At 53.4% G+C, this 70,370-nt stretch overlaps 1 protein-coding gene across 1 annotated transcript; it reads right to left on the reverse strand.

Moving 5' to 3' along the window:
• Positions 1–8,923: 8,923 nt before the first annotated feature.
• Positions 8,924–52,054, reverse strand: DISP3 (dispatched RND transporter family member 3). Its single transcript, XM_066270441.1, has 21 exons — positions 51,859–52,054; positions 32,382–33,450; positions 31,416–31,635; positions 28,474–28,610; positions 27,442–27,576; positions 26,748–26,908; positions 25,267–25,406; positions 24,532–24,680; positions 24,138–24,299; positions 23,131–23,292; positions 21,324–21,437; positions 20,533–20,669; positions 18,879–19,063; positions 16,763–16,893; positions 16,516–16,688; positions 15,563–15,689; positions 14,926–15,071; positions 12,263–12,422; positions 11,601–11,714; positions 11,044–11,210; positions 8,924–10,201 (listed from the first exon to the last, which is right to left on the reverse strand). The coding sequence occupies exons 2-21, from the start codon at positions 33,445–33,447 to the stop codon at positions 9,839–9,841; spliced, it is 4,149 nt and encodes a 1,382-aa protein (XP_066126538.1). The 5' UTR covers positions 33,448–33,450; positions 51,859–52,054; the 3' UTR covers positions 8,924–9,838.
• Between the last annotated feature and the right edge of the window lie 18,316 nt (positions 52,055–70,370).

The following is a 70,370-nucleotide window of genomic DNA, read 5'->3' on the forward strand; positions in this document are numbered from 1 at the left end:
CATCCGTGAGGGCTTCCTGGAGGAAGCTGACTGCAGAAGGATAAGAAGGAGCATTCTGGGCAGGGAGAACAGGCTGCACAGAGGTCTGGAGCTGAGCCGCAGGACGGCACGCATCAGGAACAGGATAGAAGTTTGGTTTGGCTGAGGCAAAGTCAAAGAGGTAGTGAGCAGCATGAGAAAAAAATGGGGACATTGTTGCCTGACCTGTGGTGGCACAGTGGATAAAGTGTCAGCCTGGAATGCTGATGGTTTAAAACCCTGTGCTTGCCTGGTCAAGGCACATACAAGAAGCAGCTGCTATGAGTAGATGCTTCCCGCTCCTCCCCCCTTCTCTCTCTCTCTCCTCTTTCTAAAAAATCAATAACTAAACTCTTTAAAAAAATGGGGAAATTGTCATTGAGATCCTAAAGGCCCTTGAGGGCTGTATGAAGGACCTTCAACTTTATTCTGGAAGCAATAAATGAGGCTTTAGCCAGCTATTGCTGCAATAATGCTATGTAACACATCTCCCCAAACTCAGTGGCTTAAAAACAACAATCATTATATTGATGTCAGCTGGGAGCCAGACGATCTATGCTATGCAGGACCAGCTGGGCTTGGGTCAAGTCTGTTCTACGTGGCGGCTCCCAGCTTCCTGGAACCAGTGGGTTCCCTGGGGCGTGTTCTTCCCAAGGAGAAGCTGACAGTCCGAGGGCAAGAGCCTTCCAGGACTTTGCTGGCTTCACTTTGGCTGACATCCTAATGGACAAAGAAAACATACTCCAACCCAAAGTCAGAGAGAAACTAGTCAAGGAGAGAACAGTTCCCGTTTATTTAAGTGCTTTGCCACTCTAAGCACATCAATGCTATTCTGAGTTGGGAGAAGTCTGTTTCATAACCATGGTGATGGTAGTGATGATGGCTTAGTCTATGGCCAAGCCCTTGACATATATATCACCACATTTAAAATACAACTACGCATGATGAATATTGTTATTTTATTTAATGGGTGAGCAAACAGGTTAAGATACAGCAAATGATTTGCCCAAACCCGCAGTTAAGGGGAGCAGAATGAGGCTACCAACTCCGATTTCTCTGAGTCAGCCTCAGCACAGCCGCACAGCTCTTTCTGTTGCCCTGTGCTGCCCCTTCCACGCTTTCCCTCTGCCCCCCACCCGACTGCGAGGAGGGAGGGAGTGCATCAGGCGACACCACACTCCTGATCACTCCAAGGGTTACTGGCATGCTGGCTACAGAGCGGGTGATGGTGACGGTCCCACCTCTGCTCAGAGAAGGCAGCGAGGAGGCTGCGCCAGGTTTGGAGGACTTCAGCTGATGTGTGTTGATGACTTGTTGGGGTGGGAGTCCGCCCCTTTCCTCCTTCCTCGTGGCTCTCCTGCTTCATTCCACTCTCCTCCCACAGCTGGTAGGAGCTAATGAAAGCCACATCTCTAGCTGGCTTTAAAAAAGAATCACCCAGGTAACACATTCCTACAGTAAAAAATTCAAGGGTATGAAAAGATTTACAACGAAAGCCTCCCGTTGCTTTCTGCCATCCACCTAGCATCCCCGACCCCTACAAGTAACCACTGTTTTAGTTTCCCCTGTGTTTCCTTCAGAGTTTATGCATCTATAAGCAAAAAGGGGTATGCAGTCTCCCACCTACCCATTTTTAAATGCATAAGCTAGCATATTGTACACACTGTTTTGCAATTTTTCCCCCACCCCCATTTGAAACAGCTTGGCGAATTTTCACGCATCAGCACCTAGAAACTTCCTCGTTCATTCCTCACCGCTGCAGAGTATCCCAATGTCTGAATGGAGCAGCTGTAATTTATTTCATCAGTCCTTGTGCTGATGGACGTTTCAGGGCTCCTAGATGAAATTCAGTAAATAACTTCCGCACCGGGCCAAAGGTAAGTTGAACTGCAGGATAAATTCTCAGAAGCAGGATCACTGAATCAAAAGGATTGTCATTGTACAAATGCTTCCCTTTCCTTTCCCCTCCCTTTCCCTTCCTCTCTCTGTCTCTCTAAAAATCAATAAAATTTTTTTTCTTTTTCTTTTTTTTTTTTTGCATTTTTCTGAAGCTGGAAACAGGGAGAGACAGTCAGACAGACTCCCGCATGCGCCCAACCGGGATCCACCCGGCACGCCCACCAGGGGGCGACGCTCTGCCCATCCTGGGCGTCGCCATGTTGCGACCAGAGCCACTCTAGCACCTGAGGCAGAGGCCACAGAGCCATTCCCAGCGCCCGGGCCATCTTTGCTCCAATGGAGCCTCGGCTGCGGGAGGGGAAGAGAGAGACAGAGAGGAAGGCGCGGCGGAGGGGTGGAGAAGCAAATGGGCGCTTCTTCTGTGTGCCCTGGCCGGGAATCGAACCCGGGTCCTCCGCACACTAGGCCGACACTCTACCGCTGAGCCAACCGGCCAGGGCCAAAATCAATAAAATTTAAGCCCTGACTGGATAGCTTGGTTGGTTGAAGTGTCATCCTGGAGCGCGGAGGTTGCTGGGTTCGATCCCAAGTCGGGGCACATATAAGAGCAGCTCAATGTTCCTTTCTCTCTCTCTCCCTGCCTCTCTCAAATAAAAATATTGTGATTGTGATTTGATAGTTACCGCCAAATTTTCCTCCACAGCGGCTGAACCAGTTTGGACTCCCACCAGCAAGCATAAGAAAGCCTGTCTCCCCATAGCCTTGCCAACAGAATGTGGTATCGAATGTTTAGATTTTTACAAACTGGATAGTCATTAATTGATCTCCTGCTTTTAAAAAACCAACAAACAAACCTTTAGTTTTATCCCCATTCACCTCAGATAGAGTCCAGCTTCCTTGGACAGTCATGGGAGTGGGCACAGCCTTGTCCTTTCTCAAGGAAAGGACATTGTCAGCCAGGAAGGTAGATGTGGACACAACTCACTATAGCATGGGCTTGGTGTTCCAGCAAAAAGCCATAAGAGAGCAGAGGAAGCCTTCCTGGAGAAGGTGGCATTTGAGTTGAGCCTTGAGAGACAGGTCAGAGTTTGACAGGTATTAAGGAGGGAAGTGGAAAGGGACGTGTGCATAGTCCAGAAGGGAAGTGTGGAGTGTCCAGGGAGGGTGAAGAGCCCAGCATGGCTAGAAGACCTAGGAGATGAGCCTGGAGAGGGATGGGCCAGGTCACAGTGGGCCTTAAATATGTAAAACAGTGGCCCCCAACCCCCGGGCCGCGGACCAGTACCGGTCCGTGGGCCATTTGGTACCGGTCCGCAAAAAAAAAGAATAAATAACTTACATTATTTCCATTTTATTTATATTTAAGTCTGAACAATGTTTTATTTTTTAAAAATGACCAGATTCCCTCTGTTACATTCGTCTAAGACTCACTCTTGATACTTGTCTCAGTCACATGATACATTTATCCGTCCCACCCTAAAGGCCAGTCCGTGGCCCAAAAAAGGTTGGAGACCACTGATGTAAAAGACCTGTAAATGACAGGAATATAAGGAAGTCTTGTGAGAAGGTGTGTAACGTGGGTGGGTGGGTCATTAGTTGGGATTCTTGGTTTAAAGCAAAAGAGAACCTTACTCAAAGTGGCTTAAGGAAAAAAAGATATCAATTGGCTTGTTTATGAAAAAAAACCTAGAGGTGTTTAGCTTCAGGCATGGCTAGATTCAGGGGCTCAAGTGCTGGCATCAGAAATTTGTCATTCATCCTCTCCTCTGCTTTCCTCTGTTGGTCTCACTCCAAGGCAGGCTCCAGGCTTTCCTCCCACAGCCTAGAAATATCGGTCAAAAGAGAGTGTGTCTTTCCCAATAATTTCAGCAAGTCACCAGGTAGACACACGTTGAACTGATTTGTGGCAGGTGGCCATCCCTTAACCAATCACTATGGTCAGGAAGATGGAATGCACTGATTGGTTAGGACTAGGTCACATGGTTACTCACCTAGTGGAGGAGTGGGGGTTGGTAGGGTGGCCCCAGCTTCCTGTGCACCACAGTCTGGGTTAGGGTAGGATCCTCAAAGAAAAATCAAGGTGCAGTGACCAGAAGAGGGAAGAACAGGCTTCTATGGGGGACAGATTAAAGGTGGGAACCCACAAGGAGGCCAGAAAGGTGCATTCCACCAGCTGCTGCATCCTAGTTCCACCTTCTATCGCAGAGACTCCATCGCAAAGGCAAATCCAGGCAGCCTTTACGGGTAGGGCTGGGCAAAGCCATCAGGCCGGATGCCAGCCTGAGCCCCCAGGCTATGTGTGGACAGTGGTATTTAGAGCCCCCTCCCCTGCCCTCCTCTCCCCACCTGGGCTTATATTTTAAGTCCATTTGGAGTGGCAGGCATTTCGCAGGACTCCACTGAGCCTTGAATGCCAATGGCGGTATTTAGTCTACTGGAACAGGTGTGAAGCCCACTCCAAACCCTCTGGGGGCCCCAAGAAGAAAAGGAGACTCGGCTCTTCCAACTTTCTCCGCAGTGATGGAGTGACAGGCTGGTCTGAGGATCTTGTGCTGAGGGCTGCTCCGCAAGCTTTGCTTGTCCCCCTCGATTTACTCTGTGAGGTGGGTGTGTAACTCTAAGTCCTGTAGGTAAGAGTGCCAAGCTCCTAGGATGGACAGTTCCCTCCTGGCCTGTGAGTGTCCCCCTTTTCCTGTCTACTGTCCCAAGAAGGCTCCAACCTTGTCCCCTCTAACATATGATGAGTCCCTTCCTTCATGCCTTGACATCAGCCTGCGGTTTTTTGGCTCAGGAAGGCCTGACGGGGTCCATTCTCCAGAGGCAAGGGAACTTGTCCTCATTCCCTAAATCTCAGCACAGAAGCCACTTCCCCAGGTACCCCTCTGCCAGCCAGGCCACATGGCTTTGTGTCCTTTACCCCTCACATCTGTCCCTTGCAGGCTTCTGGTTTGTGGTTATATATTTGAGGGGTTCTTATATTATTTTTTTCTACCTTCACTCTAACTCCCTGAGGTCAGGGTCTGGGCCTGTTTTTTTAAACCCTGTGTCACTGAGGACTGGAACAGTGCCTGGCACATAGTAAGAGCTCAATAAATAGTTGTTAAATAAACAAATTAATGGACAACAGCTCAGTGGGCATCTCCTGCTTCTAGGCTGTGAACAATGATGAGAACAGGAGGATGGCCAATGGTGGTGGGCACTGGGGATGGCTTGATTTTAGAACCAAAATCTGGCCTGACCAGGCGGTGGCGCAGTAGATAGAGCATCGGACTGGGATGCAGAGGACCCAGGTTCGAGACCCCGAGGTCGCCGGCTTGAGCGCGGGCTCATCTGGTTTGAGCAAAAGCCCACCAGCTTGAACCCAAGATCGCTGGCTCGAGTAAGGGGTTACTGCTGAAGGCCTGTAGTCAAGGCATGTATGAGAAAGCAATCAATGAACAACTAAGGTGCAATGAAAAACTAATGATTGATGCTTCTCATCTCTCTCCGTTCCAGTCTGTCTGTCCCTGTCTATCCCTCTCTCTGACTCATTCTCTGTCTCTGTAAAAAAAAGAACCAAAATCTGCCCTGGCTGGTTGTCTCAGTGTAGAGCATCAGCCTAGCATGTGGATGTCCCAGGTTCGATTCCCGGTCAGGGCACACAGGAGAAGTGACCATCTGCTTCTCCTCACCTTCCCATCCCCCTTCTCTCTCCCTCTTTCTTCTCCTCCCACAGCCAGTGGCTCAATTGGTTGGTTCTTGATTCAAGCACATTGACCTGGGTGCTGAGGATGGCTTCATGGAGTCTCTACCTCAGGTGCTAAAAATAGCTTGGTTGCAAGCATGGCCCCAGATGGCTAGAACATCAACCCCAGGAAGGGGTTGCTGGGTGGATCCCGGTTGGGGCGCATGTGGGAATGTCTATCTCCCATCCTCTTACTTGAAAAAAAAATCATCATCAAATCCTGGCAACATAGCAGCATAAGGAGTCTGAGTTCTGGACATCATTTTGCACCTTGCCCCATTTTCCAGGGAATTAAATCAATGTTTGGTGGCTTAAGGTCACCCAGGCAGGGCTGGAGCTCAGACTCAGATGCTGGGCTCTCCCAGCTCTGAGTCTGGTGTTCCTCCTTCTCAGAGCAGCAGGCAGGGGAGTGACCACAGCCGAGGGGAGAACCCTGGCTGCTCAGCTGGCCTGCAGCTGGCTGCTTCTGCCCGTCAAACCTCGTGGCATGCTGGGAGGCTGCAGGAGAGAGGACACACACATGCAGAAGCCAGCAGCTCCAGGTGGCCAGCCTAGCTCTGTCACTCACAAGTTGTGTGACCTCAGACCAGTTACTTTATGTCTCTGAGCTGGTTTCCTTAGCAGCGAATTAGAACAAACCCCCTCCCTTCAGAGGAATGCTGTGAGGAGTCTGAGAATGCACAAACAGGGCGGGGGATGTGGTAGGCACTCCGAAAACCTTGGCACTCATTGACATCTCCTGGCCTCCAAGGGAAGGCCAGTGAGAAGCAGGCGCTCAGGGAAACAGCAGGTGACAGGGGTCCGTCTGCTGCTCCTCGGCCCCCTGAATGCCTGCACATCCCAGCAGCCCCCAGGCTAACTGCTGTGCCCCAGCTAATGAAGAGCATCTCATTAATGCTCAGCGAAAACTCATTAAGACCAGGAGCTGTGCAGCAGCAGCAAAGGAAGGTCAAGGTTCTCATCAAGGGAGTTAGGGCCTCTGGGACCCTGTGGTGTCAACATTCACAAACAGAATGAAGGGGGACTTATTTATTTATAGGCAAGTAGGGAGCCAGGTGTGTGGCCACAGTTCCCTGGATTTCCCAAATAGTCACCCCCATCCTCCCCCCAGCCTTCCCCGGGCCTCTGCCCCTGGGAGGAGAGAACTGCCTGCTGGGAGCTGGACAGAGCCATCACCACGCAGGGTCTCAGGGGCCAGGACAGGCCAGTTTGATGGAAGTCCTGAGGTTGAGAATGCCGTCTGCAGAGGGGGACCTGGCAGACGGGTGTCCGAGGCAGGAGCCCCAGGCCAGAAGCTGCCTGGTGGTGTGCCGCGTGCCCTTGCCTTCCCTTCGGGGGCCCCAGGGTGCTCACCTGTAGGGTGGGAACCCAGCTTGCAGGAGTTATGAGGGTCATGAGCGAGTTGTGCCCATTTGGGGCAGTCTGTGGGGGAGGTGACAGGGTCACCAGGGCGTGGCCTCCTCTGCCCTTGACCTGTGGGCCTACAACCCCACACATGACACTCTGGAAAGATAGAGGCCAAGGGGAAGGAAGAGAAGCTGTTTCTTCAAAGCAAGGGAATGGGCTGAGGGCTTCTTTACAAATGGGCATTATTGGGACTTGATGCAAGTGACATGCAAATAACTTGCCTCCACATTAAAACTAGATTAGGAAGGTCTCAGGACAAGGACTTGGAAATGGCAGTCCTTTACCTCAACAACTTCTGGAATGTCTTGTCCACCAGCCAGCCCCTCCCTTCCCCCACCCCTCCCACCTGGCCCCCTCCCTTAAGTTCCCTGTTCCTCCCAGTGGTCATTGGAAGAGGTGGAAAAGGAAGCTGGAAATCCCGTAGTCATGCCCCCCCACCATGTAGGGGCTGCCAGAACCCTGGGTGGGACCACCTGAACCCCTGATCCGCCCCTTAGGGCTGTGGGGCCAGAGCACAAGCTGTCCCCTCCAGCCACAGAGCTCTTCGTCGGGCCTCCGAGGGCTCAGGTTCATAACAGAGTTGATGAAAAAAGTGAAATATTTTACAAATTCAAGGGTTTCATTTCAAATCTTCTAAGAACAGGCCCTCCTGACTTAACCTCCAACATTCCTGTCATCGCCCTCAGTTATAATTCTCTGGGAGGCTGTGCGCCTGATTGGGGTCCGTCTGGCCACACCAACACGACCCACATGACCCAGGGAAGCCAATTTCTTGGAGCATGGTTTTCCCCATGTGTAAATGGGTATGACAGCACCTACTCCTTAAAGTTAACAAATGAGCTGAGCCACATTCAACCCTGTTATGGGTCGATATCTGTCCTCCCAAAAGATCTGCTCAACCCTGGTACCCGTGACTGTGAGCTTATTTGGAAACAGGGTCTTTGCAGATGACTGAGTTAAGATAAGGTCATTAGAGTGGGCCCTAATCCAATAAGACTGGTTTCCTTATGAGAGAGGAAGTGATGTGAACAGGACAGAGAAAAAGACGGGCACGTGACGGTGGAGACAGAGCTGCGTCTGCAAACCGCGGCACACCAAGGATGCTGGCTACCACCAGAAACCAGGAGACAGGTGTGGGCCATTTCCTTGGAACCTCCAGAAGGAACCAACCCTGCCAACGCCTGAACTTTGCACTTCTAGCCTCCAGAACTGTGAGAGAACATTTCTGTTGTTATAAGCCACGTGGTGGGTGGCACTTTGTTATGGCAGCCCTAGCAGACGAATGCAAACCCAGGTACAATAACTGCTCTGTGTTAACTTGTCCCGTTCATTGCTGGTGTGGTGAATGTCTCGCCCCAGACGGTGGATCTACAGGTCTGACATTCCCTCAGCAGATACTGAGCAGCTACTTGGGGCCAGGCATGCACTTGGCAGGGGACACGGTGGTGCACATATCTTGCATCATCACCCCCCTTCACAGTTACAGAGGACCTGGTGAGCTGGCCTAGAGACCACCCTTGATGGCATCTCTCCCATCCTCAGGGCTCACTCCCAGTTCAGTCTGTGCCCAGCTTCCTGAAGCCCAGTGGACAATGTCTGCCCCAAGGCAAAGGTCAGTGCCCAGCGTAATACCAGGCACACCAGTGGCATGTGAAAATGTCCCAACTGGGGAGCCAGGTGAGCCCCTTAAAGAAAGTGACATCTAGTGAACCCCAAAGGCCTGTGGCCTTGCCCTGGGCCAGCAGAGCACTCCACGGCCCTGGGCCACAGTGGGGCTAGCACCCTCTCCCACCTCCATCCCCCTCCTGCCCAGGTTCTGGCTGGGCAGCATGCAAACACTAAGTTATTCCAATTTTAAGAATATGACAGAGCCACGATGCTTAAAATTCTCGTGTTAACGGTGGCAGTCTGCAGTTTCAGTTCACTTAACAGAAACCATCTGCTGTGAGCAGGCAGCGGCCTGGCCCGCTTGCCTCCCAGGGGCTGTGCCCCTCCCCCAAGTTCCACCCCCTCAGTCAGGGGGGGGAGATGGCGGGTCCCTAAGAAAGGTTGTGCTGGGGCCCCAAAGCCCTCAGGGAGGGTCTCAGAAAAGCCCTCTGAGGCTGGGGTTAAGGGTAGGACATGCAGAACTCCAGGCTGGCCCCTCTGTCCTCTCTGGTCAGGACCAAAAGGCTTGGGGAAGACCACAGGACCAGCACTGGCCGCGGTAAAGCTGAAGGGGAGGGAGGGGAGGGCAGGGGAACAATGTCCCTGCCCTTGAACCCACTGTGCTTGCTCTTCCTGCAAAGTCCCCAAGGGAGGCACTGGGCTCAGGAAGTAGCTCTGGCTCTGCCACTGACCCAGCTACAGGTCAGTCCCTTAGCCTCCTGGTGCCTCAGTTTTCACACCTGTAGAATGGGGGCCCCTGTAACACCCACGTCAGAAAGTTGTTGTAAGCACTGAGGCAGTGAGAGGGAGACCCCCTGCACAAATAACCTGACCTCCGTGGTGACCGAGCATAGGAGGAGGGCTGGTTTTCTCAGCTGTCGGGAAAGGGGGGACCCAGTGCAGCTGCCAGCAACCTGGCAGGGTAGGGGTGGCAGCCGGTGTCGCCACCCAGCTCTGGCTGGGCATTGTGATGAAGGCAGTGTGAGCCACATGGCGGGTGTCCACTCCCACACGGGCGAGGGCCACCTTCAAGCCCAGGCCTGGAAACACAGCTAGTTGGAGCTGAGCTGGGAAACAAAGCGCCTCTGGGATCACTTCCCCACCCGCTGGACCAAGAGAGCAAGTCAGGACTCAGGGCCAGGGCTATAGGGAGGTCCCGTTGGGCAGAGGAATCTTGTAGCCACTCCGGAGGAGCAGGAAGCAGGCGCCCAGCCCCAGGGCCCCCGCCAGGAGCACGGCGCCCAGGGCCTTGAGGAAGGAAGTCCTGGTCCGGGTGAAGGAGCTGGGCGCCATGATGCCGAGCAGGGCCGTGCTGACCGTGAGCGTGTAGAGGATGGAGACGCCGGTGTTGAGTGCGACGATCTTGCCAAATTTGGCAAATGGGGCGATGATGCAGAAGAAGAGGGGCACCGTGGCGATGACCGTGGTGAGGGCACTGGAGACGATGGCCACACCCACGTGCCGCACCGCCTCCAGCGTCCGCCACTGGCGCTGCGAGTGGGCATCCTGGGTGCGGGTGAGAGCGGAAGCTGGGGCTGGGGGACCTGATGTGACGCAGAGATCCCCCCCTGCCTCGGGCTTGGGTTGGGGCTTGGACGCTGGGTAAACACACACCCGTGCCCCAAACCAGCCCTGTCCCTGGAATCCCCCAATTCTGCCTCCGTAAGTAGGATAATTACAGCACCTACTCCACAGGGTTGGGGCAAAGATGAGATGGGTCCCCTTATAGCAGCTCACAGCACAGAGTGGGGGCACATTAAATGTTGCTATGACAACCAGGATGCTGATGATCCGCATGGTAGGTCCTTATAAATGGGGGCCCTAGTTGGAACTCATTTCCTTCTTTTGGCAAAAAACAACTAAATGTATAAATTTAATTTACATACTTATGAATGTTTTCACGCCAACATTAGGAAAAAACCAAAAACTTTAGGAGATGCAGAGCTGCTTTTGGCATAGAGTCAAGGGTATGTTTTCACTAGACCACAGAGAGCGAGCTGGTGGCCGCAGGGTCATGAAGGAAGGGCCCGGCCCTGCTCCCCAGACTGCAGAATGAGACTCGGACTCAGGGAGCCAAGAAGCAGGAAAGACCTTTGGATGTCACCTGGTCCAACCCCTCATGCTCAGTTAGGGAAGCCGGGGGAGTGGACCCACCAGGGACCGGAGCGCTGCTTTGGGGCAGATGCCACAGGACTTAAATCCAGGAGATCAGCCCTGGAAATACAGCTTCTAGAATACAGCCTGGTTGGGGGTTGGGCGGGGGGTGTCTGGCTGTCCCTGGGTGTCTGTCAGCTGCATGAAGACAGGAAAGGATCCACGTGGAGGGGAAGGGCAGGCAGGGTGCTCACCTCAGCCTGGTAGGGGGGCAGGTTCTCTCCGGCCAGCAGGTAGCCCTCAACCAGATGGACGCAGTAGTCCACAGAGGAGCCAACCAGGATGGACAGGGAGATGGCTTCCACGGCGCCCATCTCCCAGCCACTCCAGTACATGATGGTCACCACGAGGCAGACGATGCCTGTAGGGGCAGGGGACAGCAGGGAGGCAGCTCAGCCCTGGTGCCACCACAGTCCTGGAGGGATCCTGGGTGAATTCACAGGGCCCCTGGGGAATGGGGTGAAGTCTAGAGTGGAGCCCCTGCCTCTGAGGGCAGGGGGGACAGGGCCAGAGAGAGCTGGGGGACCCAGGTGCAGCAACATGTCACTGGCTGAAGGCTATACCCAGTGAGATCTGGCTCGCCTTGGGGACTGAATTGTGGGGCAGAGTCCCATGAATGACTGTCACTGAGATGGCACCGAGGAGAGGGGCATTTTGCTAGGGGTTAGGGAGGGGCTGGCCAGGAAGCAATTACTGAGACGTGACAGTTCAGGGCTGGGAGAGCCTGTTGGTATGACCCCAACCCACATACCCAAGATACTCAGGAGCACAGGCAGCAGGAGCAGCACGTGGGTGGTGAACACGGCCACCGCGGCCACACAGATGAGCAGGGAGAGGGCCAGGCCATATAGGGCGCTCTGCACCCCTGTGAGGCGAGAGGGTGGGTCCTCAGCGGGGCTGCATGGGTGGAGCACCCACAATCCTCCCTCACCCCCATGGTTCAGAGGTCACTGGGGTTAAACCAATGGGCACAGTCACTTCTAGCTGTGTCACTCTGGGAAAGCCACTTGACCTCTCTGAGCCTCCATTTCTTCATCTATAAAATGGGGTAATAACAGTACCTACCCCATAGCCCTCATCTGGAGTTTAAAGAGGTAATGGGTCAGGCACTCAAATCAGGGCCTAGCACTGAGATGGGCTCAGAATGACCACCATAATGGTCATTGCTATTCCTTTTTAGATGGCCAGACGCCCCTGAGCAGGAGGGGACCCAAACTCTGGCTGACTGGTGTTCCCGACCACTGGCCATACCCATTTCTCCAGGATCTAGGCCAGGACTGAGAAGATGACAGGTGTGGTTCAGAGGCCACGGCATGCCCTCCCTGCCCTGGTCACCTGCCCATTCCCGCTGCCTCCATCCACCCCACTGGGGCCCTGGGCGTGAGGGGGGCAAGGGGCCGGGCTGCTGCTCGCCTATGATCTCCATAAAGATCTGCTTCCAGTGCTCGCAGGTCTGGAAGCCACGGCGCAGGGCTGAGCCCTCGGGGAATGTCTGCAGCTGCTGCTGCAGGAAGCTCTCCCAGCGCAGGTAGTCCGAGTAGGTCTGGAAGGAGGACTTGCCCTTGTACGTGGTCTGTGGGGGACATGAGCCAGTGAGATGGGCAGGTGGCTGTGGCCCAGTCACCCTTCCCAGGCCATGGCTGGTCTCTTCTGGGGCAGATGCAGCCAGTCCTTGACCACCTGTGAATGAAGTGTGTTATGTGTGGGAGTGAAGAGTGAGCCAATCCAAGATGACTGCCCCCCAGCTTCTGGGGACGCATGTGGTTCTTACATACAGCAGCAGCAGATTCCAATGCAACCAAAGTCCCTGCCCCTTTCCAACAAAGCCACTTCTGCTCGCAGAGCTCCCCTGCTCTTGCATCCTATCCTCTGTCTGCAAGCCAGCTCCCACTCATCCTTCAAGGCTCACTACCATTCCATCTCCTCCAGGAAGCCTTCCTTGATACCTCAAGATGGGCATCCTCTGGGCTCTCTGCATGAAACATATTGAAAGTAACCTATCACTTTTTTTTTTTTTTTTTTTTTTTTGCATTTTTCTGAAGCTGGAAACGAGACAGTCAGACAGACTCCCACATGTGGCCGACCGGGATCCACCCGGCACGCCCACCATGGGGCGACGCTCTGCCCACCAGAGGGCGATGCTCTGCCCATCCTGGGCGTCACCATGTTGCGACCAGAGCCACTCTAGCGCCTGGGGCAGAGGCCACAGAGCCATCCCCAGCGCTCGGGCTATCTTTGCTCCAATGGAGCCTTGGCTGCGGGAGGGGAAGAGAGAGAGAGGAAGAAGAGGGGGAGGGGTGGAGAAGCAGATGGGCGCTTCTCCTGTGTGCCCTGGCCGGGAATCGAACCCAGGACCTCCACACGCCAGGCCGACACTCTACCACTGAGTCAACCAGCCAGGGCCTTAATCTATCACTTTTTAAGTGGCCAAATTCAGGATCAGAGAATGGCCCGATGCCCCCAAGCAGGAGGGGACCTGAACTCTGGCCTGTGAATCACAGTTCTTGTTACTGCCCGTCAACTGGCCCATCTCTTGGCTGGACTGTGAGAACAGGAAGGCAGAGAGTGGGCTGTCTGGTTCACAGTGTCCAGTTCTGAGGAGCTAGCTGTTCAGGGGATGATAAAGACCCGGCACTCATCCCACTCTGGAACTTTCCCCTCTACTGTCTCACTGACCCAATTCTGCCCCCCACCCTGAACCAGCACAGACAAGTTATAGTGTGTCTGTGCACGCACGTGTATCCGAGGATTGGTAGGGGTCAGCTTGGAAGTGACATCCCGTTGTGCGGAGAAGCCTGAGCAGGGATCCTCTCCTCTCTGAAACTATCTGTGGCTTCAGCCTTAAAAAGGAAGGCTACAACGTGGATCAGCCTGGAGGACATTACGCTGAGCGGGATGAGCCAGACACATATGACCAATACTGAGTGATTCCACTTACATGAGGCACCTAGAGGAGGAGCGCAATCACAGGGACAGACAGGAGAGTGGTGGCTGCCAGGGGCGGGGGAGGGGAAGGAAGGGGGAGTTGCGTTGAATGTGGACAGTCTCAGTTTTGTAAGATGAAAGGTTAAGAGATAGATGGTGGTGATAGTTGTACAACAATGCGAATACACTCAATATTACTGAACGATATGCTTTGAAGTGGTCAAGATGGTTAATGTTGTGTATTTTACAATAAAAAAAACTTTGAATGGGTGTCGGCATTAGCCTGGGGCTCATCGGGGGCTGGGAGGGTCTCTGGGCCCTCCTCGCTGGTGGCCGCTGGTTTGGCAGCCTGTGCGTTAGTGGCACACGTGGGGGCCAGAGAACAAGCATCGGCTTCGTCTTGTCCCCTTGTCACCACCATTCCTATTCCCCAATGCCCTCATGTGATCTCCCTGTTCTTCTCAATGGCCGTCAGGGAAGGGGGATCTGTGACCCCATTCCTCAGAGGAGGAACTTGAGGCCAGCAGGCAGGAGTTACCTGCTCCAGGACACAGAGCATGCCGGGATCAGAGCGGGACTGGACCCCAGGTCTCAGCACGGAGGCAGCAGGGGCAGACTGGGGCAGCCTCGTGCGGTACAGTGCCAGGGCCGCGAGGCCCACAGGTGTCCAGGGCGGGGTGTGTGGGTGTCTGTGCACCTGTGTGTGTGCGCACGCACAGGGGTGCCTCCTTGGGCAGAGCCCAGGGAGCGCTGGGATGAGAGAGAAAGCAGTGAGGTATTATGGATGGCCAGTCCCCTGGCTTCTGGACCACCCCCCAACCGGGGGAGACCCCTCATGGTGGCAGAGGGGAGCATCCTGCTCTTTTACCAGCCCCTGCAGCTCAGAGGCTGCAAAAGGACACAGCCCGGGGCAGGTGGCAGGGAGGGTGCCGGGGGCTGGCTGGCAGCCTGCGTGGCAGAAAGGCAGAGCTCTGCAGTCAGATGGCTGGCACAGCACCCCATGCTGCTGCTCATGAACCAGGTGACCTTGGACAATCCATTTCACCTCTCTGGGCCTCACAGCTCCCTCTGAAGAGCAACCCCTCTGATCTGGGACAAGGGCCAGGGGCCAGGAATCAGAGGAGACACGCGCGAGGCTGCCAGGGGCTCACCGACTCAAAGGCCATGGAGATCCACTGCACGCGTCCCTCCTTGACACCCACGGCCCCGTGTGACAGCTGTCCCGGGAGCAGGTTGGGCTCGGGCAGCTCCTTACACTCGGGGTGCAACATCTGCAGGAAGGAGGAGATGCTGTAGCCTGCGGGGAGGAGGAGAGGGGGTGAGGGTTACCTGAGAGAGCACCCCTCCCTCCCACCGTGCACGTGCTCACCCATCTGCGTGTGTGTGGTGTGTGTGTGTGGGGGCACATGCCCTCCTTCTAACCTCCAGATTTAAAGTGTGTGTAACCATTGGCAATAGCATTGGGAACCTACAACACCCATCTGCCCTCAGGGTGGAGAACGACACATCTTATGACTTCTCTGGGGGATCCCTGGTCACTTAGGGGCCAGCCCCTGTTCCTGATTTTGGAAAAGCTACTCCTGCAGGTGTGTCCATACACACTGCACATGTCACCACACACGGGCACCTCTGGGCCAGTTCACATTCATGAGCCCACTCTCTCCTGGAAGGCACACAAATGCTAGCATTCTCCGAACGCAGCGTAGACACTCCCGCACAGACACATGTCAGTACGTACCCCTGGGCCCCTCCTTCCCCCTCCCGCTGAGGGCTGGCTCCCCCACACACCTGAGGGCAGGCACTGGGCCCCGCCTGGCTTCACCAGCTCTGAGTTCCCCGCGATGGCCTTGCAGAGGCGACACAGGTGCCCAATTTCTTTGAAGAGGTCAAAGCCGCTGTCATAGATGACGCTGCCCTTTCCCAAGGAGACACAAGGCAGCGCAGGCCGCTCAGTGAGTCGGGAACTTAGTCCTGGGTCCCTGCTACCATTGCGACCGGCAAGCTGGAGCCCCGTGCATGGTCACCTAGGGTGCCCACCCAAGCCCACCGCCAGTCGCACTGTTTGCTCCCGACTGCCCATGCCGCACAGGCCCCCTTCGCCTCGCCTCCTTCTCTCACCCAACGCTCTTCCCGGGCTTCCCGCTTTCCCCTCTCCCTCTGCAGGTCGAATCCTCCCTGTCCTCCCTGCCCTCCTCTGGACACCTGTGGCCTCTCGGTCTGGACTGCACAGGCTGCTCTCTTCTGCCTCCACCTGGCTCCCAAATCACTTTGTGTCTGATCCTGGGCTCCCAGCTAGACTGACTCCCAAGGCAGCCATACGATCTTGCCCACGCCTGGCCTGTCCTTGCGGCCATACGCCCAGCTCCCATCATGTGCGAGGCACACACCTCGTCACAGCCCCCTCAGTCAGCTCCTCGCCCTTCAAACGCCCCAGGGCCCAGCATGGAACACGCACGTCCGAGGGGAGGGAGACGCACAGGGCGGGAACGCAGCGGCTGGAAGGGCACGCGGTTTTACCCATGTGTACTGCCCTCATCTCCACCCCAGCCCCAAATGTGTTCAGATTCCTGGGTAATTCTGAGCACTCAACTCTGCTCAGTCCTCAAGAGAAATGAAACCCTGGGGCTGTGGTGGCCCTGCCCAGCCTCCTGAGGCACGTGGGCACTGGGGGGGGTGGCTCCCCGGCCGGCACGCCTGGTTCGTCGGGCCCTTCAGCATCTGCCCAGAATGGGCGCACATACCGGCTCTCTGATGACGTGGTTGTCCACCTGCTGTGTGCGGTTGATGCCAACGATGCCGAAGACCACGAAGACCATGGCCCCTGTGTCCACCAGTGGCCTCACTGCCGGCTTCCCGCAGCCTGTGTTCACGCAGGGGTTGAAGCCGAAAGTGGCCGAGAGGCGGGCCCTGGGCCCTGCAGGGAAAGTCATGGTTGTACCAGAGGTGGGGTCCAGCCCCCCAGTCCCACTGTGGTCTCCCCACGTGTACCTTTCTCACTGGGCACATAGAAGAAGCCTTTGGTGGGCCCGTCGGGGCTGGAGCTGAGCAGGCAGCCGGGAGGCGCCGTGCACACGCGCCCGTGGAAGGGTGGCTTGTGGGACTGCGCAAAGTACAACTTCCTGCAAAGGCAAGGGAGGTGGGCACTGAGGCTGGGGAGTCCCAGAGGACTTGGGGAGTGAGGCTAACATGGCCGTGTGCGGGGGCTGGAGGAGCACATGGGGTGGACGCGGGCTCGCCTAGCACAGGGATGTGGACGCCAGTTGGGGGCTGGGTTTGGAGGCTGGTTGTGGTCCAGACCTTGCCCAAGCCCACTGTATAGGCCAGCTCAAGGCTCTTGCCCCACCTGGTGTCTCCTTACCTGGGGCATGAAGGAGACCAGCAGTCCCAAACTTCCCTCTAGGGGGTGCAAGAGTTAACCGAGGGGCCCCAAAGCCAGCCCTGGGGGTCCCTCCGTGCTCAGAAGCTCCTCCACCTCCTCAGTTATGGAGACTCAAGCTTCTGTTTGGAAGGAAGGCTTCTATGGTCAGTTTGTTCACCACTGGTGAGCACAGCTACCTGATGTAGCTCAAGGTCCTTTCTAGACTGTTCTAAGCTCATGCAGGAAGCCTGACCCCAGTTGTCGCCACTGTGTATGTGCAGAGCACACCCAGCCCCGGGCTCAGGGGAGGGCAGGCAGGGGCCACTCCGCTCTCTGAGCCAAGGTGCACGGGGCTGGAAGGGCCCAGCAAGCCCGTCCTGGTCACTCCCTGCCTCCACGCCTCACCCCTCTGCCCCAAGCATAGTTCAGCCTTGTGTGGGGACTGGATGTCCGGAGGCCAGCTGTCAGTGGCCACGGCCCCAGGTGTCACCAGTGCAGGGCCCTGCACTGTTCAGCAGCCTGGCTCATTCTGTCAGAGCTCATGGCGTCATGTGTAACGATATTGCAGCTGACTTGTTAGCGGCTGTCTCCCCCTAGTCAGCCAGAGGGCAGGGTCACAGCTGTCGTGTTTATCACTGTGTCCCCAGCACCCGCACGGGGCCGCACGCAGGCGGTGCTCAGTGCTTGTAGAATGAATGAATGGAGGAAAGCGGAGGTTCTTGGCGGCTATGACCTTGATGGATGAACGCATGTGGAGCCCTGGCCCAGACCATGGGATGGAACCCAGCTGGCTCAAGACCCCTGAGGTGCAGAATGCAGTGAAGTATTTTGGGCACTTACTTCACGCCAGGCATAGGCAGGGCCTGAGAGTTCCACACAGTGGGTAAACATGACAGACAGTCCCCGCTGTCACCTTATAGTCTGAGGAGGGACATTATTTTCTGAATTAATTATATATATTGAGAGTGGTTAAGTGCCTTGGAGAGGAAATCAGAGTGTATTCATTCATTCATTTGGTCATTCATTCAGCAAATGTTTGTGGAGCACCTGCTACATGCCAGACACTGTGCTAGGCGCTGGGGACACTGCATGGACCGACAGTCACAGTGTCCACTGCCGACACACCCATGCTCCCGAGGGGAGACAGGCGACTAGCCAGCACGTCATAATTCCAGGTGGTGATGGGGCCAGAGAGAGAGCATGAAGTGATGTAGGGGAGGGACCGGGGCGGCTATTTTAAATGAGGGAGGGAGCCCTGCTCTGGGACAGCCTCTCCTAGGCGGGGACGTCTGGGCAGAGGCCTGAATCCTGAGAAGAAGTCCAGCACATGAGGAGCTGGGAAAGAACATTCTGGGCAGAGGGAACGGCAAAGGCAAAGGCCCTGGGAGGGGAGCTGCTGGCATGCTGAGGGACAGTGAGGTGGTCACTGTGACCCATCAAGAGGGAGAGAAGCAGATGGGGGAGCAGGTCGCCCGCCATCCGCTTTGCTCATGTTCCCCACTCCCCTGTCTTGGGCAGAAAAATATATGAACACATGTGTGGAAATTGACATAGGTTTCTTAAGGGCACCTGCTGGCATTGAGGGATAAAGAGGGATAGATAAAGGGGGGGGAGGGAGAGAAAGAAATAGAGAGAGAGAGAGGAGGAAAGAGGGAGAGAGGGAGAGAGGGAGAAAAAGAGAGAGGGAGGAAAGGAGGGAGGGGGCCCGGGTGGGTGGAAACAGGCTTATCGGCAAGGCTCTGTTACCGGGTGTGCTGCTGCTCCTTGGTGGCCACATAGAAGCTGAAGTCAAACTTCCAGCCCCGCTTGGTGTCGCAGGCCAAGGCTGTCACCATCCACTTGTGGGAGGGGCTCGCCGCCTGGAGCTGCCCTACTGTAGACATACAAGCGGTCAGCTTCTTGGTGAAGTTACCAAAAGGCGTTCTATACACCTAAGCAGTGGATTGACAGAGACAAGACATGTGACTCCGGGAGGCTGCCTTGGCCTGGGCCCAGCCTCAGGCTCTGTCCCCTCCCTCCTCTGCATGTCCCACCCAGCACCCAGGCCCCAGAGTGGAGGATAGAGCCCTGGGCACAGGTGCAGGCAGCCTGAGTTCGAGTTCAAAGATGGGGCAAATCTTTCCTTCCCTCTCTGAGCCTCAGTCTTACCTTCAAGTGAGCATTAATTCTTGCCGCCCTGAGTTGGGCTCTGGTGATACAGCAGTGGGCAAGGTGGATTGGTCCCTGCCCTCAAGGGCTGCCGCCAATTATGATAACTTTAGATTCTTTTAAGGGCCAGGAATTAAACAATCCTGGTGATAAGACACAGGATAAATGGGCAGGGGCAGAGAAGGGTAGACCAGGAAGGATGGCCAGAACAGGGCTCTGGGGGGAAGGAGAGCTTTCTAGGCAGCGGGAACAGCAATGCAAAGGCTCAGAGTCAGGAAGTGACATGGGCACCTCATCTTTCAAATGGACAAATGTGCTGCCACGTGTTAAGTGTCAGCGGGAAGGTATAGTATGTTAAAAAAACACAAATGACTCCTGTGATGGAAAACCTGGAGGCTGGGGTTGGCCTCTGGAGGCCCTTCTCTGGGCTGCTGCAGCAGTGGCCACGAACAACAACCTAACTAATGGCTACCACTTCCTGAGCACTCACTACATTCCAGATGTTATAGGACACACAGGCCTTACTCATGTACCTCCAACAACCCTGACTGGTTTTTTTTTTTTAATTTTTTTATTTTTCTGAAGTTGGAAACGGGGAGGCAGTCAGACAGACTCCCGCATGCGCCCGATCGGGATCCACCCGGCATGCCCACCAGGGGACGATGCTCTGCCCATCTGGGGTGTTGCTCTATTGCAACCAGGGCCATTCTAGCGCCTGAGGCAGAGGCCATGGAGCCATCCTCAGAGCCCGGGCCAACTTTGCTCCAATGGAGCCTTGGCTGCGGGAGGGGAAGAGAGAGACAGAGAGGAAGGAGAGGGGGAGGGGTGGAGAAGCAGATGGGCACTTCTCCTGTGTGCCCTGGCTGGGAATCGAACCCGGGACTCCTGCATGCCAGGCCGACACTCTACCACTGAGCCAATCGGCCAGGGCCCTGACTGGTTCTTTCCATATCCCCATTTCACAGATGAGGAAACTGAGGCTCAGAGAGACTAAGTCATCTGCCCAAAGACCCAAGAAGGATAAGTGGCAGAGCCAGGATTCGAAACTAGGACTGACTGACTCAGAAGCCCATGCTCTTATCACTTTACAGGTCCCTACCGCAGACCTGGCTAAGGGTCCTCATCTGCCTGCAGCAGCTCCCACCTCACAGACCCGGCCTCCCCCTCCCTACATGGCCAGTGCCCACCAGTGTGGCATCAAGGGCCCCCTCCCCTGGTAATGGTGGCTCATTTCACGACAGTCCAGGCTTACCTGGAAAGAGGGCACCTCCCCGTCCCCAGGGGACACGATCTGCCAAGGGGCAGGCAGGCTGGCATTGAGGGAGAACCTGTAGACAGCCAGGTGGCCTTTACTCTTCACCTTGGAGACATACACGGTGCCTGGGGCATCTGGGGGACAAACGAGGGACAGATGGGGGTAGAGAGTTACCTCGACAGGCTCCCCTGACCCTGGAGTAGTCCACCTCTGCTGTCCGAGGAGCTGAGCCCTGACCTTGGTGGTGGCGGCGCTGTGTGGGTAGTGGGGGATGAGGCGGTGGCCACGGGTTTGGGGTGGTGGCATGGGTGGAGGGAGTGACAGCAACAGTAAGTTGGTGATGTGCTGGCATGGACTAGGGTAGAGGTAGTGTCGCTAATGATGCAAGCACAGTGTGAACAGTGGGGCTGGCCCTGGTCACACAGGACTGCCCGTGGGGCACTTAATTCCCAGACATGTCCTCGTGCCCCCCCTCTGATGGAGACCCCGGTATGAGGACACCCCTGTCCTCCCCATTCAGGATGGATCTGGTGCACAGGGCAGGCTCATGGGCACCCTAGGCTGGGCTAGAGCGTGGCAGGAGGGGAGCCCACAGTTCTGGCTGGGGACATTAGGAGAAGGCCCGGTTCACCCTGAGTCCACCCGCCATCCAGCCCTGCCACAGTGACCCAAGAACATAAGTTCTTGTCTCACAGGGGACTTTAATGCGCCCTCCTCCCAGGCCCCCCCCCCCGCACCGGGCAGGCTCTCCCAACACCCCCACCAGGCAGCCCACACTCCGCACTGACCCTGCAGGGTGGCCTCTGGCCGGCCGGCCCACAGCACCCCTGAGCCCCGCTTCTTCTTCTCCAGGGACGTCCGGATGTTGTTCTGCAGGCTGTGGGGCTTCTCCTGGAACAGACCTAACCCCCGAGCTGGGTCAGGGACAGCAGAGCCGCCCTGGCTGGGCCCGGCGGGGAACGGCGACAACCCCAGGGACACGGTACTGAGGGCCTTCAGCTTGGGGAGAGGGTGTGTCAGGGGTCTGAATGAAATGAAATAGAACCGAGAGAAAACATCAAATAGTGAATCTACAGGAGTTTTAAGGCAGGAGAAAGGCACCTGCTGGCCAGAGACAGTCTGAAGCTTTAGCGTGAGACTCAGCAGGTCTCACTCCTTCCTGTCAAACGGCATGAGACACTACCTGCAGGCGGTGGCTGGGGACCACGTGGGATGCTGCCTCTCATGCACTTAGCTCGTGATAATTGCTCAATTAGAGCACTTATCAGGAGCAATTAGAAATGGAATGTCACCAGCTAGCAGAGGTGATGGGGACTTGCCTGTTCTGGCCGAGCACTGCTGCTGAGTTTTGTTTTTTAAAGAGAGAAATTTTACACACCCTTAAGAATGTAATCCTCATAGCAATCCTAGGTCGTTGTTATGAATCCCACTTGACAGGGAAGGAAGCAGAGGTTCTGGGGGCTCATAGGATCAGCACAGGAAGTGAGGGGCAGAACCCCATTAGGACCCAGTTCTGTCTGCCCCTAGAGCCAAAGCTCTTTTGGTTCTAGTCTGAATGGGTCCCCTTAAGAGGCAGTCCAGAGAGCTAAGAGATAAAAGAGGCTGGGGGCTGGATCTGACAGGGTCCTGGCCCTTCTCGGTGCCTCTAGGAACTTCAGGATCATCTGGGGTTTGTCCATCTGTGAAATGGGAGTGGATGCAGCTCTTGGCCTCCAGGCCTTGAGGGACAGCAGGAGCCCTTTAGCAGCAGTGACAATGGCACTTAATTTGTATGCCCAGGAGGGCAGGAGAGGAGCCGAGGATGTGGCCCGGGCTGGCTCCAATTTAGGAGGGGTTCTTCGGGCACCTCTCTGAGCTGCAGTCAATTATCATGCATTTGGCTAATGCCATTACCAAGGGGAAGGCCAAGTGAATCTGAACACCGCCCTAATTAGATGAAGGCAATTACAGCAGTCAGCGAATCTCCCAGGAGCTGGACGCGTTCGCCCAAGCATCTTCTCCTTTGGTTTCTAACTGCCCTGGCAGAGCTGTGCAACCTTGGGTCGACTTCCCCTGGCCTGATCCCCGACCTCAGGCTTCCCTCTGCAAAGTGAGGGCCTGGCCCAGGTTACCTCTGAGGCAAAGAGACATCTTTCTCTCTTCTCTTTGCTCATTCCCGACATGCACTGTCCCTCAGTCCTATGGATTTCACCTCCTGAATAGGTCTTGACTCCACTGCCACCATCAGCATGATGGCTCCAGCTCCCACCATCTCTCCCTCCTAGCCAGGTAAACCTCTTCCCATTCTTTGAGTCTCCGCTTAGACAGTACCTCCTCCAGGAAGCCTTCCATGATACTGAGCTCCCCAGGTACTCTGTCCTTCCTCCATCATAGCTCAGATCTACTATGACAAGGCTGGCCTCTAGCACTGGAATGAACTTCCTGAGCTTGGAAAGCCTGTCCTACCCACTGTGGTCTCCCCAGAGCCGGGCAACTGACCCCCAGTATTTGTTTAATGACATGTGGAAACACCAAGTGTGGGTCTCACATCTTTCAGGCCTTTGAGATCTGGACTCCAAATAGAGCCGCAGGAGACCCCTGGATGGAAACCCTCACCTGAACAGGTGATACAGGAGATGCCCTCAGCGCTCAGGTTGTACTTGAGGTCCAGTAGCACCTGGATGTTGGTATCCGGCCGGAAGAGCAGGGGGGCGCGGCTGGCGGGGCGGAGCCGGCTAGCAAACACCAGGGACAGGATGAGGATGGAGACAAAGAGCCCTGGGGGGAAGGACAGTGCACTTGTCAGAGCTGGGGCCCCGGCGATGCCTCCAGGGCCTCAGCAAAGAGCTGCTCCCTTTTGGGGGAGCAGGGGGAAGGGCTCCCACGGGAGTGGGCAGATCCCAGCATGCCAGCCTGTGGGTGAAGCTTGCTCAGGGGAGGGGTATGGGTTGGTTGTTATGCATCATTTGGGAGTCAGACGATAAGCTACAAGCTCACACTCCTAGACAAGAACCAGCCACCTTCTTAGAGCACTTAGTTTATAAAGAGCTGGCTCATCCAGTTGTTTATATACAACCCTAAATACTGTTGCTGATGATAATAGTAATAATAGTCAATAGCACTTACTGTTTATTGAGCACTGACTGCCTGCCATGCCCTGGGCTAAATTCTTTACCGGCACTACGGTGTTCCTTCCAACTGCCTGATGAGACAGATCCTATTCTTACCCTCTGTCACAGGACAGGAAACAGGCTCAGATAGAAGGGCAGAGCCAAGGTCACACACGAGCATATGGTAGAGTTAGGAGTCCCACTCAGCCAAGCTGGTCCAACTCCAGAGCCCAAACACTGAGCGCTCTGCTGTAACTGCTTAGCACGATGACTGGCACATAGAAAGTGCTCAATAAACAAAGGCTATTGAAGACCAGCTTCATGCCACATGGGAAGGAGGTGAGGCTCAGAGCGAGTGAGGGAGGCCGGCCCAGCTCTCTGACCTCTGGCTCATTTGCAGCATGGGGTGGGCTCCCAATGCCCACACGTTCTTTGGGGGAGCCTGTGCCCCACACTCTGACACTGGGTAGAAGCTACAGGACAGAGGGGAAGGAGGGTGGGGAGCCCACTCACCCACAATCACCCAGCGGCTCTTGACGGCTGACCACAGGACCCAGTGGTGTAACAGTTCTTGAAGCTGAGCAATAAGCTGCCCCCGGCCGCCCCTGTCAGGGGCAGGCTGCAGGCCCGTGGGGGGCATGGACACCAGAGACACGTCTCCCAGTTCCAGAGACACTGCCAGGGCAGAGCAGTGGCCGGTGAGAAGCCTGGCCCAGACCTGAGTCAAAGCCCACCCCAGTCTCCACCCTCTCTGGGGAAACCCAAATGCTTGCTGGGGTCCCCTGATCATTTCGTCCAGCCCCTGCCGCAGGCCCAGCCTGTCCTCAAAGCATCTTGTCAAGAGTCACTTCCCCTGGCAGAAGCCACCCCCGGGTCTCAGCAGGGGCAGGCCTGCTCCAGGCCTTACCTGGCTCCTCCTCTACATTCAGCAAGGGGATGTCATCATCCAGGTAGGGCACGGGGCCCTGGGCAGGGCTGTCCCCAGCCCGCTCGGGAATGGCAAACACGTCCCCGGGGAAGTGCAGGGAGCTCTTGCGGCCACACTTCTGGTGGCAGCTATGGAGAGAGTGGGGGCAGGGGTGAGCCCTGATGGTCTGGGTGTTCAGGGAGGGTGGGCCAGGGTCCCGGCTACCACACAAACCAGGTATCACACTGCCGCTGACCTCACACACAGGATAGTCTCACAGACTTCCAGAAATCTCTGCCTGAGTTCTTTCTGGTGCCATCTCCCCTACAGCCCTCAGGGGCCACTATTCCTCTGGGGAGACAAATAGTGACAGCAGCCATCACCCAGAGAGAGGGGGTAACAACCTGCAGTCCCTTATGCATCAAGGTGACCAGAGCAGGGGACTCACACCTCTTCTGGCATGCGGCCCGGGGCTCTGACACCAGGAGGAGGAGGGTCCTGTGGTGGAGCTATCAAGATGACCAGTACCCAGTGCTTTGCCCACCTCCTGGTACACAGCGGGCGCTCACAAATGGTAACCACCCCACAAGGTTCTCTTCCCCGTGCCTTGTCCCTGCAGTAGCACCCAGCATAGGACTGGGCGTATAAAAGGAGCTCAACAGCAAACAAAAGGGGCCTGTTGTGGATGTTCAGGGAGAAGACAGGCCACCCCCTCACCCCTCCGGCCCAGCTCACCGGGTCTGGCAGGCGCCCTCTAGTGGTGCCATGTAAAGGCTCCAGATGCCCAGGGCAGCAGGCATGGTGAAGAGCACAGCTAGCCAGCAGCAGGACACAATGAGAGACATGAACAGGCCAAAGTCATGGACGGCCGGGATCTGGCAATGGAGAGGAAGGAGGATGTGGGGCTGGTCGGTCCTGGAGCCCAAGGAGCCCATGGACTCTGCAGCCGAAGGCATTCAGGACCCCAGACTGCTCTAAGGTAGGAGGAGGAGGCCCAGGCTGCCGGGATGGAGCCATTGGCCCAGGAGGATGTCGGAGGGCGAGGGCTGGTACCAAGGGACACAGAAGGGGAGGAAGAGTCCCACGCCCGGAGTGAAGGCTCTTGTCTCTACTACAGCCCACTGCTAGGGACAGTTCTTGGCATAGAGCAAATACTTGATAGCTGTCACCACACATATGACTGGGGGTCAGACACACCCCGTTAGACCAGCCACGTGTTAGTGGTCAAGGAGAGAATGCTGCCACATGACAGGAATAGGGAGCTGGTGGCCTCGGAGCTATGGGTGTGCTCCGGAAGTGTCACAGAGACCTGCCGGGGGGGGGGGGGCAATCAGAAAACTGTAGCCAATAAGCAGACAAGCCTTCACTGTTTGTGAAACACCTCGACAATCATCTCATTTCAGTCCCTGCATAATGCACACATGAGGATAATGAGGCTCAGGGAGGTTAAACAACCTGCCGAAGGTCACACAGCCAGTAAATGGTGGAGGTGGATTTGAACTCAGCGCTGCCTGTTTCCTGGATGTGGGTCTCTAGGGAGACCAGGATAATTCCAAAGCATCTGGTGGTTTCTAGATGGAATACTCAGCCCAGATGAGAAAATCTGTCAAAGACGTGGGCAGGTTCGCTGCCTTTCAGGTTCTATCAGCACCGACATCCTGGCCCACACTCAGATCCTTCTCCTGAGCCCCACTTGGAAGCCCGAGAGACAATGGGGCCAGTGAGAGGACAGTCAGAGTGAGTGATGACAATGTAGGATGAAGCCAGCAGGTGGAAAGAGCTCAGGGGTCTTGAGACTTGGTCAGGCTCACCACTTACCAGCTGTGTGATATTGGGGAAGTCACTTTACCTCTCTGGGCCTCAGTTTATTATATATTAGGAAAATAGGGATGTGATGATACCTTTGTCATAAGTATATCCCAAGTACTAAATACAAAAGAGCTTTGGAAACTGCCAAATCCCCTTCAGGAAATATACTAGATTAATCTTAATGAACAACAATAATAAATATTATTTGTATTATTATTATTTTCCCATTTGTTAAGATCTGGTAATGGTGACAAATAACAAAAATGGACTCTACAGACATGCCAAGAGCCTGGGGCAAAGGCTGTGTGTCCACAAGAGAAGGGGCAGTGGCAGGAGCAGAGACCAGGGGCCAGGTATGTATGAGAGAAACGGGGAGGCCGGGGCGGGGACAGAGGGTGGCCTCCCACCTGGGAGAAGACATTTGCGGCGTAAGCGGCGGCCGTGGTCAGGGAGGTGAAGAAAGTGGCCTTGCCTGCCGTCTGGATGGTGTGGATCATCCGAAGCTGGGGGTCTTCCAGGTGGGTGGCCTGGCGGTAGGTGTTGATGAACACAAAGACGTCGTCCACACCTAAAGAAGGGAGTTCCGGGCCAGCAAGGACAGGCTCAGGATCACTCTGTTGTCTCCTGGATCAGACCAGATTTGGCCTAGCCGAACCCTGAGAGGACCCCTGAGAGGTCAGGCTCCAGGGGACTCCTGCTTCTTTGACTGGAGTTCGGAAAGACCCATCTGACATTGGCTCCATCGACCAAGATCCAAACTCCATCCTCCACGCTCTATGGCCGCACCCCAGCCCCAGAGCTAGGCTCCTTCTTCCAAATCTTTGCCTCCTCCCTCTCTTTCCTGCACTTTCCCCACGATTCCTAACCTCTACCCAGCACATCCACTGGCTCCTCCCAACCCTTGGGGGTTCTACCCACCATATTCCAGGGATCTTCCCACCACTCATACTCTACCCCCCACCATACTCTAAGGCTCTGAGGTCTGAGAGGGACCTTCTGGAGACTCCATGGAAGCCAGGCTTTGCATCCAGAGAGGAGGCCCTTTCTGGGGTGGAGTTCTCAAGTGAGAAACCCATCGCTATGTCAACGGACGCCACTCACCAATGCCTACTATCACGAAGGCAGCCACGCCATTGAGGATGCCCAAGTACTGAACACCAAAGACCACGTGGTACAGGAAGAGTGCCACCAGGCAGCTGAGGCCGATACTCGCGATCCCAAAAAAGGACAGGAACACTGGGTGGGGCAAGGGGGCAGGGAATACAGTGAGGGAGATCCCATGGAACACACACTGCCTTTAGTGCCCGTGACCCCGGCTGGGTCCTGCCTCAGACCTGCCCCCACTGTGGGGTACCCTTCACCACCTCGTCCATGCCTGGCACAGTTCTCCATGCCCAGAGAAGGGGCCAGGCCAGACGTCTGAGTGGCGGAGGAAGCCGTCTCTGAATAAGGCAGTTTACTCATAGGCCCTCATCTTTGCAGAACTTATCTCAAGGGCTAACAGAAAATTACAAACATTATATATTTATTGAACACCTGTCACCCCAGTAGACAAAGGTTCCATGGGGGTAGGAAGTGTGTCTGTGACATTTATCATTGGATCCCTGGCATCTTAAAAGCATTGGGCACATAGTTTGTTGCCCAATTAATATTTTACATGAATGAATGAATGTCTTTCCCATTTTTGAAGATATCACCAATCTTTCGTTCACTTGGGCAGTAGAGAGGTCTGACTGTATACCCAGTAAGAAGCAGAGTATGTGGGAAGGAGGCACTAGAAAAGTAAACGGGGACAAGTGTGGCTGACTTGGGACCGTAAAACAGGCTACGGAATAATCCATAACGAGGGTCCAGTCCCCAGACTCCCCAAAACAAGGTTACCAGCAAGAAAAAGATGGTCAAAGGGCAAAAGGTTAAACTGTGTGAGGTCCTGGGAGTGGAGGCCCTTGGATAAGGCCCCCCTGTCTCTGGACCTCAGTCTACCTACCTGGGCTTGAAAGGTGATTTCTGAGCACTCCTCACCACTAGCTCTGACCTGGTGGATTGAGGACTATTTCTGGCATTCTTGAGAAGGAAGGCTTTGTCTAGATAGGGGCACACTGGGAGGAGACAAGACCTTCAGAGAAGTCCTACCCGAGCAAGAGGTGAGAATGTAAACGAGGGCGGCGATGCAGCTGCTGCTGATAAAGGCCAGGAGCATGTCGTTGTTGAAGGTTCTGCGCACCTCATAGTCAAAGAGGTCTGTCCCTCCATAGAGAACCTGGACTTTGCTGGGAGAAAGGGGGAACATGGAGAGAGAGAGAGAGAGGGAGAGAGAGATGGAAGTGGATTAGAGGTGGCTGTCAACCCTTGGAGGAAGACCAAGAGCTATCCACATAAATGGCAGATTAGTTACAACAGAAGTCAGACCAGTGTACTGGATTATCTAAACCAAAACAACGGGGAAAAAATAGAAAAGAAAAACCTAGAAAGGTGCATACTAAACACATGAAACCCAGTGAAAAGAACTAACATTTGTGTAATTAGAATCACAAAAGGAAAAGGGACAAAAAGTGAGGTCAAGGCAATATTTGAAGAGACAATAGCCAGGGAATTCCTAAAACTGATGCAAGTTACCAACCCACGGACTCAAATGGTTCTGTGAATCCAAGAAGAACAAAGAAAACCACACCTACATAAATCATAGTGAGACTGGTGAAACCAAAGACAAAGAGAAATCTTAAAAGAAGCTTTGGGGGGGGGGAGGGGAGACAATCATTCAAAGGGGAAACAAAAAGGTTAACAGCTGACTTTTGCACAGAAACAATGGAAGTCAGAACACAATGAATTATTTCTTTAATGTATTAAAGGAAAATAACTGCCAATTTATAATTCTATACCAGCAGAAATATACTCTAAACATAAAGGTAAAATAAAGATATTTTCTAGGCAAACAAAAGAGAATTTATGACCAGCAAACCTGCACTAAGAAAAAAAAATACACTAAAGAGAGTTCTTCAGATACAAGGAAAACGATCCCAGAGGGAAACATAAAATTGTAGAAAGTAATGAAGAGCAACAGAAAAGGTAAACATGTGAGTAAATACAAGTGAATCCTGTAATGTCTTATGAGGTTTAAAATGTATATAGAATTAAAATGCATGCAACAAAAATGCAAAATGGCTGAAGGGTTATAAATGCAGCGAACTGTATTCTAAGATTCTAGTATTATCTGGGAAGCAGTAAAAGTGATCATTTGCATTATTCTGTAATAATAAGTCAAGGTGCATGGTGCCATCCCTTGGGTAACCAATAATAGAATAATAAAAAAGATTTTATTAATGTAAAAGGAGGTACTAAGTCAAGTCTACAAGGGTCCTGGTTGTTACCACTCTTGAAACTCTGGGAGGATAGGAAGGGGAAGAGAGGTTTATCACCCAGGGCAGGGGTTTTGCCTCACCAGCTAAATATATTAGGCAGAGGCAATTGTTGGTATCTGAATCCTTGAAGATCCTTCTAGCCCCTCCAAGCTTCCCAACCCAGGCAAGTACCTTCCCTCAGGGCTCCTCCTTTACCTTCCCTCCCTCCATACATCTATCCATCCATCCCTCAGAACACCTATTAAGGTGTTCCTGGTGCTGTTCAAGGGCCCTATGCCTAGAGAAAGGAGCCAGGAACAACAAACTCGCACTCTATTGAGACATAATTACGACCAGAACTTCCTCACACTTTAATGCGCAAACAAGTCACCTGGAAACCCTGCAGGTCTAAGGAAGGCCTGGAGATTCGGAGAGCCTGCATTTCTAACAAGCCCCCAGGTGCTGTGCGTGCTGCTGATTTGAGGGCTGCCCGCTGAGTGACAAGGAATTAAACAGCTAGAATACAGCTGGGCAAGGGCTACAATGAAATTGTAGCTCAGAGATGTGAAATAACTGACACAGCTGAGCGGAATGACTGGGATCTGACCCCAAAGCCCATGTAGGCTCTTTCCTGCCTGCCTGAGGGTGAAGGGGACTTGGCAGGGGGAAGAGGGCATTACACCCAGCCTCAGGGAGCAGCTTTCCAGGCTGGGTCTTAGTGGACAAACGCGCTTGCCTGGCCAAGACGCAGGGCTGGGAGGAGCTCTGCAGAAAGCAACTGGCATAGAGAACACAAAGGGTGGGGGTCTGAATTAAAGTCTGTATTTTAATCCCATTCCACCTCTTAGTTTTGGACGATGTACTAAGTTATGGTATGCCTCCATTTCCTCAACTGTAAAAGGAAGATAAACACGAGAGCACCTCTCTCACTGGGTTGGTGTGAGAATGAGATGGTGTATAAAGGGTTTAGAACAGTGTGTAGCACAGAGCAAGCGCTCAATAGATGTTAGCTCTGATAATTCCAGTAGTAGCTCGATGTAAATGATGAGTAATGGGAGGAATGTGCCCAGGGCTAACTTGGCACAGCAGGGGACCTCGAGGCATTGGAGTTACTGCGAGCAGGACTGACAGATGAACTACCTAATGCCCTTCACTGGTGGGCAGGGGCCCAGTTGTATTCTCAGACACGCATCCTGAGATTTGGAGGACAAAGTACCCACTGCCCAAAGCACCCAGCATCCCATCTCTCAGCCCATTTCCTCCTGACTCCAAAAGGGTAGCAGGACTCCTCATCCCCATTATACACGTAGGAAAACTGAGGCCCAGAGAAGTGAAGTGACTTGTCAACTATGCCCCTGGATATTAGAGGAAGAAAGAACTCCTTAATCCCTGGTTAATACTCTTTCCAGAAAGCCCTCTAGCACCACTGCAGGAGAAAATCAATACTCAAAACCTCCAGGGCAAGAGTCCTGGGATTTCCTACCTCCTCCAGAGTCGTCATGTTCACCAAACATTAGTGATGACCAAGAAAAGGAGCCTTTGACCTGCCAGAGGGATAATGAGGATATATCTGGCTCTGTCCCTGAGTTGGGAAGAATGACTTCCTAGGAAAAGGTTGCAGGAAAGGGGATCTGGGGCTTATGAGAAAGAAGCCCCTGGGAATCAATTCCCTACCCTAACATAGCCCTTTACTGGTATACACACAGACAGGCACACTGTGGTGGCTGGACCTCCTACCTAGTAGACTGCTTGGCCAGCATGGCCACGTAGGTGACCACGAAGCTCTGAAACTTGGCCCGCTGTTCCTCCCAGCGGTCATCCACAGAGTAGTAGTTGGGCAGGGGGGCCCCAAACAGGATCTCACTGCGCAGGAGGGAGCTCTTAAGGTTTTCTGCAGAGAGGCCCTCATCCACATACCAGTAGAACTCAGGGTGAGTCATGGCCAGCTCTAGGGAACCTGCAGGTGCAGAGGTGGGAGAGGGTCAAGGAGCTCAGCAGGTCAACTCCCACCAGCCCTCCGTCAAGGTCATCCGACCCTCCTCAACATCTCACCCCTTCTAAGGAACTGGGGAACTCCTTCTCAAGCTGCCTTGAACTGTTTCTAATAGGACACGGAGTGATGATGGTTCAGAGAACTCCCAAACCTGCCTTCCAGGCAGCTCCCATTAAATTGACATTTTCGCTTCTGTTTGAATCTCAGCTAATTCCAAGCCCCACCTCCCCCCCACCCCTCTACCCCTCCCACCCCCGTAAAAGGCACACCAAAGCCACACCCCCTGCAGTCATTCTCTGACTTTGCTCCATCAAGTTACGTTCCTAACTCACCTCAAACCAACTCCACCTTGGTCCTCCTCCACCCTCAGCCACTCCCCTATCTTCCTCTGACTAGATGCCTGGTTCTCTGTACCCACACCCATGCTTCCCTCTAACCAACCTCAAACCCAGCCCTGCTAGCCACCCTTCTTTCCAGGGTGCCCAAGCCTGCCCAGCACTCAGCCCCAGCCTGATTCCACCTCATAGCCAGGTCCCCCCACCCCATTCCTCCCACCAGCCTCAAAAGTACTGAACCCAGAGTCAACCCTGCCAATCTACCCCACCTAGCTAATCCCATTCAGCCCCACCGTTTACAAGCCCTACCCCCAGGCTGCTTCAAACCCCGCCCACTACAGGCCCTACCCCCCCAACAACAGCCTAGCAGCTCACCCCGGATGTCCGCCAGGTCCTGGCCCATGCCGTCGTAGTAGATCTTGCCGCCCCTCTCAGTGGGGAAGAAGTAGGTCATGAGCGAGCTCGGCGGGGAGCAGTAGGAGTAGGAGCCGAGCGGCAGGTCCTTGAGCACTTCGTGGGGCTTCCAACAGAACTCCCTGAAGCCTGGGTGGTCCATGATTTTGCGCTCAATCTCGTGGATTGTGACCAGGCGCTCGCTGGTGAAAATGTTGCGTTCCGCGTCGCCACGTGCCAAGAAGATGAGCTCGATGCGCCAGTGCGCGTGAGTCTGGGTGTTGGTGCTCACGTAGGAGCGAGAGTAGTCCCAGCGCGAGGTGCCCCTGCGGGCCCGGCTCTGATTGGCCACGGCAGGCGCAGTGCCCACTTGGGGCTGCCCATTTTTGTTCAGCCCCTGGTTCAATGGGGCTTCACTCTGGTTGGCTGCCAGGGCCGACTGGCGTCGAAGACGCCCACTCCGATTGGCTGCTGGCTTCCCGGCAGTGGATGTGTCCCACCTCGGTCCTGGACCGCACTGTGGCACAGCACAGACGGAGCGTGGCGCCCTTCGCGAGCTGTTGCTGAGATGCAGCTGCTGCAGCTGCTCTGAGATGAGGCGCTGTAGCGTCTCAGAGGTAAAGTCAGCCAAGTCGCGCCGGTTGCGTCCCCAGGACCCAAATTGGGACTTAAGTGCTAGCGCAAGGGCGTCAAAACGCTGGGAGGCCTCGTGGTTTCGGATCTCAAAGGCGTTGTAGGAGATGTCAATGTCCAGTGGTGGGTAGTAGAGGAACATGAAGGCTGACAGGGCCAGGGGGATGCTACAGCCCAGAAAGAGCACAAGGCCCGCACAGCAAGGATTGGTGAAGGCCCAGCCCAAGGTACTCCAGAAGCCCGAGGCTGGGGGCCGGGAGGGCAAGGTCCAGTGCCGCCAGCAACACTGCCTCCCTGCCCTGGCGTGGGGCCCTGGCTTCTGGGTTCTCCTGAAGGCCTCACCCGTTGCTTCCTCCTCTTCCTGCTCTTCTTCTAGCCACACATCCTGCAACAATGGGTCATCCTCTGAGTCCATAGCCTACAGAAAAGGGAGAGGATGAGGCATTGGCTACAATCGCCCGCCCTGGGTGTTAACCCCATCCAGTCATAACCAAGTACAAATACTACAACGAAATTGCATCAAGCAGGCATTTAACCCAACTGAACTCAACCACATGTGCACAAGACAAAAAGAAAAACACCATTCACCCTATCACTACCCCCAACTAGATTGTGGCTTTTAAGGACCCAGAAAAAGGAAAATCACAGCCCAATGGCCAACAGGAGATATTCCTCCCGTGTAAGGGACAGCTGAGGGAAATTTTGATTTCCCAGTTTTTGCTGCATTCTCTGATTTTAGAACTCAAGGCCAATGTGAGGTGTGACTCCATTACAATTACTTCTATTTGATGAACAACTATAAAGTACCTAGAAGTATCAAGGTAAATCTTTGGAATGGGATGGACCCTAGTTTGGGTCCTGGTAGTGTAAATGTTGGCAAGACAGTGAGCCTCTCTGAACTTCAGAGTCTTTGTCTATAAAAGACAGGTGGCCGTTCCTGCCTCACATGATTGTGGGGAGGGTCAAGGTTGGAAGCGCTCCGCGGTCTGTGTAGTACATTAGTTATCATCTGTCACATAAACAGATTTCTTTGCCCCCCTTTGGGGACTGGAATGCGCTCAGCCATTGCCCATGCAGTTGTGCCAGGACTAGCTGTGGTCATAGCTCTCCTCCAGAACTCTCAATACCCCCACCCCTTCTATGGGACACCGCAGCTGCAGCCACTGTTTGTCAGGCTCAGGCCACTTAACATGCAGCTCCAGCGACATCAAAGCTTTGGGCAAAGGCAGGGGCCAGGCATCTGTCTCCCTAAGACTTGGGAACAAGCAGCAGGAGGGCCTGGCAGGAGAGGGCTGGGCTGGGCAGCTTAAGGACTCCAGCAGGGTGGCCTGAAGGCAGGAGGCCTCCTGGCATCCCTGGGCATGGCCTGTTCTCCTTGTCCTGCCTACTGTTTGGACAGGGAGAGATTCATTATCAAGTTAGATGCCAGGGAGTGAGAGAAGGAAGCTAATTATGCCAGGGCTGGCTAATTAATGCTGCCTTTCCTATTAACATTCTCTAGAGTGCTCTATTTCAATTAGACAGTCTGTCCGGGAAGAGAGGGTGAGGGGAAGGAGGGAAACAGGACAAAGAGATGGGACATGGGAGAGAGTAGAGACAGAAGAGAGGGGAACTGGGGGCGGGGGAGACAGAGACCCAAATAGGAAAAGGAAGAGATTAACAGAGTGAGCAAGGGGGTATGAGGGTAGGAGGGAGAGGAAGAGAGCTCAGCAGACTTGGAAAGGAGAGGCCTGGAAAGGGTGAGAACTGCTCCTGTAATATGCAAGATTGCTATCAATGAAACAATTAAACTTACCCTTTGTGGTGCCCTAAAGGGAGCATGACAAAGGGATACTAACTGCACAGAGGCCTGATCTGTATTAGTGGAAACTCCTGAGTGTGAGCCAGAAGTGGCTCCTACACTTACTCCATCTCCAAAGAGCAAAACGAAGTCCGCACATGCAGGTGGGAGGTAGGTGTGTGTGGGGGCCTGGGCCCCATTCCCAGCCTTCAAGGGAAGCTGATGGTAATATAGTGGAATATAGTGGAGAGGAGCAGGGGCCATTTTGGCACTTTTTCTGGGGACTAAGTCCATCCACCCTCTCCCCAGTCTCAGCCTGCCTTTCAGCGTGTAACAGTTAACAATGTGTTGGTGTGTTATGGGGTCAAAGGCCAGGATTCTGGGTGGGTCACAGCAGCACTCCTTAGGTGATGTGGGGGTCCCTGTATTCCATGGCTACTCCACTAGGAATGCCACTTCCTAGCCCAGGTGTCCAAATATAAAGCATCTTTAAAGGCCTTCCTCAGTGTCACCTCTGCCAAGAAGCCTTCTCAGATCTGGACACCCTATCCACCCCACCCCCAGCTGCTTGTGTAAGTTTCTCATCACACTTTGTAGGGGGGTGGGTAGGAGATTACTTAGGGATAGAGAGGGAGAGGTAGTGTAGCAGTCAGTGTTAAGAGCTATGGCTTTGGAGGCAGACGGACTTGGGTGCAAATCCCAGCTGTATGACTTAGGGCAGGCAGTGTAACCTTTCTGAGCCTCAGTCTTCTCATCTGCAAAATGGGGCTAGTGGTAGTCACCACAGAGGTCTTAGAAGGAGGATGTACACAGCACCTGGTAGGTATAAGTGCTTAGGAAATGACAGCTACTATTTTTATATAGGCTGCTTCTCCCTAAAAGCCATGAACTAAAACCCATATGGCACATTATATTTGCTAATCATGGCCTCAACAGAATCTCCCATCCCCATGCTTTTCTCATCATGTGACTTTGAGACTTCCTCCATTAAAAAGGAATGTCTGCATTCCTTCCCCTGGCATCTGGGTGAGCCGCAGCAGGAGTGGCACTCTGTGACTACTGAGGCCAGGTAATAAAGGGAGATGCAGCCACCGCCTGGCTCTCCCGGGACACTTATCCCTGGAACCCAGCCACCCTGCTGAGAGGAAGCACAAACCAGCCCACAGAGACCACATGGAGGAGCTCTGCTGACATCCCAGCTGACAGCCACCATCCACCACCCGACTTGTGAGTGAAGACGCCTTCAGATGATTCTGGCCCCTGGTCATGGAGTAACCCCCAATCTTCTAGTCTTCCCAGCTGGTGCCCAGATGGCATGGGGTAGAGCCAAGCCCCTCACTGTGTGCGCTGTCCTGACTGACAGAGTCCGCGCACATGATGTACTGGTTGTCATATATTGCTGTGTTAGGATGGTTGTTTTGTAGTGGTAGTAACTAACAATTGTAGCGGAGCCCTGTCCCCTATGTGTGACTCCATGCCCCAGGAACAGCATTTGCTGGATTTAAGAGGCCAGAAAATTGGGCACAGCCATTCTGCCTTCCAGCGAGAGCCCCTACCGCCAGGAGGACATGAACTCCAAGGGAGCTGAGACTTGGTTGTCACATTCCCTGCTGGGTTCCCATGGCCTAAAATAATCGGTGTGGGGGGGGGGGAGGGGGTGTCAGCGCTTAGAAGGTAGTTGTTGAATGAAGGAAACAGAATCTCTGAAGAATCTTGAGATATATGTTAGCACTCTCCCCTGTTCAGAGACAGTCACCAATCGATGCAAGGGGACTGCAGAGTATGGTTTCTTCTGTCTGGGTGGGCAGGATTCTGACGAGTATGAAATGGACAAGCAGGAAGTAAACTTGGCTTCTTTGTCTCTCATTCCGTACCCCACCCACCCACATGCCCAGCTTCTCCCTCCACCCCTGAAAAGCAAAGTTGCCACGTGGACTATCACACCAGTCTGATGGTCAAGCAACATGGCTTGAGACCTGGCTCAGCCACCAACTTTCTGTGTGGCCTTGGGCATGTCCTGTTCCCTCTTAGGGTCTGGTATCCCCTTCGGGTAAAAGCCCAGGTCCCTTCAGCTGTGATGCCCCAGTATCTCCGATAGGCCCCTGTCTGCTGATGGAGGAGGGTGGGGGTCGTCTGAGGGACCCCACCAAAGCGAGGAAGGCCCGGCTGGTGGGCGGGGCCTGACTGTGGCGCCTCCGCAGACAACCACCCCCTCAGGCCCCTCCCCAGGAGGGGCTGCAAATCTCCAATTTGTTTTCCTTTCTCAAACCACCAGAATTGATTAGATTACCACGGAGCTCCAGCTGCTCCTGGGAAGGAGCTTAGGGTGGCTGTCATTGGCTCAGACAAGGAGCCCAAAGTAGGACTGATCACAAGGGACTATCGTGCCTTATGCTCCCCTATTAGGGTGGAACCATGGCGTAGGCTTCTGTTCAGTGACTGACATATGTCCTCTCTTGCCGTCTGTCCCTCTGCCTCTGTCGCACACACACTCTCAGAGGTGGTCAAAATTAAACTCCAGGTCTCCCGGGGGCCCATTGCACCAGGCAGACACACATCCAGAGAACAAGGTCCCCTCCCCTTGGGAAAAGCAGTGGTGCAGCTGCCTAATGGGGAACCGCAGACCCTGGGGGACCTCAGAAGGAAGAACCTGGCCCAGTTTCAAGGGCCAGGCTTGGGCAACTCAACAGTCATATTTGCAGCATAATCCCAATTTTATAACAATATATAAACCCACCTATATATGCATTTAAAAAAATCCATTAACAGTGGTTCTCTCTGGGAGGATTGTGGGTGATTTTTATTTCCTCCTTTATACGTGTCTATTTCCACTTCTGCAATAATCAGGTACAGGCTTAGTTTTAGAATCAGAAATAAATGTTATTTAAAAATAGAAAGTATGTGCCTGTGTGTGGAAGAGATGTTGCTAAAAAGCCTTCAACTCTTTGAGGAGTTCCTAGAATAGGCACAGGAGGGGGTTCGACCTCCCTGGAGACAAAACAGGCAGGAGGCTCAGGTGGCAGCAGGAGGGACTGGCCGGGAAGCAGGAGGACCCGGGGAGAGAGCGAGATGGCAGATGCCAGATGGGTGCCTGAGTGCGGGATCTCCCGCTACCCTGATGGACAGCGAGGTCTTCACCATGAGCAGGAAGCAGATCACAGCCACCAGACCCAGGAGAGACGTCAGCGCAGATCCAGTCCAGCTCCATTTTACAGATGGGGAAACTGAGACCCTGCGGTTAATTCTATAGATTTCAGATGTAGAATTTGATAATCCATCATCTGCATATCGTAGAGCGTGTTCACCACCCCCAGGGGAAGGTTTTCTAAGGTCTAAGAAGGAAGGCATGCTTCAAGTCACAAGCCAGGCGGACTTTCCCATCTGCACACAACGGGGCTTTGGTAGGAGGTGGTGTGGCCTCCAAGACACCCTCAGCTTCCCAGCATGCCTCGTTCTTTCTAGGGTGTCCCCAAGGATGTGGCCCCACACAACAGCCTGTCTGCAGCCCTGTTGACAACTTTTCTCCTGCTGAGTGAAGGGTTACAGAGCCCTTCCTTATTTATTCCTCCGTCCTAGCCCGGCTATTAAAATGTAATAAAAAAATCACATTAGACATGCAGATTTGACTTAAAATACGTATATGTATATATAATTTAATGGCAATTAGAAGCTAATCAGCTTTTTCTTCCTGTCTCGAGATATTTTGCCTCCCTGGTTCAGCTCTGCTCCTGGGAAACATCTCAGGGTCTCTGATTCTTCTGCCCTTGGGCTGAGACATTTAGGCAGAGGTTCAGAATGAGATATTTTGATCTGAATGGGTCCTTGTACCCCTAATCTGCTAAAGTGGGGACATGGGACATGGTGTCCTTGCCTGCTTTCTGGTTATGGGTCTGCCCTGGTGGTGAATCAGCTCATCTGAGGTGGAGAAGGCAGGAATGGGAAGAGGCCAGCTCTGTTCCTCCTAGGCGTCACTGTCCTAAGGCCTCGGCCCCCATCTTTCGAGGGTCTGCCACTACTCAGATAACCCAGTGAAGTGCCTTCCATCCAGGGTCCCAAGTTCTTCTCAGAGACCTGAGCATTCAACCTCTAGCTGGGAGGCTGCAGAGGCATTGAAGACATGGTAGGAAATCTAGGGCAAAATCACACAGATGGGGTGAAGCCAAAAGCACAATGCAGAAACTCTGACGCCCTTTAAAAGAATTGTAACATAGAAATCAGCCGTGCGTCCACCACGTGCAAGTGCTCTCCCTACCTTCTCTCTTACTGACGTCAGCCCTGGAAGGCAGCATTATGAGCATCCCCATTTTACAGAGGAATAAACAATCAGAGAGGTTAAGTGACTTCCTTGTGGTCACATAGCTCATAGGGGTGGAGCTAGCATTTGAACCTCAGGCCTACTTTTTCTGAAGCCCATGCTCTTTTTGCCATTCTGGGCAGCCCTTGAGTTCTCCGAGAGTCGAGTACTCTCCAGAACTCGCTGGAGAAAGCCACTGCTCTTTAGCAAGCCTGCATCGTCCCCATAGGACCTGAAACCACTCAGGTCTGGGCAATTCTGCTTTCAGTAGGCGGCAGCTCAGGGCATGGCATGAAGGAAGTCCCTGCCAGTTTCAGAAGCCTGGCCTTCCTGCCCTCCTGTGGCAGCATGGGTGTGATGATTAATTCTGCATGTCACGGTGACTGGGCCAGGGGTGCCCAGGCGTTTGACTAAATGCGATTCTGGGTGTGCAAAGGGAGTAAAGCAGCTTGTCCTCCCTAGTGTGGGTGGGTCTCCTCCAATGAACTGAAGGCCTGAACAGAACGAAAAGGCTGGGGAAGAGGGAACTTTCTGCTGACTGCCGGAGCTGGGACATGGCTCTCGGCCAGCCTTCAGACTCGGACTGAAGCATCGGCTCTTCCTGGGTGCTCGCTGGCCTTCCAACAGAAACTTGCACCACCAGCTCCCCTGGTGGTCAGGCCTTCGGACACAGCCCGTGGCTGGCCTGTCGGCTCTCCTGGCTCTCCAAACTGCCCATTGCAGAGCTTGGACATCGCATCCTCTGCAATCATGTGATCTGTCTATCTAGTCATCCATCCATCTGACTACACGCTATTGGTTCTGACTCTGTGGAGAACCCCAAGACAACGGGGCATAAAGTGTCCCAGAGGGAAAGTGGAGGCAAAGCAGGAGCCCTCCCCTCAGTAGCTGGATCCGAGGATCCTCCTAAAGTTTTATCTCAAGAAGCCCCAAGTTCCATCTAGAATCTCAAATGAAAATGGCAACAGAGCCAGGGAATGCCCTAGAACAGTGGTCCCCAACCTTTTTTGGGCCACGGACCAGTTTAATGTCAGGAAATATTTTCACGGACTGGCTTTTAGGGTGGGACGGATAAATGTATCACATGACCGAGACAAGCGTCAAGAGTGAGTCTTAGACGGATGTAACAGAGGGAATCTGATCATTTTTAAAAAGTAAAGCATTGTTCAGACTTAAATATAAATAAAACGAAAATAATGTAAGTTATTTATTCTTTCTCTGTGGACCGGTACCAAATGGCCCACGGACAGGTACCAGTCTGCAGCCCGAGGGTTGGGGACCACTGCTGTAGAGGAAAGGGCGTGGCCAGGTGACTGGTCAGCACATGCCTGAGCCCTTCCCCAGCTAGATCCTAAATCGGCCACCCCTCCCCCTCCCCAGTCCTGAGAAAACCTGGCCTGTGGCTGAAGCTAAGGCCGACACCTGCCCCCTCCCCCAACCCAGCAGATCTGTCCCCCTCATCCCCAGGAATCCATGCCAGCAGAATCTGCCAGCAGAGGGCGGGAATTCAGAGGGCCGCCTCCCTGCCAGAGAGAATCCAGGCTTCTTTGTTGGGAACCTGGGTGGAGGTGGGGAGAAGAGGGAGTTGGACTGGGGCTCTGTAGTGCAGTGGTCCTGCCCGGGGCCCTTATTGCTCCACGGAGGGCAGGCTGTGGGGACAGAGTGTCAAAAGGACAGCTGGCTGCCCTGGGCTGACAGCTGGCGAGGAAGCCGTGGGCACTGACTCGTAAGCCTGAGAGCTCCATATATATCAGGCAAACAAGCTTTGCTCCCGTCAATATATCACCCAGGGAGCGGTCCCAGCTGGCACCAGAGGAGCCAATATTCATGGTCACAACAGCCACTGTCACTGTCCCCTGTTCCATGTGTTCTCTGGCTAGTGGGCTCAGGGGAACAGAACCGGTCCCCTGACACTCAGAGGATATCTCTCAGGTACTGAGAGCACAGGGCCTGATTTTAGGGGCCGGGAGGAGGGAGCTAACATGGATTTTGCAGGCAGACTGACCTGTCTTCAAACCCTAGCTCTGCCACTAGCTGGGTGTCTTGGACAAGTCTCAGTTTCTACAGCTGTAAAATGGGGATGTGGTACCCTGCCTGCTGAGTCACAGCACCTAATATGATCATTATGAGCTTTGCAGTTGGGAAGAGGCCCAAATCTGGCCCCAGTGCATGGCAGGTCTGCAAGCTGGCCAGAGCTGACTCTCCTCCACCCCATCAGCCCCCAGACTTGAATGTGGATCAGTCACTGGCCTACTTGTTAAAGTGTAAACTCCTGGACCAGACACCAGATCTAGCCAATCAGACTCGGTGCGGGGTGAGGGTGGGGGCAGGAATCTGTATTTACGCCACCTCCCCAGGTAATTCTGCTGCAGGTGGTTTGGTACCATTCTCCCCAGTTCCCAGGGTCTTGCTCTCACAGGCGATCTAACCTTTGCCCTTCCCCACACTGGGGCTCACATGCGCTGCGCCCTGGTGTTGGGGACGGATTCAGCCTCCTGTGTCTGTGTCCAGGGCTCACTCCTTGAAGCAGCTCTTCCTCCCACCACAGGGAGGGAGAAATGATGACATTTGGGCCAGGAACAGAACTTGATGTTCAGGATGGGGGGGGGGGGGTGCACAGATGGACATGCAAACAGGCCACCCAGGTCTGCCAACCAGCTCCTCCTGGTGGGACCAGGCAGTGAAGAAAGTGAAAGCCACAGGGCTCACCACCTGCCAGGCCCCATGCCAGGGACTTGTGCGGGAGCTACCCATCCACTGGGCACTGCTCTGTGCCCACCCAGCACTGGGCACTCTATCAACTTTGCCCGCCCCCCCAGACCCACCGCACCTGGCTCCTGGCACCCACCAAGCTGCCTTGTGTCTCTGTGGAAAAGGCAATAAAATCTTAATAAAACCATCAACACATAGAACCTGTGAAACACAGCCAGCCCCTCAAATACCCTTGTCTGAAGGGTCAGAAGGTTCCTGAAAACCTTCACTGAATGCTGTGGCCAATATGTCCAGGCCGCCCCCACCACCACCACCTCTCCTCCACTCCTAAGTCCTGGCTGCTGGCTGGAGTTCCATATGAGCCCAGAGGACCCACTGGGCCCATGAGCCAGTCAGCTCTCCAGCCCCGATCACTGCATTAATAAAAAATAAAAAGATCCCTGCAAAATAAGACCAATAACTGTGGTCATAAAAGCCAAATTGGATTCCTTCCTGGTTGATGAGCTCGGGGCTTTCTCTCTCTGAGACCCGATTAACAAGTATGTAAAACAATTCCCCTGGCATCTCTGCTTCTCAACTCCGCCAGCTCTTTCTGAGCGCTCAAGCCCAGGGGCAAGGGAGGAGGCCAAGGCAAGGGATGAGAACCAGGGGCAGCACACGGGGCCCCGGAGGCTGAGAGTAGGGACCTACTCTGCCACCACCCGGCTGTGTGACCGAGAGCAAGTCACTTAACATCTCTGGATGGGTGGTCCCCCATCTGGGAACTGATGCTCTCTAAAGAGGGACCCCCTTCATCCCCAGTCAGAAATTATAATACAGCTGGGGGTGGGGGCACACAGGGTAGGTAGGTCCTGCTGTATCGTCATTTCAAGTGTCAGGAACCACCGAATAGTATGTTTTGAACACCATCAGTTTCTCTGGGACACGGCAGGTGACCACCTGCCAGTTCTTAGCTCAGGAGAAAGCTACAGAGAGCACTATCCCTCTCCTCCCCAGAGCACACCCAGACCATATCTAAGGGTCCAGGGATGTTGCAAGACTTTCCTGGGTTCCCTACCAGGAAAGAGAAGCTTGAGGGTAAACTGGAAGCTAAAAGATAAAAAGGCACACAATGCAAAATGATCAAGCCCCCCACAGGGCCACCATGACTGGTTTGGGGAGGCGATCTGGGGAGAGACTATACCCCCAGCCTCACTGCCTAGAAAGAAAGTGAGAAGGCTTAGGGCAAATCTCCCCCTCTGAGAACTTGGGGCTCCCTCATCCCCCACTGCCTGTGGACTTGTGGAGGGCCGGGGAGGCTGGCCCCAGATGAAAAGCACGGCCAGGAGATGCTGGAGGCTGCTCGGGACCTCGTGTCCCCAAGACGGAGCCATTTCTCCTCCTGTCCTCAGTCGGAGGACAGAGCGGTTGGGTGATACTGCATCTATGTAGCACCTTACAGCTTGTAGATCTTCCTATAGGTCTTCTAGTCTTAGGAATTATTTCCCATTTGCAAACAAGAAAACTGAAGCTAAGAGAAGGAAAGGGAAGCTGATTTATTGGAAGCTGATTTCTGATCAGCTCAGTACTCTTCTCACTATCTTAGATTTTATTCGAGTCTTACATGTTTGAAAACTTCCTGAGTTCTAGAGCCAGCCCTCTCAAACCTTACAGGTGCACACGCATGCACACACACGCACACGTGTACACACACACACTCTCAGTGTCTGCCCCCAGTCATTCTGGCCACAGTCTAGGCACAGCCCTGGCTGTGTGGCAGGTTCCAGGGAAGGGGGGAAAAGAAGCATCAGGAACTGACACCCAACTTCACCATCTTGGGTGTCCAGGTAGAAATGCACCTTCAGTGCCTGCACAGGTTAGTGGCTTGGGAAGGGCTTTCTGGCTACACTGTTGATTGACAGCTCAGGTGTATAGAGAGGAAAGAGGGGAAAGAGAGTCTCTAGAAGGTGCACTCAGTGGCCCTCCGTACCTGGGGCCAACACAGAGGCCCCTGCCAGGGTTGGGGTGTCGAAGCCTGGCCCTCAGCCTCAGCCCGCCCTCCATGACGGTGCAAGTGCCTTCAGAGACAGGGTCGAGGGCTGGAGCTGAGCAGCCACGTCAGAAGGCCCGGGATGGAGAGCAGATCCCCAAGTACCCTTAACTCTGCTGCCGCTGCCTTTCCCATGTAACGCGTGGGAGACTCAGGACCCCAGGAACTAAGAACTGCTGTCCCTGGCTCTAGAGGCCGGGAAAGACCCAAGGAAGCCGCCTGGGCACCAGAATCCCGGGCTCCTTCTGTCTACCCCGCCCTGCTCAGTAGTGCAGCATCATCCTAAGTCTAGTGGGAACCTACTCAATCTTCCACCCTGTCCACCCTTTGCTTGTGACCTTGGGCAAGTCTTTCCTCCACCCTAGGTCTGTTTGCCTTTCTGTCAAACGGGAGAACTGGAGTCAATGAGTTTCCAGGTACCTCCCAGTTCTGTCATTTGGGGTGGCCAAAGGGTCAGACACAGAAGAGTGACAGAGAGAAGATGGGGTAATGTAGGACTAGGGGAGAATATGGGAAGGTGAAGAGAGAGGGTTAGAAATTTCACAGGGTGTAGAGGCTCCGTCAGCTTTGCAGCCACCTGGGTTCCAACCCTGCCCCAGCCAGGAGCCAGGAGAGAGAGCCCTGTGCCCAGAGGTCCTGCATAAAGGAACGGGGGGTGGGGTGCACAATGAGGCAAGGTTCAGGGATTCAGCCTATTTCTCCCATACCCCGAGCTGCACTGGGCTCCGGGGGACAAGAACAGGATCCTTCTTTTTGTCAGTATTTAGAGTCAGGTCATTCCCCACACCATCAAAGCCCTGGCTGTCAAAGTCCATTAGTCCCATTCACTAATTCATTCATTCACTTAGTCATTCATTCACGGTCTTCATTCAGTCACTGGTTAGTGCCGGCTATGTAAGAAAAGGACTCTCGGTTAAATCTTCATTATCTTAACTTTGCAATGTCTTGAACTCCCTTCCTCCCGAAGGCTTTGTGAACCTTCTCACCCCAGATCTATTCTCATGCTCATTAATGCCCAAGAATGCCTCTTCGCTGACACGTCTCTTTTCATCACCAATTCCTGGCTGTTACTCTGGGACCATCTGCTCAAAGCCTCTGGAGGACGGGGTCGGAAAGTCAGCGGCTCTTGCAGGGAACATGCAGCAGCTACTTGCCTGCAATGCTCTTGGCTGGCCAGCCTCGTCCCAGCTTCCTGGGCTGAAGAAGGAAAAAGGGGGTATTCTCCTTCACCTGCTGACGCCTTCCCAAAGCCTGAGTTCCCTCCAGTTTAACCTAAGGTCTCTCAGGCCTGGATCGCAGAGAGGAACCAAAGCCAACGACATCCTGCCTTTGTGAAGTTACAAGATGACGCTTTAAAAACCAGCAAATGCTACCAACCAGGAGTTTCCCCACATACGAGCATGTCCAGAGGGATGCAAGTCCCAGCTGTGTCTACATGGCATGACACGGGGAAACATCTGGATGACCGCCGGAAGTCCTGCCAGTCTGCCAGATGTTGCCCACATCTGGACATCTGAAAGGGGATCCGGTTGGTTGCTTGGCAGTCAAGAGGCCAACGGTCAACTCACGTCACCCTGTCAACTGGGATGCAGCTCAAGTCCACACGTACTAATTCCCCAGATTACTGGAAGATCCAAAAGGTATTTTGGTTTCAATCATGCTCCTGTTTAAAGACCCAAATCCAGTGAACATAAAGGTCACAGTGTGAGCTTCAGTGGTCCTATGGTGGCTGTGGTGGTGGCACCCAGGGTAGCTTGCTTGGGTTTGAGTCCTGTCTCCACTGCTCACTAGCAAGCTGTTCAGCTATCTGGGTTTCTCCTTTCTCACCCTCAGAATGGAAGAATAACGGTAACTCTCACATAGGGCTGGAATGAGGATGGAATGATAATACCTGTAATGCTCTAAGCCCAGGGCCTAGCAGGTGGCAAACATTCAAAACATGTTGGCCATTATTACAATCTTCGTTACCTCCGGGTGATCACCCTGCAGAACTCTCCCAGCTAGAATGTGAGAAATCCTCAGGGACAGTGCAAAGGCCAACGCAGCGAGGGGACACATATAACCCCCGTCCCCAAACATCGCAGGAATGCCAGCTGGCCCCAACGGCCCCAACTCCAAGCTCCTTTGGAGCTGCCTTTGCCAGAGACTAGAAGCTTACCACATTCTCCTTCATGACAGAAGTGGCTTCCAGCTGGCAGTCATGTCCCCTTCATTAACACAGTTTGGCAAAGGACACGTCATCCAGGTGCTGAAACGTATGCCCGATGCTTCGGGCAGGTGGCTGGGTGGGAATGAGCCCTCTCTGCTGCACCCCTCTCCCATCTAGACATCAAATGGGGAGAATTCCCAGGTGTGCTGTGGGTAGCACCCCTGTGAAACTTTCCTCCTGATCCTGGAATGACCACATTCCTGGATCATGTCCTCTGAGTCCCTTGGACACATGGGTCCTTCATCTACTCCTGGTGGGGGACCTGGGCGAGCCATCCCTTCTCATCCCTCACTTCCGCTCGGGCAGGAGGTACCAGGGCTGGGGGTGGGAGACTGGTGAGCTCTACAAGGACAGAGACGGAGGTTTGCCCACTTCTGCACGGCTAGTGCCTGGTGCCGAGGGGCTGCTCAGGCAGACACTGGGGTGGGGGGTGAAGGAGAAGGCTTTTTAAGACTCAGGACACTGTCTCCTGGGACATCACTCCCTCGTTCCAAAGAGCGCCCCCTCTAAGAGACATGCATGACTCCCTCCGCCATCTAAATCCAAACCAATTCTTTCCATAGTCCCTTCTACCTCCTTGTTCTCAATGGTCAAGCTCACTGCATAGAGCAAGACTCTAGTCTGCCACCAGTGACCCTTTCCAGATTGTCCAGGTCTACAGTATCCGTCCTTCAGAGGGAGGGACAAAGGGAGGAAGCAGCTGGCCACGTCAAGGGCATGCCTGGGGTTCTACATACCTAGGGAGGTCTCTCTGCTGAGTTCAGGGGAAATACCCAGACCCTATGTCCCCCAGGGGCTGGCCCCAGGACCCTGCACTGGGCTTCCTCCTTCCAGGTTTTGGCAGACACACAGCTTCTGCCCGCACAAATGCTAGCATGTGTGACAAGGCCCGGAGGTGTAATAAAAATAGCCTGCGGGCGTCTGTCGGCTCCTCCTTCCCTGGGCTTTGCTTCCAAACCCCCGTCCTTGCCCTCAGAGTAAACCTGCTAGTGGAGGGGCTCCACAGGGCCCCACCTGCCTCTTTACTAGCTCTGTGACTTTAGGCCGGTGGGTCCTTCAATTGCGAAGTGGAATTAAGAACCCTTTGGGCTGTTGTAGAGGTCCCATCAATTAAAATACGTTAAGCAGTGCCTGTCACGTGGCAAATGTTCTGTATTTGCTAGTGTTGTTCATGATGATGAATAGGTGGGCACCTGGGGCAAGCCACCGGGGTCAGGTTTGATTTTGGGGGGATGTAGAGGTGAGAACCTGGGCGGCAAAAGCTGATGGCATTTCCCCTGAGCTTGGAAGAAGAGTGTTAGGGTTACTGCCTGCATTGGTTCAACCCCCTTTGCTGGGGCCATTCGGATGCTTCGCATACACGCAGGGAAGCTAGCCTGGCTACACGGCATGTCATTCTGGGACTCAGGTTTCAGGCTCTGCCACCAACGTGCTGAGAGACGCTGGGCAACTCGCCTGCCCTTTCTGAAATCAATTCCCCAACTGCAGAGGCCTTGAGCAGCCCTGACCTCTTACAGAGTTAAATGATCTCTCCTAGTCCAACCCTCACAGTGGGGTTCCTGCATGAGTCCATCCCCCAAGTAAAGTTCCCGGAATTCATGGTTAGGGACTGAGCCCGAGATGCAGAGGTGAGGTACCCAGTTCCAGCTGGAGCTCAGAAGTCTTGAGTACCCTTCTTGGGCCAATGACAGATGACCAGAGCTAAACTCAGGTAACAGCACTGCCCTTCACCCCTGACCTTGGAGGCAGAGGAATTTACATTCTTTAAAAGCCATCATGTAAATGGGTTTCTTCACAAAAAAACATTCACTGAACAAATGAATGAATGAATGAATGAATGAATATGAGAAATAATACACAGTACTGGGCAAAATAGGGGCTCTTACTTCATTCAGATCAAAATCTGATCCTAACTTGGGCTCTTCTAGCTACATGGCCTTGAGCAAACCTCCGGACTCCTCTGAACCATAGTCTTCCCGTATATTAAATGGGGATAGCAGTCCCTATGCCCTGGGATGGTGGTGAGGTTGAGATGGTAATGTGTAAATGTCTAGCACATGCCACATAGTAAGCACTCAACAAGCACGGTTATTGTTCTCGGAGTTGTTATCACCAGCCTGCTGTTCCCATTGTAAGGTAGAGGAACCGAAGCCCTCAACCTTGTCCGCTGCACATTTCCCAACTCATACCTCCCTGTGAGGAGCAGGGGTATGGTTGGCTGGCTTTTCCAAGCGGGAGTGAGCTCTCTGGGGCGGTTCTCCCACCTTCCCTGGACCAGTCCCAGAGGCGTCTGTGCCTCTGGTCTTTGTCGAGCAGCTGGAGCATAAGCTGCACTGTCTGCCCGTGAAATGCGACTTTTGGAAAACATGCATATTTGTGAGTCTATTTCGGGCCACCACTGCTCTTTATTTATTTTCTCTGGGCTGTGCATTTGGAACCCAGCTAGGAAGGGTGTTTTGACAGACTCTGACACAGCTCCTCAGGCAGAGATGTGCTCGGTGGGAGAGGGTGGGGAGGAGGAGGATTTCAGATGACAAGCCCTCGTCCTCAGCTGGGACTGACGGACAACCAGACACCCCTGTCTCGCTGCCCTACCCCTAAGTTCCTCCATAGTTGGGTGGGGGGAGGGCTACAAGAGGTTCAGATTGGGGAAACGACTTCAGAGAGGAGAACGGGAACCAAAGAGGCCAGTCACTGGACTTCCAGTCATAAAAGAATGCCACCACCATTATCAATACCAGTGAGGCTATTGTCAACCCCCCCCCCCCGTTCTTTGGTACCTGTTTTTATGACCGACAGTGGGCTCGCTGTGTGCCCTTAGGGAAATCATCTCTTCTGTGAGCATCTCACTTTGTCCATCTGAAAGGTGATTTTTGCAGTACTCAGCTCATGGGAAATGGCTGCTTAGCCAAGTGGTAGTGGTGTCTGTCTTCTCTCCAGCCTGAGATCGTGGCCAGCTGCCCATGGCCAGCCTACTACTGCATCTTAGGGACTTGGGGCTGATTGCCAAGCCGCTACCCACAGGCAGGGACTCTAAAGCTGCTCTCAGCTAGTCCCTTCTCTGTAGTCATTTACAATCAGAGTTGGCCTAAAGGGAGGAAGAGTCTTAGACAACTTCATCTGCCTTTGAATGATCAGGAGAGTGGAAGGGAGAAGGGGGGACAAGGGAAACATGTCTAAACTATAGAGTAAAGAGCTAAATCATGATCCCAATGCTCTGGGGATCAGGAGTTCCAGACTTAGGTCTCTACTCGTTCGTTCGTCCATTCATTCATTCATTCATTCATTCATTCATTCACCAGCCATCCACCGGCAGAAGCAGTGGTCCATACAGAGGATATACTGACAGTAGAATCAATGCCTGAGCCAAGTGGAGACTGCATTTCAGCTGTGTGACCTCAAAAAAATTATTTGATATCTCCGGTCCTATAAAGAAAATCATCTGAACATCCCTTGTTCAGGGGACAGGATGACTTTACTATTGGTTGGTAGTCTGAGGAAAGAGAAAGGTACCATAATGTTTGGGGTTAGAACTGTGATTTTCAATCCCACTCACACTTAAGAGACTCATGAAAGAGTCAAGGTCCCACATTATTAGGGTAAACAAGAGATCCTTGAAGGTCACCTCAACCAGCCCTATTTTTTTTCAAACCAGCCCTGTTCTTGTACAGACAGGAAGCCAGAGGCTCAGAGACAGGAATTCACCCAAGGACACAGCAGACCTGTGGTCGAGCTGAGGTGAGGTCCCAGGTCTCCCCACTTACACTTCAGAGCTCCTTCCACCACATCACACTGAGACTCTTCCTCCTTCAACCTAGTTTCCGGATTTGAAGGGCAGCAGCAGGAGAGGTGTCAAAGGGCAAGCCAGGGCATGGGTACCACACCCGTCAAACAGCCAGATCCCCAGGGAAGTGGGGATGAGATCACTTGCTGTGAAATCCCGGCCCCTTGGAAAGACTGTGAAGACTCTGGTTCATCTGGCCCTGGAAATTTTCCTGGGGAGGGGCCAGAAGCTGCTGAGGCCATCAGTGGAAAGGGGTGTGTGTGTCAGACTTCCAAAGAGAGAATTAGGGGTGCAGAATCTATCAAGAGAATGGAGACAGCTCCCCCAAGTGCCAGCTATACCCACATGGGAGTATAGACTGACTGAAGGAAAGTTGGTTGGGGAGAGAATGAAGGCAGCTGGGAAGGAGGAATTGGAAAAGGCAAGGGTGGGGGGTGAGAGAAAGGTGTGTAGGTGTGTGATAAATAAACATGGGGGAGGAGAACAGAGCAGGGAAACAAAGACATGGAAAGTGCAAACAAAGAATGATGCAGAGGGGGGGGGCACAGACTCTGGCTGTGGAAGGACATTGGTCTGGAGTAAGGTCTGAAGAACGGGAATGGACTATGAGCCTAAAACCAAGATTCTGTAAGGCTAGTTTTATGCCCACAGCTTCCATTGGGCCAGAACCTACTCCCCCCATTTGGCAAATACCCTGGTTCCTGCCTAGATCTGCATTGGGGTGGGGGGTTTGTCTGCTCATCCACCCTCTGCTTCCTGGGAAGGACTGTGTGTGTGTGTGTGTGTGTGTGTGTGTGTGTGGTGGGGGGCAGGGTGGGCAGGCTCTGTGAGTCACTGGGTATCCCTGTGAGCACCCCCAGGTGAGCTCTGGAATCCGGGGCTTATTCAGGTGTTCAAAGACAGCAGGACCTGGAGTGAAGATGCCACTCTGATTGCTGGTGCTTGTGGGAAGATCTGTTCTTGTCCACGTGCGTGTGGCTCTTCCCCTCTGTGTGTGGATTGTGTGCACTATGGGTGGGTGTGTATTTGCGTGAGTGGACTATGAATCTGTGCGGGAACTGTTTGCGGGTGGTCTGTAGATCTGTGAGTGTGCAAGTGAGTTTGTGGAATTTGAGTAGCCAAGATCGACCCACACCAGGCGCTGTCCGCGGTGCTGACCCAGGTCGTGGAGGGGATCTGCGCCCAGTCCCATGAGGGACTGCGGGGAGCCGGTGTTGGCTTCCACAGCAGAGAGGGGCCCTTCTTAGCCTAGCTGCGCCCCCCCCCCGCACCCCGAGGCAGTTGGGAAAAGTTCTCCCAGAGGCAGGGTTGACTCACGGGACTCAGCACCACTCGCGCCAGAAATCTTCCCGATCCTCAGCGACGCCACTGCTCGGCTGCCCACTCCACCTCCATCCCCACTTGCGTTCTCAGCAGGGCCTGGGGACCCTCTCGCACTCGGCTTCCATCGCCCGCCCAGTCTCGCCCCAGAGCTCCCGCGCGCCCAACTGAACCTGCAGCCAGGTTAACTGGGCCCCAGCACTCCGGGGAAAATGTCCCGCAGAGAGCATAAGTGCGCTAAGGTGGGGAATAGATGGAGAGGAAGTCATTAACCTTTTTGTTCCCTCCGTCGACTCTAGCCCAGCCAAGAGTCCGATATGGGGCGGGTTCAGACTGATGCTCAACTTTTATGGACTCAGTCATCCACCCGCCGGGACGAGCAGCGAGCTAGTGGTCGGAAGCCTCGCGGTTTCTGGACATCAAACTGGCCCGTACAGATCGAGGCTCCTTGGGCCCGCTGGGAGCTGGTGCGGAGCTGTGACCGGCCGCGGGGGGCAAGCTCTGGGCTCTGTCCACCACCAGCCGGCTTTCCCTGCGTGGTGGGTTCCAAGGCCCGCATCCCGGGCTGGCTAGACAGAACTTCACACACCGCGCTGCGCAGGCCGGGGTAGGGACGGCGCAGAGGACCTGCCCCGCTCCTCCGGGCAATGTATCCCGCAGCCCAAACCCGGATGGCGCCCAGCGGCCGTCGCACTCACCTCGGCTGGCCAAGCTGAGCTGGCTGAGCCGTGGGCGCGGGAGGGAGGCGTGCCAAGGGTCCGGGGACTGCGGCCACTCAGCCGTGCGGACTTGTTCCCTCGCGAAAATCGCAGAGAAAAGCTCTTCGGAGCTGCAAGAGGCCAGGGTTTCGCGCTCTGCCCCAGAGCGCACAGACCGCGCACAGCCTGGTGCGGATTCTCGTCCCCAGCGCGCCACCGGAGCACTCCGCGCCTCCGCCTTTTATTCGGCACCCGCCTTTGTTTGGGTCTCGGCTTCTACCACGCGACGTGGGGGTGCCCGGGGCTGGCTCTGAAGCCGCGCCCCACCCCCAGCCACTGGCGCCTCTGGCCTCTGCGCCGCCGGGCCTTGCGTCAGTGGTCGGAAAAGGCCGGCGCTCCGCCGCGTAATGTTGTCTCCGGAGCCCGCCGCCAGGCGCCGCCGTAGCCGTCGCTCCCCCTGCGGGAGCCGTGCGGTGGTACAACCGGGCTCCCACTGCCCGCGGGCCGGGGCTGCGAGAGGCGCAGCGACCCCTGGGGGTCAGTTTGCTCCTCTGCAAATGGCCCAGCTCTGGTCCCCTACCCCTCCTCTGAGTTTTCTAGGTTCATCTCCTAGTTCACCCAGCCTTGGCAAGTCACCAGCCTCCTGGACATTCTAGGGCATCCCCGGGTCTCCTCTGGAGGGAGCTGCCAAGCCTAGGCTCCTGGCATCGTCCCTTCCTCCCTCCCGCTCCATTCACCTCAACCCAGAGCCATGCCAGCTCCTGGGACCCATTATCCCTCCAGCTGTAGCACACGGTCTCGGCCTGATACCCATGGCTGAGGATGACAGGAGAAGAAACGCGAGAGCCATGGCTAGTGCCTGGCGCGTTTCTCTCATCAGGGTTCAGAGAGCATTGGCACTGGTGTCACCCTGGGAGAGCCAAGGAGGATGCCTTTAAAGAGGACCAGCTGCCAGCCCCCAGATGTAGGATGGAGGGAAGCCAAAAAGAAGGAACACTACTGCCACTATTGTGTAAGGGGTAAGCCAAGAATTTGTTGTACCACAGAATGTGTGCAGAGGGAGGAACAGGGAAGAGAGAGATAGGTGGAACACAATCCCTGCCTTCAGGAAGTTCCCAGCTCATAGAAGGAATAAGAGCACAGAGAGTTCTACAATGAAACACCAAGGCTCATACCCACAGACAGGTGTTCAGCCCATGTCAGTTTCTCCAGCCCTTCCTTTTAAAAGAGGAGAACTGAATTGGGGCCACTTCTAACTTCAAGGTGCTGAGTGGAGCTCCTGCTCTGCCTCTCTGGTGTGCAGTCCCTGTGAGCCAGACCCACAGGCTGGTTGTCAACTGGGCACATTGGTATTTATGACCCTGGGTGCCTTGAGAGCTCATTTGTGCAGAAGCAAATGGCCCGAGCCAGTGTCCCTGCCCCAGCACTCACTCCCCATGTGCTTAGTGTTGTCAGGGGAGCTATTGCCAGGATGGCCAAGTCTGTCAGGGGACTCGCAGCAGCTGCAGATGGCCTGGAAAGCATTAGGGTTGGGGGCATTCCCAGGCATAAAGGTTGTCACCCTGAGCTGTGAGGGTGGAGAGAGAGAGAGAAAGAGGGAGAGAGAGAGACAGGAGACCTCACCTAAGAGGTGGAGTGTGTGTGTGTGTGTGTGTTTGTGTTGCTGCCCTGAGATCAGAGGCCAAACCTGACATCTGAGTACAGAGGAACAGACTGAACACTGCCTTACAAATTCCCAGTCCCTCTTGCCACACCCCAGAGGGAAGGCAGAGGATGTGCATCCCTGGGAGAGAGTGGGAAGGAGAACAGGGAAAATGTGTTGTTAAGGGAGAGATGAGGTAGACACAGAGTGTGTTCCCAAGCCAGCTGAGAGCAAAGGGTTTTGTTTGCTGGGTGGATGGCTTACTCTTTTCAGTTGGGTTGAAGGCAGCTTCTAAGAGCCTCCTCAAAGTTCTCTGAGGCTCTGTTCCTCTCCATCTGACAAACCCACAGGGAGTGCCATTGATGTGTGCCATGATGCCATACCACCTTCCGCCCACACCTGGGGACACCACCCCCACTCACCTGGGAACTATTTTTAGCATATTGGGGTCCCAGTTTCATGCTGTCCAGCTGGCTGTAGCTGTGACCACATGTGCCACCCCCTCCCCAGAGCCCTCTGTGGCCTCCCAGGATGCCCAGATGATCTCTGATGGGGGCTGGGCTTGCTTTGCCCTTGATGAGGAACCTTCTGGGAATGAAGGGTATAGAGGAAGAGGCCCTGTGGAGCTGGGAGGAGGTGAGAAGTGTGGTACCCAGGAACTGGGGGGGGGAGGGGCAGAATGCAATTTTCCCAGGCCATCAGCAAGGTTTTAAAAATGCAAATGGAACCAGGCCTTTGAAATATGCCTGTCATAAAGTGGAACCAGTGGTGGCAGCAGGAGCTGGTGCGGGTGTGAAGTCCTGAGAATCCTCCTCTGGGGGCCTCATCCTCTGACTTCCTTCCCTCCACACCCCACTCTGCCTGCAGGAGGCCCAGTTATGGGAGCCTGGGAATGCTGGACGCAGAGATCGCTGTCCTACCCGAGGGTACCCCTGTGAAATCTCCTTTACCTTTAAATGTTCATTAAAGATGACTCCAGTAGCCAAATGATCTGCCCAACTAACAGGCTGCCAAAAGTAAGATAGTACATCCCCTCTGGCCCCCCACTCCAGAGCTGTCAGGTGGAAGTTCTTCCTGGGTCTGATTTAAATGCCTTCTATTGCCGATAGGCGGCTTCCCCTATACTCTCTGTCTTCAGACTAATTGAAAAGCCTTTTGTAAGGGGTTTGAGCTATAAAGGGCTGCTTTATCCTTAGCTCCCATCTCTTTATCTCTATTTCTGTTTTCTCTCTGACTGTGTCTGAAGAAGAGCTTCTGAGCTTAGCATGGATTCCATCACTCCCAGCAAAGCCTTATGTCTGTTCCATCCCTTCCCAGCTGTGTGACCTTGGGAACGTCACTCCACTTTGCTAAGCCCAAACCATCTCATCTATAAAATAGGGATGGCAAAGGTACTGGCTTCACAGTAGTGGTTATAGTTTATTAAATAAGATAATCTCAGTGCAAAAATAGCCTTTAGCCCAGGGCATGGCATAAACCAAGCTCTAAATACATTCTAGCTCCTCCTCCTCCTCCTCTTTTTTCTTTTCTTTTATTTACCTGCTGGACAAGAGATGACCCAGCAGGGACCATAACACCTCTCAACTCTTAGCCCCAGCCTTGGTGCAGGGGACTGTATACAAATCAAGTCCTCTTACCAGATGGTTGAGCAGATGAGGGGAAGAGTCTACAGGGAAGTTTGAGGTGTTTATCTTTTAAAGTAAAGCAGATTAAGACTGTTTTTCCATTGTCCCAGCATCAGGGAACAGAATAATTACACATATAAGTAACCCTCTCTTCAATCTGATGTCCACTGACTCTGGAGCTCTGGGCCCCAACCTCCAGCCTCACCTCCTCTAGGAAGCCAGCGAGTAGAGGCACAAGCGAACTGAAGTATGCTGGAAAGGGCTTTAGGTTTATGAAACCGAGTTTGATTTTTCTATGTGTCTGTTACTAATGGTATGACCTTGGGCAAGTCACTTCACTTCTCTAAGATTCAGTTTCCCCAACTGCAAAATGGGAATATAATGACCTCTGCTTAAAATATGCCTGCAATTATTTTTCAGCTGAAGTGGAACATAGATTTAGAGGTGATAATTAGTTGTGTGTGTGTGTGTGTGTGTGTATATGATTATATAGTTATAGTTTTACATAGAGAGATTATAATAGGTAGAATGACACAGTCCCTGTTTCCATGACTTTCAGGGTTGATTGCACTTCATGTGATCTAATAGATGCAGAAGAGTTCAGGAAACTTGCCCAAGTTCATGGTGAATGAGTTTCTGACTCAAGGTCATGTAGCAAGTTAGTGGAAGAGCTGGAGTTGGACTGGCACCTCCCAGGTTTCAGCCCTGCGCTTTTCCCAAGTCACTCATCTTTCCTCTTCCTAGTCTGTTCTTCCTGGCACTCTGTTCAGGAAGCAAGTGTGAGTTTAAGGGGAAAGAGGATGGGGAGGTGGGGAACAATATGCAAGACAAGAGAGAGGTCTGGGGGAAGGCGATAGGGCCAGGCTGGGGTGGGGTGCTGCAGACAGGGCCTGGGCGAGGCTGACAGATGGCAGCCCTCCATGCCTGCCTCCTCCAGATTCTGCAAGCAGCCGGGCCCAGCACTCCTTTCCCAGCCCTGCTTGCCTCCTCCAAGGAAGCAGGCAGCCTGTGCCAGAGTGAGCACAATCCAAGTTATTAATTGCTTGCAACAATTAGCCCCAGCGCCTGGGCCTGCAGAAACCCCGGCTCTGAAAGAGCCAATTATAGCTTCATCAATATTCACGCTGCTACATAATCCTCTTCCCCACAACATGACCCCTTCTTCTCCCACCCGTGTTTTTAGAGGCCTTGCTCTGACCTCAACATCTGGAGAAGACCAAGTATTGCTGAGGCCTTCCAGAGTGGAAGTCGGGAAGGGGTTAGACCCTCAGGGCTTGGCACATTGTAGGGTCAAAGTGACAGCAGGGGAGAGCAGGACCCTGTCAAAGATCTGGACAGTGTAGCATTGGCCAAAGACTGTCCTATTACATAGGAGAGAGAATAACCTCTAGGTTAAGGGCTTTAAAGTAGATTCCCTGAGGGTGTTATCAGAAATATTAGATAGGTTCTGGTTTTAATCTCAGCTCAGTCACATACTATCTCTGTGGCTTTAGGAAAATCCCTTCATGTCTCTGATCTCATTTTCTTACCTGTATATTGGGGACAGTGACCAGAGCTCCCCAAAGGAGGGAGCTGCTATGCAGAAGCACAGTGAGTGGCACAGAGTGAGCTAGAAATAAACTGTAGCTATTGTGTTCTCTGCGGACAGAGCCCTGGAAGGCAGATTCCGTGCTGCCTGTGGGTCCCGTTCCCCCTGGCTGGGCAGTGGAAGTGTGGGCAATGGAGGAGGAGGTAGATGGGGAGTCAGGAGACCTACATGGTGGCCCCAGGTTTGCTCACATCTACACTGTGGTCTTTGTGCACTTCCCACTCTGGCCTCTTGTTCTGACCTGACAAATGAGGACATGAGGCTAGAGATCTAACTGTGATCTCCTGGGAGAGAATCAGAAGAGGGAATAGCTTAGAATGGGTAGGAGGCCATGGGGAATACAGAATTCCCAGTTTTTCCAAGGGATGGATGGCAACAGAGGTCCATGTTACGGAACATCAAAAGAACATGAGACCAGTTACATAAAGAGTTAAGCTAAACATCACAAATCTGTTGGTCTGCATCAGCAAAAGAAACCACAGAGATCAGAAATAAAGATCATCACCAGGCCCAGAAGAGGCTGGGTAGAAATCCCTGTACAGTTCTTGTTGGTGGGGTGTTTCAGGATCACGGACAGTGGCTGACTCTGGTCTCCTAACACCTGGACCTCAGTTTCCGTGAGGTCAAAACTTGAAGAGAGTGGAGCTGGCCACCGAGTTGGATCCTTGGAGGTGGTGTCATGCTCAGTGTAAGTAATGCTTAGGTTCAAGAATAACTCAGTTACATCTGGTGGGGGTCTCCGAGTGCCCAATGGGCTGCCCAAGCATTAGAAGTCAGGGTCATGAGTAGGGCCTGACTCCCAGCCCCTCCTCAGAAGTACCCAAGGCTCCTGGGGTACCTGCCTCGGTGTGAGCTCATCCATGACTCAGCATGGAATCCCAGCCCCCACCTCCTCACCCTGCCCTGCCAGGCCCTTTGCCCCTCTGGCCTCAGCTTCCTGGCAGAAGTTGGCCGGCGCTTCACCCTGCCTTAGTCAGTCTGGCTGGGCGACTGGCGCCAGGAGCCAGGCCAGCGTTAACCCTGACCACCAGGTTCCATCTGGGCCTCTGCAGTGACAGTAAGAAAGAGCTTTCCTGGCATCTTCCCAGTCGGAAATCTGTGCAGCTCTGCAGGGCTGCCCAGCACCAGCTCCTGCTCCGGCACATGCCGTGTGGGCAGGGTCGGGAATGTTCTGTGCCAGACAGCTCTGTGGCTGGGGCTTCCGAGCTGGAGTGAAGGGTTGTTCGATGATCATTGGTGCCCAAGCAGCTAGAATACCGTTTTAGGCAGCCAGGGACGCTGCTAACAGCATTGGCATCAGTAACAATTAATGGCTAGCTTTTATTGAGTGCTGCTCCCTGCACATATGCACTACTTCATTTAAACTCACAACCAGCCCATGAGGTGTCTCCTGATTATCCTTATTTCCAGGTGAGGAAACAGGGGCTCACAGAGTAAGTTGCTTCAGCTCACGGAACAGGTAAATACTGAGGACTCCACCCCAGGCTGGTTGAGTCTACAACCCAAGTTCTTTACCACACTGTCATTCCCATTGTGCAGATGTTAAAACCGAAGGGCAGAGAGGTTGAGAGACTTCGTTAAGGTTACGGAAAGAGTCAGGGATGGAAAGAATTTGAACAAAGGTTTGCCTGATGTCAAAGAGACTGTGTTTATCTGGTTTGCTGGGCTGCTCCTGGCTGAACCAGGTCCTGGATGGGTGCCCAGTCTCAGAGCCCCTACTTTGGTACCTGGTCTCATCTCATGTCTAAAATACAACTAAACTGATTTCCTGATTCATCCTCAGGGATGTTCTTTCTTCTCTCTGAGCAACATCTACCAAGGGAAATGTTCTAAGACAGAGCTCACCTGCCCACTTGGGAATTGGTTTGCCTAATGAAATTTGTCCCTGAAAACTAGAAAGGTCATCCTGCAAAATGGCAAGACAGTTCCCAGGACCCAGGAGGGCAGGGTCATACCCACACCTTCTAGGACAAGATACAGAGGCCACAGCATCTGGCTGTGGACACACCATGGGCTTGGCATTACCTGAGACAAAATGCCAAGTCATCTCCTAGCTTCTCATTCACCAGTGGGAAGACTGAGACCCAGAGCAAGTGATTGCAGTGGTGTGGTTGCCTCCTAACAGCACTGCTCGATTGGCCACCCCTCCAAGGCCTTGTGTCCTCCACAACACCTCTGGGTCCTTATTTATTAGCTGGGCACGTGTGGGGATGGCTGTTCTCCCTGGCATCCAGGGCCACGCCTGGCAGATGTGGCAGCAGAATGCAGGAGGAATACATGAGCAGTGACCACATGAGGGAGAGCAGCGTGAGCCAGCCCAGAACAGCTGTGCTGGGGAGCTGGGCTGGAGGCACATCCCCTCACCACCCTCCCCCTGCTCCTTGTCTTCTTTCCTGTGTCTATCCCCACATTCCCAAACTCCCCACTTCCCTGCCTTTATATGTATTCCTTCCCTTGATAATGACCACAGTAAACATTTACTGAGCACTTACTGTGTGACAAAGCCCTGTATCAAGTGTTTTACCTACACCGTCCCCTTTAACCATCACAGCAGCTCTCGGAGGACAATCATCTCCGTGTTACAAACGCAGAAAGCACAGCTCAGAGAGGCCAGGGTTTGCAAGGTCCAGCTGACTTCTGAGCCCTGTTGTCCCTGCGCCCTGTGGGGGATGGCAGCCCCTCCTCATATACGGTGTGACAAGACCCAAGGTGATGTGATCCATTCTCTTTTGGCCTTGGATGGATTGTTGGGCAAGAATTTTCTTTAAAAAAAAAATTTTTTTTTTTAACTCTATGCTGATTTCATCTGGATGGCGCTGTTCTTCGTACCTCATGCCCTCCCCCTCCCCGTGTGTACATGGGCTGCCCGGGGTAGACAAACGCTCATCATCTTTGCTAAATCAGGAAAATGGAAGCAGACCAGAACACGTGGGTCCAAGCATTACTGGACCAAGTGCAGGGGACTTTCTCTAATCCCCTGAGGATTTTGTGATCATTATCATTTTAATCCACGGATAATTAAGGGGCCTGCCGGGCAGGTGGTTAACAGAATAGAGTTTGGCATCAGACAGACTTCAGTCCATTTATAGCTGCATCGCTTATAGGTCAGGTGGTATTGGCCAAGTTGTCTCAACTCTCTCAGTTTTTTTACCTTTAAAATGGAGACAAGACTTGCCTCGAGGGGCGGCTGTGAGGATGGCGTATGCAGTGTGTCTGGCGTGCAGCGGTCACCGGGCAACGTCATTGTCCTGCTCCCTCTTGTTTTGGGTCAAGGGGATTTAGAGAAACTTCTCCCCCTAGCCAGTGAAGGACTTCCTGAAACTCATTTCCCAGGAATTGTTTGTTCTCCCAAATATTTTTGGTACTATTTAGATAACAAGGGGATAGCCAGCATTTTTGTGTGTGTCCTAAGTGTAAAATGTTCGTATCATCTCAGATAGAGCCTTTGGGTTCAGAGCACAAGCCTTGGAGCCAAACAACCTGAGTTCAAAGTCCGGCTCTGCCACTTATTAGCTGTGTGACTTTGGGCAATTCACATAACCTTTCTGTGCTTCAGATCCCTCATCGGTAAAGGGCGTTCCTAGCAGTACCTAATTCCTAAGGCTGTGCTGAGGAGTTAGGGGTATATGGGAAGTCCTGAGATCAGTGTCTAGACATGGTAAGTGCTTAGAAATGACAGCTGCTATTGTTTAATTCTAAAAAATTCTCAGGAAGTGGATACTATAGTCCCTGTTTTACAAAAGAGGTGACTGAGAGAGGTTAAGTCACCAGCCTAAGGTCACACATCTAGTAAATGTCGAGCCAAGATTTGAATCCAGCTCTGACTGATTGCCGGGCCTAGGGGTTGCCCACTGGAGCCACAATGTAAGAGGGTGGGGTTTGTGACCACATCTGAGGCTCAGTCTGTCCCCTCGATGCTGTGACCCAGATGAGCTCACCTCCCCATGATTCTCCTTCCTCTTGTCTTAGCTGGAAGCTCACCCCTTCCCCTCAATCATTTATTTCAAGAAGATTCTTCTTCAACTCCAACCAAGTCCCTGCATCTTCCTGCTTCCAAACCTGCTCACTTTGCAGGCTCCCAGACTGTGGAGCCTACGGAGGCCCGGAGCCCAGGCTTTACTGTCTCCTAGGGACGGTATGAGGGGCTGGGGGAAGCCAGGAGAGCTCCTGGGACATCCAGGAAGCCCCAGATGCTGGCTGTTCCCTGCAGGAGAGTCAGCTGCTCCAAGTGCTCCGCCCCCCCCACCTCTCCCCATTGCCCATAGGACACAGCCTCCACACTGAACATGGCACTTGAGGCCCTTTCCTCACAAGGCCTTCCTCCAGCCTCACCAAATGCAGTCCCCGCCCCGCCCCCAGCAGCCCTGACTCAGCCCTCAGCTGAAAAGTTGGCCCATCATTGCTCCAACACTGCAGGCTTGGTCATGCTTCTGCCTCTACTCACGTCACCCCATCTGCCTGAAATGCTCTTTCTCTTCTCCTCCACCAGCTGAAGCATTACTCATCTTCAAGGCTCAGCTCCTCACTTGTATGACGAAGCCACCCCCGACCCCACCTCCACTCTTTCCCCCAAGGAGCCTTCCACGCTCCCTCTTCTTTGCTGCTAGAACAATCTCACACACTATTTCATCATCTTTCACAGTCTGACTTGTTTTCTATAGAGAGTCATTATGTGAGGGTACATGGGGTGTGGGGGTATGCACATACTCTTCAGGGGGGCCACTTCCCAGGCCAGGGCTGGGGGCAGTGTAAGGGGCAGATCATGAGCAGCAGCAGCAGAGCCAGAGTTCTGGAACCATCTGCTCCAGGACCTGGCTACTGAGAAATCAGGGCCAGACATTATTATTCTCATTTTAGAAGTGGGACAGGCCCTGGCCAGTTGGCTCAGCAGTAGAGCATTGGCCTGGCATGTGGAAGTTCTGAGTTCAATTCCCAGTCAGGACACACAGAAGAAGCGACCATCTGCTTCTGCACCCCTGCCTCTCCCCTTCCCTCTCTTTCTTTCTCTCTCTCTCTCTCCTCTCCTCCTGTAGCCATGGTTCAAATAGTTCGAGCAAGTTGGCCCGGAGGGCTGAGGATGGCTCCATGGCCTCACCTCAGGTGCTGAAGTAGTTTAGTTGCTGAGCAATGGAGCAGCGCCCCCAGATGGGCAGAACACCGCCTTGTAGGGGGTTTGCTGGGTGGATGCTGATCGGGCGCATGCGGGAGTCTGTCTTTGCCTCCCTGCCTCCTGTGTCTCACTAAATTAAAAAAAAAAAAAAAAAAAAGACGTGGGACAGTTGACACTTAATTAAAGGGATGACTTTCCCGTGATCATATGGCACTTTGTGGGAGGGCTCTAGAACCTGGGCTCCCAGCTCTTAATTTTGCAGGGCCCCCAAAATCCCAATGGTAGGGCTGACCCCACACTCTCTTGGTCCTCTAGAGCCTCTGATACTTCTTGCTGCCTTTCTCAGTCAGCTTTTGCCACAATAATGCTACATTACAAACTGCTTCAAAATCCCGGCTGTGTTTAACATTAACACTTACATTTTGCTCACAGGTCTAGAAGCTGAGTGAGGAGCTCTGTTTCAGAGTGTGGGCCAGCTCGTGTCTGCCCCACGTGTCACGGAAGTGGCTGTGGGAGGAGGGCTAGGGGGCAAACGCAACCCCATAACACATCCCAAGCCTGTTCTCGCATTATATCTGCTACCACCCATCGTCAGCAAGTCACGTGGCCAAGCCCAAGGTCAACTAGACTCGGCTCACCTCGTAGCCATGGCAAGGGTATGAATGTAGAAGACCACTCCAGGAGAAGAAGAATCGGATCAATAGTTCAATCTTCTGTGCTGTGTTTATGCCTCCCCTTCCCTCTTACAGATTCCGGCGGCTGGCTGACTGCTCCTCAAAGCCACTGGCTGGGCATCCAGCTTCCTTCCCTGCAGCCATGACCCGTGGAGCCTTCAGCTCACTCTCCACCTTCCCCATTGGAAACTTAGTCAGGCTCCTTGCAAAATAGCAACAGAGAAGAAATGGAAAGAAAATACTCAGGCTCCAAGAGTTAAAAGCAAAGGAAAAGTGAAGGGATACACTGTTTAAATCTGGAAAGGTAGAGAGTGGGGGAGATTTACCCTTTACCACTACTTTCTAGTAGCTCCCGTTGTTCCAAATCTGAGAGGTGAGCTGTAGGGATTCCTTCAAATCTTGGCTCAAGTTCTCATAGGATCACTCATTTATATAGCCTCAGAACCTCAGTGTAAGGATGTTTTTTATTTTTGCTTCCTGAATCCGTACACCATTCTTTTGATAGCAGCCTACTAATTTTCAATCGAGAACCACCATTCCTCTCCAGACCATGTGATTTGGATGGGGGAAAATGAACGTGTGACTCAGGTCTAAGCCAATCAGAGTATCCCATTGTCTGGCTCACAACAAATCCGGACCAATGAGAATGCAATCCTGGACTTCTGGTCAAATTGCTAGGCCTGACATAAGAAGTTAGAGGAAGACAGGAAGAGACTCTATATGTCCTGCAGGACTTGAAACTGAGATGCTAGAAAAATTATGAGTGGCCATGATGCCACCATGTCTATTCCAATAATAAATAGTGCCAACCTTGTCATAAACTGAAGGACAGAGAGAAACTTGACTTGAGCTCCTGGATCAAGCTATGCCTGAAGTGCTAGTCTACTTTTGAACTTTTCAGCATTGAGACCAGGTGGAACAGGATTTCTGTCCCTTGCAAATAAGTCTTGATTAAATAAAATTGGAATCCTATCATTACATAATTTTAGACACCAAGAGCCAAGGATGCTTAGAATTATAAATCTGTTGAATCTCATGGGGAGGGGCACAAAGCTATGGATGTAGAGAAGAAGAGGGACCAAGATGCCTTTATGCATACCCCGCCCCCAGAGTCTGCACATTGTCTTCTCCCAAGTGCTCCTGCAGCACCAGATACCAGACTGTAGATTGGCCTGGGTGAGCTGGGTACAATGTGTTACATAGTCCCAGCTTCCCGGTCTCAGCAGTGGCACCAACCTGTAGCCCTTCACGTTTCTGTTTCTATGTGGCAGGCCCTCTCTCACCCCTTCATCCAAGGAGGAGTTGGGTCTGAGCTGGCCTGGGACAGTGCAAGCTCTGCTGCTAGGAGAGGCTGCTGCAAACAAGGATCTGGAAAACACAAGGGATACCCAGAGAGAGGGGTGGATGGTGAAGATGCCCCTTGAAAAGGCTGTGCTTGGCTGACAGAGAAGCCTGCCCCAGACTGGACTCTGCTGGGCCGGGTGCCTGGTCCAGTGTGCCAACTTCCAGCTTGGCATCGGTGTTCCCTTTTGCTGGCTGACCTTTCTGAGCAGATATTTCAGGAAAGGGGAGGAAGGCTCATACCTCATCCTGGCTTCTCTACCTGCTGAGATAATCTTCAAAGGTGCCAATGGCTGACCTGGCTCCAGGGCCCCTTCCCTCTGCCAGGGCTGAGCTGCCTCGCTCCTCTCTAGCCACAGGGCCTCTGCCCGTCCGCAGCTCCTGGGTCCTGCTGCACTTCTGGTCTGGCTGCTCTTCCTGGGGAGGCAAGTGGCTCTTTTGCCCTGGATGAAGGTTTCTGAGTATAACAGACTTGGATTCTAGTTTGACTTGCTCCAGTGACTTGCTACTTGCATATCTTGTCCTCAATTTACCCACCTGTAAACTGGAGGCCTCCCCAATAATGATAAATCTCACTACACTCTTAGGAAATTGGCCTTACTATAGGCAAAGAAACTAAGGCACTGAGAGCTCTTGATTTCATCCATTCAACAGCATCTGTTTAACAAATACTAGTTGAGCCCTGTCTACCTGCCAGCTACTGTACTAGGCCCCAAGGACCCTAAGGAGACTAAAACAAGGTCCCAACCCAAAGCTGCTTAATCGGAGTGAGTAACAGACTTGCTCAAGGTCATAGAGCAAACTGACATTCCCCTTGCACACAGTAGGTGTTCAAGTAGTGCATGAATTAGCTGAAACACCTGGTGGGCAAATGGCAAGGGGCAATCATGGGCAAAAAGACAGCGAGACACAAATGGTGCAACAGGAGAGCGGAAGATGTCAATTTCCAGCCTTGAGGCTGGGTTTGCAAACAAAAAATCTATCATATCTGACGCTGTTTGCTAAAGACCAGAATGAAGATGAAGGAAATGAGTGGTGGTGGGTGGCGGATGGCACTTGGTTCCCGCCTGACAAAGCAGCTTGGGGCCTTGCAGGGGCGGAGCTTGGAGGATGAGCTGCGGGGTGGTCCCTGGATCCCCCCAGACAGGACTGCAGAGAGGATGGAAACAGTGTGATCAGGTAACACCTGTATCAGGAAGGAGTGGCTCTCAAACCGAGCGCAAACCCCCTTACCTACCCAGACTCAGCGATGATAACAGCAGATTCTGTCTCTCGTCTGGACCTTGCTTCTCAAAGGGTGGTCCATGAACCAGTAGCATTGGTACCACCTGGACCACTCTCAGTCCCTTCCTGGACTTGCTGAATGTAAATCTGCATTTCCAACGAGGTCCCACACTATTTCTCAAGGCTGGGCTCACATTAGAATCACCCGGGAGGTTTGGAAAACACAGATGACGCTTGGATCCACCTCAGAGATTCTCATTTAATTTGTCTAGGCTGTGGCCTGGGCAGCAGGACTTTATTAAGATGTAATTGACATAGACCATTGTGTAAATTGAAGGTGTACAATGTGTTGACTTGATACACTTATATCTTGTGGAATGATTATTACCGTAGTGTAGCACCTCTACCATGTCACATAACTACTATTTCTTCTCAAGCAGGACTTTTTAATGTCCAGCAGGTGACCCTGATATGCAGCAGAGGTTGAAGACCTCTGCTTTAACTCTACAAAGTATATTTCCAAACTTGACCTTGTATGCCCTTCACTACAACCCTAGGGGCTCAGAAGAATATGGTTAGCCTTGTTTTTCAGAAATGGGATTAACCTCAACTTTCAACCTAGCATGTTGGTATAGAGCAGTGGTTCACAAAGTGAGGCCCCTGGAGCAGCAGCAGCACCTGGGAGCTTATTAGAAATGCAAATTGCAGAATCAATGCTGGGGGGGGGCTGAGAATCTGTGCTTTAACAGGCTTCTCCTCTCCGGGTGATTCTGCTGCCTGCTCAGGTCTGAGACTCACTGGTATAACGGGAAGAGCCCAGGATGGAGAGGGGAGCTCTGGCATCTCTCCTTGGCTCTGTGTGTCCTTGGGGGGGTGACTCTTCCGGCTCAGGCTTTAGTGTCCACATGTGTAAATGGAGGGGACTGCCATGCAACCATGGTGTTCCCCCGGCAGACATCACTAATCCATTGCAGCACTGCACCCAGGTTCAGCCGCAAGCTTTTCTCGGCACACCTTCCTAGGCAGCCCTCCCAGGCCGTCCGCTTGGCCCTGAAATTAGACTTTCTTTGCAATCCCGGATACTAGATGATCTCTGAGAACTCCTCCAACTCTATGCTAGTGGCAGGTGGGGACCTCAGACCTTGGAACCAGTGTTGTTGTTGTTGTTTTCTCTCCTCTTCCTCCAGCTCAAAGAAATGGAGAAGTTGGTGCCTCTACATAGAGCAGAAAGACACTTCAAAAGGACAGATGACTCTGTCCCCATCTTCACACCATTTCACACCACCATACTCTGCATAGACTGTTCCCACCACCGGATGGACTCTTGCCTCCCCTGGATTAATTTTATGTAGCCACCAAGGCCCATCTCAAATGTCATCTCCTCAGTGAAGCCCCCAGTGCCTTTAGGTAGGGACAATCGATCTTCCTTGGAGATGGAAGTACTTCCTACCCGTCTCTCCATTATAATCCACCTCCCCCAGTGGACTGTGGCCATGGAGATTGGGGAGCCGTGGGACTCCAAGCACCAAGTCCTGACAGGGACAATGCTCAAGACAGATGTGACTGAACGAGACACCCAGATTCCCCGTGTTGAGGGGCAAGGTGTCATGGGTCCCAGTACCCTCTGGGTCATGGTGCCTTCTGTGTCTCATTCTAACAGTATATCAGCTGACTTCCCCATTGCTAGCCCTCTACCATTAACAGTCCAGTGCCAGCCCTGGCATGGTGCTGAGAGGTGCCCTGCACAGCCATGTGGTCTGTCTCCTTCCCAGGAAAGTGGAAGGATGGGAGAAAGGCAGGCAGACCAGGAGTAGTAGTATTCGCAGTCTCCAGCAAGAAGTCAATAGGCAGGTTAGTGAGGCAGCGACTGCAGTCAGATTACTGACCTCAGGGAGCTTGGCAAGTAGGCACCAGGACAGTCATCACACTTACACATCAAGTTGAGTTCCAAGGAGCCGGAGAAGCTGCCCACTCCCAGCTCACTGGCACGCCCCCATCACCATGCTCTGACCGGCCGGGAGGGGGCTGGGAGGGGGCCGGGATCAGGTCCATCCAGTCCACATTTGCTGAGCACCCACTGTGTGTTCAGTGCTGGGTGAGATGCATTGTGACACCAAGGAGAAGACACAGGCCTTGTTAAAAAGAGTGAGAGGGAGAAAGGCCCTGGCATAGATCAAACATGGCTGCACACCATGTCTTGTGTGAGGGCAGCGTGCATTGAGCACCTTCCACGTGCCAGTTCTGGAGTGAGAGGAATGTGTATGAAGCACCCACTCTGTATCTATCCATGTGACAGGGGGTAGGTATTGGGCACTCACTCTGCGCCGAGCCCTGTGAGAGAGGATGTGTTGTTCCCCCTAAGCCCTGGCCCCGAGGGAAGGGAATGTGAAGTGAGCACCTATCACGGATGAAGCTCCGTGTGAGGAGCCCCACACATGTGAACTGCACAACAGTCCTGCAGCAGCTGTCGCATGCTATCTCTCTCTTTTTCTTTTTGTATTTTTCTGAAGTTGGAAACGGGGAGGCAGACTCCCGCATGTGCCCCACAAGGATCCACCCGCATGCCCACCAGGAGGCGATGCTCTGCCCATCCCGGGCGTCGCTCTGTTGCAACCAGGGCTATTCTAGCGCCTGAGACAGAGGCCATGGAGCCATCTTCGGTGCCCGGGCCAACTTTGCTCCAATGGAGCCTTGGCTGCGGGAGGGGAAGAGAGAGACAGAGAGGAAGGAGAGGGGAGGGGTGGAGAAGCAGATGGGCGCTTCTCCTGTGTGCCCTGGCTGGGAATCGAACCCGGGACTCTTACACGCCAGGCCAATGCTCTACCACTGAGCCAACCGGTCAGGGCAGTGCCATCTCTCTTAGTGGGGCAGCGAAGGGAGTGCATCGCCTGTGGGAAGACTCCCCTGATCTGTGGGGCAGGCTCTGGGCTCTCTCTGTTTGCCTTTAGCAGCGAGTCACAGCTGGGATTCCTGACATCCAGGCTGCATGTGTGCGTTCTGCCCTTCCCATGGGCCAGAAACAAGTCTGAGCATGCTGTGCATTCTCTCTCAGTCCTCGCCGCCCAGCTGCCAGGGAAGTGCTCCTGGTACCCATTTCACAAGTGAGGAGACTGAGGTCCGGAGAGACAGGTGGACTTCCCTGTAGCCACACGGCCAGCAAGTGACAGAGGCAGAGCTTGACCCTAAACCCAGCTGTTTCCAAGGCCATTGTGTAGATGACCAAGCCCAATGCTGAGCCCCTGGGCCTGGCCATCCCCAGAGGAGGTCCACTGGTCAATTTAAGAACAGTTAACTGGGCCCTGGCCGGTTGGCTCAGCGGTAGAGCGTTGGCCTGGCATGTGGGGGACCCGGGTTCGATTCCCGGCCAGGACACATAGCAGAAGCGCCCATCTGCTTCTCCACCCCCCCCCTCCTTCCTCCCTGTCTCTCTCTTCCCCTCCCGCAGCCAAGGTTCCATTGGAGCAAAGATGGCCCGGGCGCTGGGGATGGCTCCTTGGCCTCTGCCCCAGGCGCTAGAGTGGCTCTGGTCGCGGCAGAACAACGCCCCGGAGGGGCAGAGCATCGCCCCCTAGTGGGCAGAGCGTCGCCCCTCGTGGGCGTGCTGGGTAGATCCCGGTCAGGCGCATGCGGGAGTCTGTCTGACTGTCTCTCCCCGTTTCTAGCTTCAGGAAAAAAAAAAAAAAGAAAGAACAGTTAACTGAAGCCTTGATCATAACTTGGCTGCCCCTCCCCGCACTCCCCACGAGCACCTGCAGGCAGAGGCCAGCCCCCTGGAGTCCACCAAGACTCAGGGATGTTGTAGTCCCAAACTGGGACACATCTGACGTTTCTGGGAAGAAGAGACCAATCTGGAGAAGTCGGGCTTTCACCCCCTTCCCTGGGAGTTTTCATACTGTGTAGTAATGTTCTCCCTCCTGCCTCACGAATAGTTGCTGTACAGACTGCATTCGCAAAGAGAAATTTCTGGTTTATGGAGCCATGATTATAAATGGCTGTTTATCTGTATTTTGCTTCATTTTTTTTTAAGAATTGTTAAAATTTAAGTGAGTTAAATGCAAAGGAAATGGAAGCTGCATCCATCACCCTGCGGAGGACAGTGTTGAGCACGTGGGAGGAGACTGGGAAAGGCGTAATGGCCGCCGCTAACTGCCTGCCAGCTATTTGTACCTGCACGCTACTTGTCTGTCACAGCTTTCCTCGTTGTCACCCCCTCCCACCACCCACCCTCCACGGTCCGCATGGGGAAATGAGAGCCCAGAGAGCTCCAGTGACTATGCGAGGGTCACACAGTTGACAAGTGACAGAACTGAGATGGAAACAGCAGTGATCTGACCGCAAAGCCATGCTTTCCTGCTTCAGTTGCCCCTTGCTGAGACTCTGGAGTGATGGAGAAGGATGCGGAGAGCACAGCTGGTTAGGACCTACACCTGGAGAGGCCAGGCTCTGCCCTCTGTGGGCGGGGCTCTGTCAGAGCTGGGTGGGAAGATGCAAGGAGACCCCCAGTCCTTGCCTGCCCCCAGGGAGCTCACCGTCTAGTGATAAGAAAGGGGACCCAGCATGGTGATGTGCAAGAATACCACCATCTCCTCAGACCAGGGACACACCTCTGGGCTTCTGCCTCCCATAGCACAGAAGCTCTGGGCCTGTTCTGGGACCCTGGGGTCCCCGCTCTCTCTGCCACTCAGCTGCATGGCCCTTTGAGGCAGGAGTAGGGTCCTCATTCATGCTGTTGGATTCAAATCTCCACCTCTGCAGTTTATCAATCATTAGTCCTTGGGCAAGTTGCTTAACCACTCTGAGATCAGTTTGTTCATCTGTGAAATGAGGATAACAGTAGCACCAACCTCATGGGGTTATTGTGGGGATTAAATAAGTTAATATAAGTAAAGGGTTTATTATAGTACCTGGCATTAGGACCTAATAAGTACTCAATAAATGCTGCTTGATAGCATTCTTTGTTCAATAACACTGGGGAACAAAATTTTTGTTGTATCCACAAAAATATTTGTTCTTACCTAATTCGAGTGTGCTGATCTCAAATCTGACATTAGTTTTTCTCTGTAAGCTATAGTTTTTTTGCAATTCAAGATTTTAGGTTTTCATCTTACTGTAAAATTTTCAACATGTAGTTTAACATAATGAACTAGAATGTCTTCTTGGGCATCATCTTTGTGAAAATATAATTTATATAATGCAGTAAATACACTAATATACTAAAAGATATGATTACATCAGAATTTGTCTACAATTTTGAAATAGAACATATTAAAACACTTATTTTAATCATAAAATTTGCGCAAAACTTATT

This window comes from Saccopteryx bilineata, chromosome 3 (assembly GCF_036850765.1).
Source record: "Saccopteryx bilineata isolate mSacBil1 chromosome 3, mSacBil1_pri_phased_curated, whole genome shotgun sequence".
Taxonomy (NCBI): Eukaryota; Metazoa; Chordata; class Mammalia; order Chiroptera; family Emballonuridae; genus Saccopteryx; species Saccopteryx bilineata.

What these genes read in the sequence shown, in the direction of transcription:
- DISP3 (XM_066270441.1), bottom strand. Translation starts at nt 33,447, where the DNA reads ATGGACTCAGAGGATGACCCATTGTTGCAGGATGTGTGGCTAGAAGAA. An exon ending in CATTCTCACCTCTTGCTCGG is followed by an intron (nt 27,577 to 28,473) that starts GTAGGACTTCTC and finishes TGCCCCACCCAG; the next exon opens with TGTTCCTGTCCTTTTTTGGG. An exon ending in AAGGAGCAGCAGCACACCCG is followed by an intron (nt 16,894 to 18,878) that starts GTAACAGAGCCT and finishes TTGCCTTTGCAG; the next exon opens with GAAGTTGTACTTTGCGCAGT.